At 35.7% G+C, this 72,089-nt stretch overlaps 5 protein-coding genes and 1 pseudogene across 5 annotated transcripts; 4 read left to right on the plus strand and 2 right to left on the minus strand.

Annotated features, from left to right (window-relative positions):
* Nucleotides 1–13,207: 13,207 nt before the first annotated feature.
* Nucleotides 13,208–18,579, minus strand: LOC144548183 (heat shock cognate 70 kDa protein-like). Its single transcript, XM_078296891.1, has 3 exons — nt 18,241–18,579; nt 15,783–16,137; nt 13,208–14,306 (listed from the first exon to the last, which is right to left on the minus strand). Exons 1-3 carry the CDS (start codon nt 18,449–18,451, stop codon nt 13,208–13,210), a joined length of 1,665 nt encoding a protein of 554 aa, XP_078153017.1. The 5' UTR covers nt 18,452–18,579.
* A 2,009-nt stretch (nt 18,580–20,588) lies between these two features.
* Nucleotides 20,589–23,184, minus strand: LOC144548194 (heat shock 70 kDa protein 18-like). The gene is made up of 2 exons (XM_078296900.1): nt 22,971–23,184; nt 20,589–22,365 (listed from the first exon to the last, which is right to left on the minus strand). Exons 1-2 carry the CDS (start codon nt 23,182–23,184, stop codon nt 20,612–20,614), a joined length of 1,968 nt encoding a protein of 655 aa, XP_078153026.1. The 3' UTR covers nt 20,589–20,611.
* A 7,633-nt stretch (nt 23,185–30,817) lies between these two features.
* THX (thioredoxin X) lies at nt 30,818–32,685 on the plus strand. The gene is made up of 2 exons (XM_078294508.1): nt 30,818–31,217; nt 32,318–32,685. The coding sequence occupies exons 1-2, from the start codon at nt 30,888–30,890 to the stop codon at nt 32,522–32,524; spliced, it is 537 nt and encodes a 178-aa protein (XP_078150634.1). The 5' UTR covers nt 30,818–30,887; the 3' UTR covers nt 32,525–32,685.
* Nucleotides 32,686–43,540: 10,855 nt separating this feature from the next.
* Nucleotides 43,541–45,832, plus strand: LOC144548202 (heat shock 70 kDa protein 4-like; annotated as a pseudogene).
* Nucleotides 45,833–51,567: 5,735 nt separating this feature from the next.
* On the plus strand, nt 51,568–59,520 carry LOC144545967 (4-coumarate--CoA ligase-like 7). Its single transcript, XM_078294521.1, has 7 exons — nt 51,568–52,327; nt 52,404–52,718; nt 56,776–56,962; nt 57,329–57,474; nt 57,684–57,751; nt 58,792–58,894; nt 59,376–59,520. Exons 1-7 carry the CDS (start codon nt 51,620–51,622, stop codon nt 59,499–59,501), a joined length of 1,653 nt encoding a protein of 550 aa, XP_078150647.1. The 5' UTR covers nt 51,568–51,619; the 3' UTR covers nt 59,502–59,520.
* A 6,389-nt stretch (nt 59,521–65,909) lies between these two features.
* Nucleotides 65,910–68,710, plus strand: LOC144546033 (heat shock cognate 70 kDa protein-like). The gene is made up of 2 exons (XM_078294583.1): nt 65,910–66,136; nt 66,891–68,710. The coding sequence occupies exons 1-2, from the start codon at nt 65,923–65,925 to the stop codon at nt 68,531–68,533; spliced, it is 1,857 nt and encodes a 618-aa protein (XP_078150709.1). The 5' UTR covers nt 65,910–65,922; the 3' UTR covers nt 68,534–68,710.
* Nucleotides 68,711–72,089: the final 3,379 nt, after the last annotated feature.

Consider the following 72,089-nt stretch of genomic DNA (forward strand, 5'->3'; position numbering starts at 1 on the left):
GTAGTATCGCTTGATGCAGTACTTGTACTCGATGACGACTTGTCTACCACTACTGCGGCACTACCCTCCCCGGCTACTTGCTCTTTCACTGGTTTCGCATAAAACGTATAATCCGGGTTTGTCACGTTCACATCCTCGGGCCATGGGGCCACATACTGCCAGGCATGCGGAAGCACACTCACCATCTTGCCATCGGCTAATTCTACGTCATTCGGCGGCATCTTATCATGTGAATCCCGCAGTACGTCGTATTTCTCATCCCACCGGTAGCACGACATCCCCATGGGAGTGTCCTCCTCGCCTTCCTTAAGAGCAGTAAAACCAAATTGCTCGGGAGTGAAGGGGTAATACCCACCAATAACCTTCAGTTGGTCGTACACGAAGGATTTCAATACGTTTCTCATTGACATGAACGCGGCGTGCTTAAACGCTTCACTACCCAAAAATCGGTTCAACAGTTTCCCCGATGCCTCTTCCATACGCACCATTTCCTCTTTCATCCGGGCAGATTCCTCTCTCGTTTGGGATGCCTCGGCCCGCATCGCCGCCACGTTCTTAGACAAATCGCCGTTATTTTCAGCCAGAGCTTTCTTCTCTTTCTCCAGCCGAGACACCTCTTCCTCCAACACCACAACTTTAGCATTCGCATCCCCCAAATCACCTGTCAAGGAAGCGATATCCACCTCTTTGGAACTCAGTTCCGCTTCCAACTTTTGAGTCTTCACTATTGCACTTCGCAAGTCTCGGCTATACTCATTCCTTTCTTCCTCCAGTTCTGCCACCTTCAGTTGGCTATGACTTAACACATATTCCTCCAGCTGGCCCTCCAACTGTTTTTCTTTCGCCTCAGTGGCCCTCTTGATTTCCTTTCTGGTCACTGATTTATTGGACTTGTAACGGGCACGAGTCAGACTACATAGGGCATACATCAAATGCCCACACACCTTGTCCAAAGCCGCGCGATGGTCCTCGTCGAAGTCCTTTATGAGGAAATCGGGACAAACCAAGTTGCCCAATTCCAGAGCCATTAAGTCCCATTCGACGTTCCTCTCTTGTGCATACATACCTACGGCAGCATGCGGAAGATAGGCCGCAAAGGTATCCGGGTCCCTCCCAGGAAAGGAAGATTTCCAAATAATACCCTTGGAAGGTTCGGCGAACACCTTCGCATTCTCGTCCACCGCGTCGCATTGAAACTCGGGAACCTCTGCCCGCGCATCTCCTTGCTCGCTCATGCGCACATCCGTGTCTTGCGCACTTTGCTCGAGCAACATAACACTCGTCGGCACACTCTTCCCCTTGGCCTCTGGAGGGATGTCGGCAACCGACAACCTCTGCTTCCTCGCAGATATCGGCATGGGGATCATCTCGGTATGGACGTCCGTCATCACCACATCTGACGGAACCCCTTCGTTCTCAGGAACAGCAGGACCTCCCTCAATAAACAACACAGTCTAGGCTCCTTCTGCCGACTCTTCTTCGTCGATCCCTGTTGGTTTATCCTTACTTATTTCCTCCACCGCGCTGGTTTTCGGTTTTTTGCGCGTCCTCTCGACATCTGATGCCTCCGGTACTTCCTGCTCCGCCTTCGTTGGTTTTGGTTTCGCCGTCGGCACCTTTTTCTCAATCAAGGCGATCGGCTCGCTAGCAGCCTTCGTACCTTTGTAACTGAATGACATGATGTGTTTTTCTCCTGCAAAGAATACAAATATAACACGAGTAAGGGTAAGTCGAATGGAATATAATGGGAAAGGAGGCGAAAATGTACCAATCAAATGTAATAATCTCTCCGCTGCTAATTCGTCCGCTGCGCTCAATTTATAGCCTGATAAGTTGGGATATTTGTCGGCTTCCAAGCATAGCCACGTGACGCGCAGATCCTTCAATGAAGGGATATCCCGGTAACCCGACACATAAACCCAACCTCTGTTCCAGTCAGTAATTTTCTTCAGCGAAGGGGTGTTTTCAATATCGAACAATGTATATTCCGTTTTCTTCTTGACATTTAACCAGTCCTTCGATTTACACAAGTTAAAAAACTTCGAAAACAATGCCACTGTCGGCTGATAACCCTCGAAAATATCTCCGAAATCAGAGAAAATCCTTTCAAAGCTAGACAAATAGCACCACCCAGATGCCGTAATTTGCGCCGGTGTCAGGTTCAGGGTCTTCAAAAATGATGCCAAGAAGGCAGACAAGGGGAGCTTGAATCCGCATTCTGGCATTTGCCAATATAGGCACAAGCCTTTCGCCCAATCATGTGCACGGTCCGTCCCGGTAGGTTTCACAAAGCCTAAACGATCAATAGGAATTTCGTCTCGATTGCCTTCCGACACTAACTCAGTATAGAATGTACCCTCCCAATATGATGGTTGTTTCTTTGGACAATACAATTTTGTTTCACTAATATGTGGCCACAATCTCTTCTCGCTCAAGTCATGCACCGTATCCGACGCCCGCAAAACGAGGTCCTCGTCTTTTATCACCTTCTTCCGCTTACGTTTCTCTGCTTGGATAGTTAAGTTTGAACTTTTTCGTTTTTTCTCCTGCGCGCCATCTTTCATGGGAGAGACCACCTCACCTTGTGGTTCCCCCTCACGTGACAAAGGGCTCGACGCCGAAGGCCCTTGCTCTTGCCCACCTAAGTGTGATCCCGACGCCGCGTCCTCTGAGGGAGTCCTGTCATCGCCAGATGTATAATATTGAGGGTTAGATGGGGATAACGGATCTCTTACGTCTCCTCTCGACATCGTATCAAGAATTTGTTCAAACCTGAGTTGAAGAGGAGAGACAATGTTAGGAAGTTCAAACTCAGACTCCACCAGGCTCCAATTAATATCTTCCAGAGGACATGTTAAGACATCCATCACATCGACAGTCCCTACGGTACCCGTGACCTCACCGACATCCGGCATTTGGTTCGTTATTGTTTCTACAGGTTTTTCCCCCGACATCCCAGACAACCTACGAAACGTTCCATATGTCAGTTGTTATTTAGGACCACTAAAGACACCGCCAACACAAAGTGCATGTCGGTGCCTTATGCGTACTGGTCTGACTATGCATTCTTAGATATGTATATACGAGACACCGTCTCACAAAGTATAATGACTCAAATACAAGTCATACATAAGTCCTTACGGGACGATAGTTTTCCCCGAGATGAATCTTTACCTTTTTTCCAGTCGATGAATGTGCTGTTGACTTCGGAAGCGGAACTTTCTGTGGACAAGTCCCAAGTTACTTTTTCCAAATACAGTAAATGAAAATGCGATACGGCGTTACCGTATCGATCGCACTTATATAGGCGCTCGTAATCTGACGTAGATACTATGTCGGTGCCACGTAGCCAAGACCATCCCACGCGTTGCCCCTCCATACGCCCTTTCAACGGTGCGTGAAAAACCGTAGACTCCAACAAGACAGTCTCCAACCGTCGCGTCCGATCACGTATTCCGAGACAAACATATATATATACCAAGTTTTTTTACCGTCACGTGGCAAGACCGGCGCACGAAATATGGACCCGACCAACCCAAGCCAGACCGGAATAATGTCAAACCGCACGACACTTCGGTCCCCAACATCCCGTGATCCCGCCAAGACAGCCTTGGTGACAGAGGCCACGCATCAATTTTTTGAACTCCGAAGCGGCACCATTTCCCGCGGCCAGCCTGCTTCAACAACTGTCTTGCCTTCAGGAGTACCGGACACGTCGACTGAAGGTTTAGCCCTGGACCTCTGCCCCGTCTGTGGCACTCGTGACCACACACTTCGCATATTCACCTGTGATGGCTGCGAAGAAAGTTTTCACCCTAAGTGTGTCTCTCGCCGCCCCCCCAAAAGCACTCAAGACCGCCGCTTCCACAGTTACATGTGCCCCACCTGTGCCAAGCAGCAACACTCCTTTTTAGAATAGGACTTGTTTAAAATCCTACACCATGGTGCACGTCAATTATGTATGATGTCGATTGTAAGGAATATTTTTCATTACTTAATATATGATTGTATGCGAAACTTTCTTACAAGTAACAGCCATGCATGATGTATACCCTCTTCGCGCAATACCTTATTGATTTCGATGACCCCAAGTGTACGTTCCGCTCAATGTCATTAATGCATCCTTACTAGCATTTATTACGCCGTATCTTATAAATATAACAGTCAACCTCCCATTTTTGGATCCGCTGATCCACGCACACAAGCTGAGCACACTTCGATAACACAGACAACCCGTCACATTTTCACCATGGCCTCCCCCACACCAATGACGAATAACACAACATCTGACGATACCAAGCCACCACCCCCTACCAACGCTAGCAACATTCCCGATACTCACTCACACTCACCATTCACAAAGTCGCATTCGAGCCTTCCCCTGATACCGCCACCAAACATTACGCCCGAGTCGACCAGCGTCGAGACACTCGACATTCTAAATACCATTCCCCAGTCACACCTCCAGCGACTACTCAAGGAAGCCCCTGTCGAAGACATCGCGACGCTGTTGCTGTCTAATGACCCTGTCGACAAAAAACTCCTCGACATTTGGTCTCACATGGACGAATTTTCCCTCGATGATACCGACGAAGATAACACCAGCAACAAGAATAGCTCCACAACCACAGGGAAAGATGTCATCCACCTCGATTACACCATCACCGTCCCGGCTTTCCTGTTTCCCGAAGCAGATAAGGAGGACGGAGACCCCAATCTCGAGGAACCCTATCCCCTCGGCAGTGACAGCGATAGTTCTGACGACCCCTACGATGGAGATTGTGACGACACTATCTCCGACGAATTTTCTGACGACGACGACTTCAATGAGTAACCCGCAATATGCCTTATTTGGTTGTACCGCTAAAAAATGATTGTTATGTTTATTGTTTGTAAACTTGGTGGCATGTATCCCGTACTTTTTCATATCTGATTTATGTTTTCGATTAACTGCATGTGGAACATATTTCGGAAAATACCATTGCTGATGTTTTTGCTTAAGCTAAATATAATGCATGTTACCCAGATACTCGATAGCGTAGTTTCAGGTCTACTATCCTCTACTAACACAAGACCTGTTGTATCACCATCATAGCGCCATACCCACCGCCTTGCAGTCATCTGGGGCCCACAAACGTCAGACATTTTTACTATAAATACACGCACAGGCATACCATAAAGGGAAGGGCCCATCAAATACACTTCAGAAATGCCTCCCAAATATTTCAAGCGCGTTGTTTCCAAAGGCAAAAGGCCGCATCTCGCCAGGGGCGAACCCAGTAACCCACCCGTACCACAGGAAGTAAAACCCATACGTGAGTTCACCCAGGAAGAATGGCATCGCCTCGCCCGGCGGTTCTCCATCTCAGAAATCTACTGGTTTATGCACAACAACGAGACCAAAATTGGCGATTTCGTTGACCGGGTCTTAGCGGAAGAAGCCGCCAGACCACCTACACCCAAGAAGACCTTCGCCGATGACCATTTCGATGACCTTCTCCGAGGTGATTACCAGCCGCCAACCGACGATGAGACTGAGGACGAAACCGTTTCTATCCGCCACTGCATCACTTGCAACAATTTCGGCCATAAGGACGATATGGTCAGATGCCGCAAGTGCGGGTACTGGTACCACACTTGGTGTGCCGACGAACCTGAGCGGGATGGTCGCAAGGACCCATACTTCAGCTTTTGGCTGTGCCCACAATGCAAGCCTGATCCTAAACAGGACCCAGGTTACAAGTTCACGTACCGGTCCAAGGCCGCCATCGAGCAGGACAACCATTATGAGGATACCGACTCCGACATGGAACCTGATTACAAGATTCCGACTTAAACAGTCGTCAGCATTCCAGAGGAACGGGTATCCGAGATCGTGCCTGCACTACTGTGTTTAAACTAGTTTACACTGTCTCAAGTTTACTATTTTAACTTTACTTTCAATGTACGTGCATCACCATGACTATGTTCTCTTTAGATCAATGTTATCATTTTCTTGCTTGCTATCACGCGTACGATTTCCCAATGCGCATGAAGGTCCAAAGTTGATATTTGTATATATAAAAAAAAAGGGGCGGGGGAAGAACCCTAGCATTCTCAAACACCTCGAGACGCCTAAGTAAATGGAGCGATAGGCATGGTAGTGGTAAACGGCTATATATATACATAGCACCTACAACGAGGAAAAGAAGAGAAAGAAAGCCACAAATCACACACCAAAAGGCTGTTATCAACAGGACGCATGAAGAGAGCAAACGACGCATCTCGGGTAAAGGAAGAAGTTGACTTCTGCCCGAAGTGCAAGGAGTATGGAAAACGACGCTTAATGTTCACATGTGTCGAGTGTATAGAAGCGTTCCACCCATCCTGCATCTCAGGTTTTCCACCTAAAACAGGCGACGATCTAAGGTTTAAGCATTTTACGTGCCCAACGTGTGCCATCGAGAAGTATAGACGAGAAACTTATACAAGAAAGCGCCCACAGCAATGGTATTCTGATTCCGACTGAGAAACCTGCTAAATAGTTTTATAAGACAACCAGCAGCGTTTCCGCATGCCACTAAAGCATTATGTATTACGAGAGATTCATAAGGTTCATATCGGAACATGTAGCATCATGAATGGATCATGAATTATATTGTAAAAACCAACTTTGCACCATGTCGTGTATTTCTATGTCATTTGTTTTACTCTATTTTACCTAGTACATTTTCTCTAACACGCCACAGAGCGTTCAGTATCTCGCAAGCACGAAATGCCGATACATCTAGGGTAATCAAGCCAAAATGCATCTCACTCAACTGCTTTTCGCTCAAATGCATCTCGGCTTAGGGGGCTAATGATAGGCCCATGTAAACAAGGCCTTAGGAAAATGGATTTGGGTCATGAATAACCCGGTCTCGCGTCCCGAAATGGGCCAGGCCGGGACTAAGAATAAGACCCTCATCCCCCAATCGAGCCAGTTCGGGATAATCAAGGCCCGAGGCCCACCCAGGGCGGTCCCAAACAAAACGAGACAAGTCCAAGACTGACTCGGTCGAAAGCCCTCTTCGGCTGGTTCACCCTATGAGGGCCCGCAGTGACGCCACGAAGGGTAATATGCAGACTCTGACAATCCTGACAACGCGGAATGATTGTCAGAGGAATAACCTATATAAGTCCCAATTCCCGAGGAATTAAGGGCTGAACTTTTGGACAATTAAAGGTACCAACAGGTTAGAGTACGAGTACCTCCATAATTCCCCTAAGTTCCCATCGCGAGGCTCGAACCAAGCTCTTCGGGGTTGGGACGAGTCGAGCTGCCGAAACCACCAAACCCTTACGGTCTTGTTCTCCGGGACTTGATCCGTATCACCAAGTAAAATTTATGAAATGGAGCAATGCGGTGGCTGTGTTTATACAATGAAACGATCACGGGGAGACTATATCGATACGCTACTATGATTTTGTCACTGATTCTTGTGTCGCTTGTCGTGTGTTATGATTATTCGTTGAGAAAAATAACATATTATATTATATGAACTAATTTAATCACGACATGACATAACATAAATACGACATAGTGTGACATATGACTAAACACAATTATATGCAATAGAAACATTAAGTAGGATTTTCACCAAGGGGAGAGAAGGGCAGATTATTAAAGGTTTGGGTTCTCCTTGTCACAATCACCAAGCTCTGACTAACTGCGATTACGCAGACGACACCATAATTTTTCTAGAGGCCGAGGACCATAATGTAGAACATGCTCTATGGGCTATGAAAGCCTTTGAGGCATTATCCGGTATTCAAATGAACCTACAAAAAACGGAGTTGTATACTATCAATACAGATAGTTTGCATGGCCAACACTTAGCACAGATTTTTGGATGTAGGTTAGCAAAATTCCCTATTAAATATTTAGGGTTACCATTACATGATTCGTCGCTTAGGAAAAAAGATTGGGATTTTCTAATTTCTAAGTTTGAACAAAGATTACAAAATTGGAAGGGTAACATGCTTTCTATTGGAGGGCGAGTTACTCTTATCAATTCGGTCCTGTCTTCCATCCCTTTATATACACTATCCATATATCATATACCTGAGTATGTTATGAAACATTTAGATAGAATAAGATGTCGATTTCTTTGGCAAGGCACCATATCTAGTAGGAGGAAATACTCTTTAGTTAATTGGCAGGTTGTATGTTTAGCTAAAGAATTTGGCGGATTAGGTATTTTAGACCTAAGACAAATGAATCTCTCACTATTGATGAAATGGTGGTGGAAATTCAACGATCCCTCATACCATGGGCTTTGGAAAACTATTATCCATTACAACTATTATTCCTCACATAATATACCACATTCCCTTTTTTGGAAATCCATTATTAGATTGGATACATTAGGAAAATGTAGTGTTAAATATTACCCTGGTAGGCATAGTACCTTGAAATTCTGGACTGATGTTTGGACCCAAAACTGCTCACTGGCCATTCCCTTTCCCCATCTGTTTGCTATCTGTAGGAATCCAACCATTACTTTGAGGGAGGTGATCAACTCCCAAGGTCATAACATAGTGTTTACCAGACAATTATACCACTTTCAGATGCAAGAATGGCATACCATACTGTTTTTTGTCAGCTCAATTTCATTTACACATGATTTTGACCAATTGGCATGGAAATGGGAACCCTCAGGTCTTTTCTCAGTTAGGTCCCTGTACAAATTCCTCAACTTTAGAGGCATTGCTCCCATTCGACCTATGCTCTGGTGGTCACTCCCTATTCCATACAAAATCAAAATTTTCATGTGGTTGCTTGCCAAAAATAGAATTCTCACTAAAGTTAACCTACAATCCAAAGGTTGGCAGGGCAATACACAATGTCACTTTTGTTCAGGGGTAGAAGATGTAAATCATCTTTTCTTATTATGCCCTTTTGTCCAAAAAATCTGGTTTTGGATGGGTCATAGTTCCTCTTTTTATAAAGATTGGACCTCTATTCAGGATATCATTAACTTTGCTAGTTGATTGAGCAAAGCACATCAAACAGCCTTTTTAGTCATGTATAGTGCGTTTTGTTGGACAGTCTGGAAAATTAGAAATGATCGATGCTTTAATGCTGTTACACATCATACTTTTCGTACTGTCATTCTACTGATTATTTCTTTACTTCATTACTGGACAGGGATACTCAAGAAACAGACAAGGGAGCTTATCCCATATTGGCTGCCATATGATGTTGATGCCATACCACTGCAGGTATGGGGACCAGAGGATTTGTAGATCGTTCTATCTCAAGGACAGGGACAGGAGCTGATGGTGACACCAGATCCAGAGGAAGAAGATGAAGCCCCCACTCTTTAAGTGATTTTAAGTTGACTGATTAGTAACCTTAATTAGCTAGGAACAAGACTATGAATTTTTACTATAGCTTTTCTTTTTGGACTTCTGCGTATTTTGTGTTGTACCAGACAATTTTGTCCTCTTTTGGTTTCAGAAATATGAAACGGGCTAACAAAGCCTTTTATAAAAAAAAAATGTAATAGAAACAAGATAAAATTTACATTATTATTTATTATGAACAACAATTTAAATAGGACAATAAATTTGTTTTAATATACATAATTTTGTACCACATTTTTTTTTTTGAATAATTGTATAATTTTTTCACATTTGCGATATTTTTTCTGGTCTTTTTCTTAAACAAACCTAAATTTTTAAAAAATAAACATGATTAAATATAACTAATTATATCATATTTGATTACAACACAACTAATATGATATAATTATTCGCGTAAAGTTATTATTTCTCATTGTTTTTTATCACCATATGTAAAAAATTGACTTGATTTGCATTATAGTGATTATATTGAAAGAATCGGAGGTTCGAAGCTGATCAGCACTATGTTATGAATTTTTTTTTATAAATCATAATTAGAAAAAAGATTTTTATAACACCAACATGATTACTTTTTTATTTTACAAAAAACATAAGAACTGAGATGCTATTTCGGTCTTTTTTTTTTTGTGGAACCGAATTGTCATTTCGGTCCCAACCATTTTCATATATTTCGAGAAAAAAATATGTTGAAAAATTATAAAAATACTTGAGACTAAATTGTCATTTCGGTCTCGGAAAAAGAAAGTAATCATATTAGTTTTATAAAAATCTTTTTTTTTTAATTATGGTTTATAAAAAAAAAAAAAAATCTGTTATGAAGTCGGTTGGCCAGAAAACGAGACTTTATAACTTTTTTTGGAAATCTAAAAGGAGTATGTGTTCTCTATCTAAAATAACGCATGAAGGACAGAAAATCAGCAATTCTGCCTACGGGCTTTTTAAAAAAAATAATAATAATAAATCAGCAATTCTTGTTTTGTTAGTGGGTTGTTTCTATAATATTCCAACAAGAAAAGTGATATATTATCTCACGATTTTTTTTTAAAATAGAATTAATTTTAATTATTTTAATAAAACAAGTATTATTAATTTGGAGGGAGAATTCAAATTTTATGCTAAGAAATTTGCGTTGGTCATTTCTGTTTATTCTTCTAGAATCGGTGAAGTTGTTTTTTTAAATAAAAATCAACTTCATGGTGCTTCTTCTATTAAAATTGATTCTATTTTTTTTTTAAAATAGATCTTATCTCACAAGAGAAAAGAAAAGAAAATGCGGTAACGTGCATCCGAGATGAGTCCGTATTTTCTGATTATCCAGTACGTCATAATTTATAATTTAACGTTTTGATGGAAATCATTGTCTAACAACAGATATTTAATTATTATAAAAGATATATCTATTAATTTTAATTTCAACATAATTATTAATAATTGTTTGAAATTATAAACAAGTTTTTTTTGTTTAGGTCCTTGATATTTATCATTAGGCATTTTTTTAGGGAAAAATTAGAGGTTGAACCTTTATTTTTGAGATAATAACTTGTATATCATTCAAGTTCTTTGTTAGATAAAGGTGGGGGATAATATCTATAAGAATGCTTCATCTAAATTTCAAATTTGTGACTTTTTACACAAAAAATTATTGTCTTTAACAAGTAGACGACATGATGGTTCTCACATCTTGATGTTATTATAATTATTTTGAATTTTTAAATTTAATCCTTCCAAATGTACACTTGATTATTAGATAATACATATATGTTATTTTGAACTTTCACACTTAATATGTTAATCACTTCTGAAATACATGTAAATTTTTTATAATTAATATATACATCCAATTAGTACACATTTATTTAACTAAAAAAAAGTCAATTAAAAATAATTAAAAGAGATTGAGAACTTAAAAAACCCCTGGAAACAACCCAGAGATTCGGGAAACACGCAGGGGCGGAACTATAAAACTAAAAGTGAGATTTGAATCCAAGACCTCTGATCTACAAAATAAAGCTATGTAACCACTAGACTACAAGTAAACATTTAATTATTATTGAGGGGCACTGGATTATAGAAAGTTATGAAAAAACAAAATTTAATTAAATTTCAATAAATATAACTAAAATTTTAAAATCATAGGGGTGACTTAGCCACCTTTCCAATACACACTAAGATCCGCCTCTGAAAACACGTATTTCGTGGCAATCAGGCATGAAGCCAATCAAAGCTCAAGTACATGGTAAGAAATAGACTGTGACCAATATATATATTAAAAGAATTAAGAATGAGTATCAATTAAGAATTAAGGATAGATAGAATTAAGAAATAGACTGTGACCAATATACATATCTTTCCTTGTTGGTCATGGTTCCTTTTTTCTTGCTTACAACGGGACATGAGTATCAATTTCGTCGGTTCTTAATTTTCCTTTGTCTAAAACGGGGAAACAAAGCAGACAAAGAAAGCAATAGTTATTAATATTTAAAATCTCAAATGTCCTTATAATTTGAGATCTCAAATGTTTAAAACGGGGAAACAAAGTAGACAAAGAACGTAGGTATGACTTGGTGCCTAAGCCCAAGGGCTTTTCCTCAAAGTTATAACTTTTAAGGGATCTTCTCTTCATATAACCTTATAATTGATGATGTTTATCACAAAGTGGTCTTCACATATATTAGCAGTCACAAGATTTGTGAATTGTTCGCAATTTTTTTTTTTTTTTTGTGATGCCGAATCGAACGCCGAATTATTCGATTGACCGAATTAATTATGAATAATTAACGAATTTTACGAATTTTTGCTGAATTTTACAAATTATTCATGAATTTTTTCCAGAACATTTTTTTAGTTTTTTTTTTGTTTGCTCTCTTGCAAGACTGAAGTTTCTGGTCCGAATGATTGTGAATCATTCCCGAATTATTCCCGAATTATTCTCAAATCACGAATTTTTTATCTCACCTCACCGAACCCAAATAATTCATTTATCACTATAGAACATTGCACAGTAAGCCACTATAGGCAGAAACGAACACACCGAAGGGATACTTTTCATGCGCCGCATAAAATCTGTGATTATCTATCAGAAAGCATACTTAAGATCGAAGTAGTCACTTTTCCTCTTTTTTTTTTTAATGATTGAAAGTAGTTTGTTTTTTGTTTTGGAGAAAAGAAAGTAGTCAGTTACTCAGCAATTGAGTGGAAATTTGGAGTAGAGCCGCTTCAGATTCCTGGGATGTCATGATTACTCTCGGGTTAAGAGTTTAATAGATTAGATTTTACTCCATGCAGATGAGCTACCATAGAATCAAAACAGCATTGAATATGATATTTGCACTGCATGAAGTGAAAACTACTCTGTTAAAATATTGCCCCGGGTTGAATCACCAAGTCTGTTGGTTTCTCTACGACCGTTCAACTTATTAACTTGTAATAGTTACTAGTCAGCATTTAATTAGAATATTTATTCTTAAGTTTCAGAATTTTGAACAAAATTGTTTCTTAATATAATACATTTTTAACCTCTGAGATACTAGTCTCAAAATGTATACTTTATATTATGAATAATGTGGAAACCATACTATCATATCCCAACAAGTGAGAAAACCCAGAAAAATAAGGATTCATGAATTAAGCGCGTGTTTCGTGGCAATCAAGCATGGAACCAACCAATTAGCTTAAATGCATGGTAAGAAATGGACTGGGACCAATATATATATTAAAAAAATTAAGAATGAAAATATAAAATTGGGAAAAACAAAATCATGGACAAGATCAAACTTTTACTGAGATTAAGCTATAAACTAACAAAGGATATTTCAATAAACTAAGAAGACTCAATGCAGTCTTCCAATGAGTTCTTGGCTAAAACCTTCTCTTTTAACAGTTCATCCTCCATTCTATTCCTTGCTGCTTCCTGCACCATCTTATCTATCTCCTGCTTGCTGAGCCTGCCCTCTCTATTGATCAAGGTGATTTGTTTCTTTGTACCACTGACTGGCTCCTCAGCAGATACATGCAATATGCCATCACTGTCAATTTTAAAAGTTACATTCATCTCGGTTTCACCTCTTGGCGCAGGATGAATCCCAGATAGTGTAAACCGCCCGAGTAAATTGTTATCTTCACACCGCACACGCTCTCCCTCGTAAACTTTTATGTCGACTGCAGATTGGAAATCAGTGGTCGTGATGTACACTTTTGACTTCTGTGTTGGTATTGGCATGTTCCTTGGAATGATGACATCTGTGATATTACCTTCTACATCAGTGCCAAGGGAAAGTGGGGTAACATCAATGAGCACCAAATTATTGATCTCCTCGGCACCTTGCCCGCTTAAATTTGCAGCATGTACAGCAGCACCATATGCGACAGCTTCATCTGGGTGAATGCTTTTACATAGCTCCTTACCACTAAAATAGTTCTTCAACAGTTGTTGGACTTTTGGAATCCGGGTAGAACCACCAACGAGAACCACCGCATCAATGTTGTCCTTGTCTATACCAGCATCCTTATGACACCTTGCAACAGTCTCAATACATTTTTCAAAAAGGTCCACGTTGAGCTCTTCAAACCGTGCACGAGTTATTGTGGAACAGAAATCAGTTCCCTCATAGAGACAATCGATGCTGACAGTAGTTTGAGTGGTGGTGGAAAGGATTCTCTTCGCCTGTTCACATGAGGTCTTAAGGCGCCTCAAAGCCCTTGGATTGCTGCTAATGTCCTTCCTATGCTTCCTTCTAAACTCTTCAACCAAAAATTTCACCATATGGTTGTCAAAGTCCTCCCCGCCGAGGTGGGTGTCACCAGCAGTGGCCTTCACCTCAATTACACCGTTGCTAATACTAAGCAAGGAGACATCAAAAGTGCCACCACCAAGGTCAAATATAAGCAAATTCTTCTTCACAGAAGAGTTTTTTTTTTTGAATAGAACAGAGGTCAAGCCTCTATTTGATTGATTAATGAATTGTTACATACGTTATGTTACAAAACATTTATCTAAAAAGCATTAAAATTGCGGAATAAAAAACTAAGCAGTACATAATGAGAACTCAAGATGAGTTTTCATCCATACCCATTTTAATTTGGTGAAATAAAATAAAGGTAAAATAGAAATAAGAATAAAATTCCCTAAAGTTGCTGCTCTGGCCACCATTGCCTTTCTGGCACGCTTTCAAACTGCTCCTTCTCCGCTATATTTCCACTGTTCTTGTATCTGGTCCATGAGATCCCTTATTTGAAGCTCTGAGTCTCTGAAAATACGTGTGCATCTTTCTCTCCATATTACAAAGCTTGCTATAAGAAATAATGATCTTTCTTTCTTTGTAAATTTTGTGTTAATAATCGGGTGTATTGATTGCTCAAAGCTGGGCCTTCTTATCAGATATTTGGATTCTAAGCCATCGTGTATCCTTTGCGCTATCTGACATTCATGGAAGAGGTGCTTAACGGATTCCGCACTGGCTTTGCACATAGAACACCTATTTACCAGTATCATTCCTCTTCTAACTAGATTATCTATTGTTAATATCCTGTTGAGAATCATTAACCAACCAAACACTTTGAATCTCGGCGGTGCTTTGGTTGTCCATATGCGATGTATTTGAGTACCCACGTATGGACCATCTTTCATGGCTAGATACGCTGATTTGACTGTGAAAGCTCCTGTGGCTGTCCAATTCCAGGTTGCCTCGTCCATTTCTGCCGTGAGAATGATGTCGCCCATTTCATCTTTAAGTGCCTGTAGTTCTGTTGCCGCTTCTTCTGAAATCGGATCCCTAAGTGCAAGGTTTATCCTCATCGCCCCTGTTATGACCTGGGCCAGTGTCTGTGCATCTTGAGATGCATATGAGTACAGTACCGGGTAGTTATCTTTAACTATTCCAATTCCCCAATTGTGATGCCAGAAACATATATCCACCCCCCTTCCTATTTTATATGTTACCGAGTTGTTCCAGAATGATTTTGCAGACCCAACTAGTTTGGAAATTGTGAGAGGCATGAAATCCATTGTCAATTCCATATGCAACAGGATCGGCCTGATGAGGTTGTTTTGCGGTTTGACCCATTTCCAACACCATTTGAATAAGAGGGCATTATTGAACTTTCTCATATCCATTACTCCTAAACCCCCCATTCTTTTCGGTTTGCACACCAGTTCCCAGCATGCCAAATTCATTTTCTTTTGCGTTGAAACACCATGCCAAAGAAAATTTCGTCTAATTTTATCTATCTCATCCACTACCCATATCGGCAATTTGAAGCATGACATATAATAAACCGGCAAGGAAGAGAGTATCCCATTAATCAATACTAATCTTCCTGCAATTGACATATCTTTTGCCGCCCAACCCGCCAATCTGTCATGAAATTTCTTCACAGAAGAGTTAACCTCATTTGTATCAAAGCCGTAAGCCACAGCAGCTGCAGTCGGCTCATCCATTATACGCATAACATTTAGGCCAGCAATAGCACCAGCATCTTTGGTGGCCTGACGCTGGGCATCATTGAAGTATGCAGGGACAGTGACTACAGCATCTTTTACTGTGCAACCGAGGAATGCCTCTGCCACTTCTTTCATCTTTGTAAGAATCATTGCAGATATCTCCTCAGCAGCGAAGTGCTTCTCCTCACCTTGATAATCAACAATGATATTGGGCCGGTCATCATTGCCCTCAATTACCTTGAAAGGCCAGATCTTCTTGTCACTTTGGACGCATGGATCAGAAAAGCGTCTGCCAATCAACCGCTTGACAGCTAAAACAAAATGAAAACAAGAAAATCATTATGCTATTTTTAAGCCATAAATTGACTCTTCTATTGGTATGTTAGATTCTGCAAGTCAATTCTACGATAAATAATTGATAAGTACTTTACTCAACAAGAAAATGCTCTAATTTAATCAAGTCACTATAATTCTAATCCTACCTTTTTGTAAAAAAAATAAAAAAAATCAAATAAAAATTGTTCTGACCAAGAGTTTTTTTGACAACCAAAATATATACTGTATTCTACTTTTTCTAGTAGCAGCAACCACAGATTGGCCACATCAAGTAGCACCTTTCTGACAACCAAAATATACTGTATTCTACTTTTTCTAGTAGCAGCAACCACACAGATTGGCCACATCAAGTAGCACATATTTGACAACCAAAATACTGTATTCTACTCGCATTTGTGTTTTTAATTTATAATAGTCTAGATTATTGGTCAACTACAATGCATGAATCAATGTTACAGAAGCAACAAATCAAGTTCTTGGCACTATTTTGAACATCAAAACATAACAATGAGTTAGTAACAAGGTGAACTTTAATGAAGTAAGACTCAATAAAGTAAAAAATATGACCATCTAATTAAAGAAGCATCAAGCAGGAGCACCAAATAAATCAGATAAATAATGATAAAAGAGCAGATTGATAAAGTACTACGAATTATGTTGTCCTGATATTTTTCCCGGTGCAGATCCCCCATTTTTTGGCTGGATTACTCATAGAATGGAAAACTTCATGACATGTTGGATGGAAAAACATCCAATTAATAAGAAAATTACACATTTTATGGTCCAGCGTGCCAAGTGAAAAATGAAAGGAGAGGGATACCTATTAGAGAATAAATTTGGTGCTTTTGGTTTTACTTTGTATACTGAGAGATGCCTTCAAATAAAGGAACCAACTCTGCTGCTCTCCAAATAGGAGAGCAGGACTCTGTTATTCAAAACTTAACTGTTGATTTGTGTTGGGAGTTGTGCATGAAAAAAAATTAATGGTTAGATTTTGAATAACAGGATTCTGCTCTCCTATTTAGAGAAATAAGTTCAGTACAGTTAAATAGGTACCAATGTAGGATCAGTTCATAGACAAAAGGTTCTTGTAATTTTTTTTTTATCAAAATATTTCTTGGTGGTTACTTTAACCACTAACTCTAAAAAAAAAAAAAAAACAAACAGCTCCAGTTAGGGGTGGCAACGAACCGAACCGAACCGATCGAACTTACCTTAGGTTTGAGTTTGGTTTGAATTAATTTTGAACCGAACCTGGTTTGATTTATTTCGAACCGAATCCATTTCGAATCGAATTAATTGCGAACTACACATTTTTCGAATCGAACCCGAATCGAATCACGAACTAAATTATTTTTTAGCAGCCCTAGTTATATCGGTAGCTTATACATTAATTTTTTCTTGCGAGACAAAATTCACATGGCTTCCTTTTACTGGTATGAACTATGAAATAAGTGTTTTTAAGTTGAAAAATTATTCATGAAAAAATACATCAGAGACGGCTTAACTGGTATGAACTATGAGAGACGACCGAAGAGAGAGGAGAGACAGTCATCTAGGCCGGAGAGAGGAGTGACAGCCGGAGAGACATCCAGTTGCCGAGAACGTCGGCTAGATTTTAGAGCTAGAGGGAGAGTGAGTTAGGGAGAGGTGGAGAGAGAACTAGGTTATTGAGATTTGAGAGCGAGGGAGTGTCGGCTAAGTTAAATTATGACTCTCTATCTTGAATTTTAATTTCATCAGGTAAATGGATGACCGGTGATTTTATGAGATTCGAACCACAAAAAAATCACGAACCTATTTCGATCGAATCAGGCTAGGTTTGAGTTTGGTTTGAATTAATTCCGAACCGAACCTGGTTTGGTTCGTTTCAATTCGAACTCATTTCGAATTGAATTAAACTTGAATCAAACCCGAATCAAACCCGAATCGAATCACGAATCTCGAATTTTTTTGCCAGCCCTAGCTCCAGTGAGAAATTAAAGGATGTGGCAATTAATGTGAGAAATAAATACGAAAGCTCTGTGTTTGAGTCACTTGATCAAAAAGAAGAAAATATTAGAAGAGCGAGGACGCACCAAAGATAGTATTGGTAGGGTTGCTAGAGGCCTCATTCTTAGCCGCATCACCAACGAGTCTCTCGGTTTCTTTGAAGCCCACGCAAGAAGACGTCGTACGGTTTCCCTGGTCATTGGCAATGATCTCCACTCGGTTATTCCGCCAGACCCCAACACAGGAGTATGTAGTGCCGAGGTCGATTCCAATTGTGGGGCTCCTGCTTCCAGCCATGGCCTATTGGTTACACTAAGCAAAAGAATCGACTGAGAGAGCAACAATCGCATGGGAGAGTAAATCAGTAAATAGCGCCAGAGAACAACTTAGGGGGCAAATGAAAATGTTCACACTCCTTTGATATGTGTACCTAAAAGTTGCATCTCGGGTTGGTATATTTGATTAGTTAGTTATTTTCAACACTCTCATCTCGGGCTTTAATGATAATTTTTTTTTTTTTCTATATCCAATCTTCTTTACCCGGTTTGTACCCAAACCACCTTTTCTAATGCTTTATCCATTCATGGTTTCCATCGAATAAAATTGTCCCCCACCTTTAATAATTTTCCCAAACCATCTTTAATAACTTTCCCTCCTTTTTATTCCTTCGTGGAGAAGGAAATGAATTTCCAAAATCAAAGCCATTGAAATCATTCTGCACAAATCTTAAAGCAAAATTTTTAAAATCCCCTCCCTTCTCTCCTTTTCTTCTCTGTCTGCTGGGGGCCGCCCCTTTGAAAAATTTGTCGTTCTCTCTTGGCGCTGGAGAGAACTCTAGGCCCTGAATTTTTTTAGGAAACCATAAATAAAAAAATGAATTTTATTAAACTAACTTGATTACTTTATTTTTTACAAAAATTATAAGAATTAAGATGTCATTTCTGTCCCAATTTTTTTTGACCAAATCAAAATTCGGTCCGAGTCATTTTCACAGATTTTGAGAAAAAAAATACGTTGAAAAATTGTGAAAATATATGGGACCAAATTGCTATTTTGATTCCAAATTATTTTTTTTCCGAGACTAAAATGACATTTTAATTCTTATGATTTTAAAAAAAAAAAATAATCATGTTGATTTCATAAAAATCTTTTTTTTTTTTAAATTATGGTTTATAAAAAAGAATTCCTAAGCCCTTCTCCCTTCTCTCTCTCTCCAGCGTGACTGCTGCTTGATCTACTCCCGTCCCATCAAATCTTTGCGCTCTAACCCTCGCTCGCTTAACCGCACGATTTGTGCACCTGCTATATGCACTCTTTGACCCTTGGGCGATTTCTCTCTCCCATGTTATAAATATGCCTTTTTCTTTCTTGTTTTGGTTATTGTTCTCTTTTGCCTTCGCTCATGTGTTGAGAAAAATCTCTCTTGCTCTTTTTCTATTTTTTCTTCTATGTTTGCAATATCCAAAACCCTAATGAACCACTTGAAGGAACCTGAAAAAAAGGAGAAAAGTCTTATTTAATTTTGTCCTTAAACTATCATTTATGAAGGCATTATTAACTTTCTGACCTTTGTGTGCTATCACCTAGCTAGTGTCACATGGCAGTTTTACATCGGCATAAATAAGTATTCAGTAAAAAAAAAATGAATTTAACCGATTGCAATTGTTAAGGGGGCTGATTTAAACGGTAGAGAAAAGGTCCAATTATCCCAATATAACACAAATTTTTGGGGTCAAAAGAACCATTTGTGAAAAGGCTTTTTTTTTTTTTTTTCTATGCAAATACCCTATCAAATTTCTGAAGTGGGAAGAATATATTTTGGGGTCAAAAGAACCATTTGCTTTACTTTACCTTGTTCATCCCGAATTCGCATCCTCTGAGATATCTCAAACTTTGAGTGTTTTTTTTGGAAAATCTCAACCGTTCAAATACATTCTGCATGAATCTTAAAGCACAAATAATACTGTTCTCCTGCGTTGTCCCAAATAGACACGGTACACGTCGGTTACGCAAAAGTTAGAATATCTCAGAGGATACACACCGTTCATCCCTGTTTGATTTTCTTTTATTGCCACTTCCTGAATTTAACCTCTCTGTTTTGTTATAAAATTTTCATTATTTTTAATATATTTATATTTATAGCAGTCTTCTCGCCTTCTAAATTAACGCAAAGAGAAAAAAAAAAATTATATTCTAAATGCAAAGGACATGATAATTAAGCAAACTAAACTATCACTCACAAGATTTACTCCATATAACTATCAATTAATTAAGAAGCAAGGACAAGATAAGCAAATATCAAGCAAATAAAATAGCTTACTAGCTAATGTTCAAGACTCCAAAAGATTAGAACACCAATCCTTTTCTACTCCAATCCAAACAAAAGTAGAAGACAAAAGACAAAGAAATCACAGAGACGATAGTTTTCCCACAAATTAATATCACACATGACATATCCTAGTAATCATCAGAATCATAGTCCTCATGACCACCACAAGAATAGTCCTCTTCTTCAGTCTCAGAATGGTCATCACAAAAATTTGAAAATCTTCCTCCAAAAACGGGACCATATAAACTCATTTTGGAGAGGGTGGAGCTCATCTCTTCAAGATCTTTCTTCTTGGCGTTATACACATTTGCATCTTTCGGCACATCGTGCTTGAGCCATTCCATCATGTTGTTGACAGCTTCATCAATATACTTCACATATCCACCTGGTACCTTTGAAACAACCTGATCCTCCTTCACCAACTTCCTCAAGCTGTATGTATAACCTTCCAGCGAGTTCTTGGCTAAAACCTTCTTTTTGAATTGTTCATCCTCCATTCTATACCTTTCTGCTTCACACACCATCCTATCTATTTCTTCCTTGCTGAGCCGGCCCTCTCTGTTGATCAAGGTGATTTGTTTCTTTTTACTGCTGACTAACTCCTCAGCAGATACATGCAATATGCCATCGCTGTCAATTTTAAAGGATACATCAATCTTGGTTTCACCTCTTGGTGCAGGATGGATCCCAGATAGAACAAACTGGCCAAGTAAATTATTGTCTTTACACCGCACACGCTCTCCCTCATAGACTTGGATGCGTACTTTAGATTGGAAATCACAGGTTGTGAAGTACCTTGCTGACTTTTGTGTTGGAATTGGTGTGTTCCTTGGAATGATGACATGTGTGATATCACCTGATACATCAGTGCCAAGGGAAAGTGGGGTAACATCAATAAGCACCAAATTTCTGATCTCCTTAGTACCTTGCCCGCTTAAATGTGCAGCATGTATAGCGGCACCATATGCGACAGCTTCATCTGGGTGGATACTTTTACATAGCTTCTTACCACTAAAATAATTATTCAAGAGTTGTTGGATTTTCGGAATACGAGTAGAACCCCCAACAAGAACCACCACATCAATATTGTCCTTCACTATGCCAGCGTCCTCATGACACCTTGCCACAGTCTGAATACATTTCTTGAAAAGGTCCGCATTGAGTTCTTCAAACCGTGCACGAGTTATTGTGGAATAAAAATCAGTCCCCTCATAGAGACAGTCGATGTTGACAGCCGTTTGAGCGGTAGTAGAGAGGATTCTTTTTGCTTGTTCGCATGCGGTCTTGAGGCGCCTCAAAGCCCTCGGATTGCTACTGATGTCCTTCCTCTGCTTCCTTCTGAACTCTTCAACTAAATGATTCACCATACGGTTGTCAAAATCCTCCCCCCCGAGGTGGGTGTCACCAGCAGTGGCCTTCACCTCAATTACACCTTTGCTAATGCTAATCAACGAGACATCAAAAGTGCCACCACCGAGGTCAAATATAAGCACATTCTTCTTCACACTAGAGTTAACATCATTTGTATCAAAGCCGTAAGCCACAGCAGCTGCAGTAGGTTCATCCATTATACGCATAACATTTAGGCCAGCAATAACGCCAGCATCTTTGGTTGCCTGACGCTGGGCATCATTGAAGTATGCAGGGACAGTGACAACGGCATCTCTTACAGTGCAACCGAGGAATGCCTCTGCCACTGCTCTCATCTTTGTAAGAATCATTGCCGATATCTCCTCAGCAGCAAATTTCTTCTCCTCACCTTGATAATCGACAATTATGCTGGGCCGATCATCATTTCCCTTGATTACCTTGAAAGGCCAGAGCTTCTTGTCAGTTTGGACGCATTCATCTGAGTAGCGTCTGCCAATCAACCGTTTGGCAGCTAAAAGAAAATGTAAACAAGCAAATCAATATGCTCTTTTTATGCCTCAAATAAAAGACTATTTTTCTAATATGTCAGATTGTCAGTTCTACTATAAATAATTGTGCAATATTATCCTAGAAAATGCTCAGGTAAAAAATAATATGTCCAGTCCGAAAAAAATTCACATAACAATGTCCACTTTAAATTTCTATTAGCAACAACCAGATTGGCCACTTCCAGTCACTCATTTTTACAACAAATGGAATATTTACTCTACTGGCATATGTATATATCTGATTTTCTATCTACTATGATGCATCGATTAATGTTACAAAAACATGTAAGTTCTAGACACTTTACAGTTCTGTACAGTAATCAAGTTAAGGCCACAGTGTTTTGAACTTGAGAACATAGCAAAGAGTTAGTTACATGGTAAACTTCAATGAACTAAGACTCAATTAATCAAAATATGAACTTTGATTTCATCTCAAGAAGTATCAAGCAGAGCACCAAATGAAACAAATAAATAAATGAAAAATGAGCAAGTTGATAATGTACTAGTCTACTAGAGCACTGGGCTATTAACAAATAAGGTTAAAAAGTATTAGAAGAAGGAGACCCACCAAAGACAGTATTGCTAGGATTCCTTGTAGCCTCATTCTTAGCCGCATCACCGACGAGTCTCTCGGTTTCTTTGAAGGCCACGTAAGAAGGCGTCGTACGATTTCCCTGGTCATTGGCAATGATCTCCACTCGGTTATTCCGCCAGACCCCAACACACGAGTAAGTTGTCCCGAGGTCGATTCCGATTGCGGGACTCGTGCTTTTCTCAGCCATTGCCTAATTTGATTGGTTACACTAAGCAAAAGTATAGTTGTATGAATACTGGAAAGGGGAAGGAATGCGCATTTTATTGAAACGGTGGCGGGAGAACAGATGTGTTCTCTTTGTTTGCAGTGCAAATTTAATTTTTGCATGCGAGGGAGGAAATGGGAATTTAATTGGGTATCGATTTCCCATGGGCAAAGTAAACAGTCGCAGTTTTCCATGTTCAAAACCTTAATATTTACTTGCTCTCTCTCCAGTCGATTCCACTTCTTGCATATCGGATCGGGACATTTACTCTTAGACCCGACCCGACTATATACGGCGTGCACCAATTAATTAATTAAATTAATTAGAGAAAAGCACTAAACCAGTATAAATTTAACGATGAACGAGGCATATATCTGACAATATATATAACAGCAACATATTCAATCTAGTTTGTGCAGAAGTTTCACCTTGCTTTCAAAGGCATCAATTAATTATAAATGAAGTGATATTATGGAGATCCTTCAACAAAATATTTTAATTTGTGACGAATAAGTTTCTGAATTTTTTATTATAACAAACATCCTCTTCCCTCGCTCCAACCATGTATAATGTATTCAGTGATAATCATCCCTCAACAGAAAATTTATTATTTGATAATTAAATTTTAATATAAAATGACTTATTATTCTCGAAAGTATAGTATAATATTTAAATATTTATGATTTATGAATTTATGAATTTTCAATTTGTAGAAATTAATACATTTTTCTTAAAAATGAAGGCTATTGATTATATATTTATAATGAAGATAGGTCAGCTATTTCAGTTTTTATTTCTGATTTTTGTATATTTTGTTTTTTTTTATTTTTATCGGGAAGATATGGTTTCACAAATAATGAAACTTTATAACAAAAAAAAACATTTTATTTGTACATAAAAAAAGCAAGCATTATGTGAAATGACTAGAATATTATTGTTTAATTATTCTTTGCAAATTTCAATCTTAATTTTAAATTAATAAAATTATTATTAAAATTTCATTAAAATATTATTGTTTTAATTTAAACAATATAAAATAAAATTATCAAGAATATTATAGTCATTTCATATTTAAAATCAAGAATTAAATATAGTAAATTAACTGCTGGAGATATTGTTCTCGCTGATTACATAACTTGTAGGAGCGTTTGACCAAAAATTGGAAGACTGTTGTAAAATTAAAATAAAGTTGCAACAAAAGTAAGTAAATAACCAAAGAGATAGAGAGAGCAATAACAGAATTTTATTCTCCACTATTGTATATAATATGTGTATCCCCTTCTCTATTTACAAAGCCTCTATTTATAGGCTAGAAAGAGAGGTTACAATAATAAAAGAGAAAATGAATGCCCATGATAGTGGAGATAGTGGAGGTAGTGGAGGTAGTGAGCAATGAAATGAGAATTAATATTGGAAGTTATAGAATGAACATCCACATAAATATATTTTATAACACTTCCCCTTGTATGTTCATCTTTCATTATACGCTGTTAATATGATACTTCAGGATCGATATTAACATGATACTTCAGGACCATGTACTGCCTCATTAAAAACCTTACCAAGAAAAACTCATTGGGATAAAAACTTGGTTAAGGAAAAAAGAGTACAGTGCGTATAATGCTTCCCCTCATTTTGATATCATTGAATATCCTTCAATCGATGTAGACCTATCTTCTTTGTGAGTTGTACAAAAACCTTTGTCGGTAAAGATTTTGTGAATAGGTCTGCCGGATTGTCGATTGATCGAACTTGGCAAACATCTATTACGCCTTCTTTTTGCAGGTCATGTGTCGAAAAGAACTTTGGTGCAATATGTTTAATTCGGTCTCCTTTGATATATCCTTCTTTGATTTGTGCAATGCATGCCGCATTATCTTCATATAACAGAGTAGGATTTACATTGATGTTTTCAAGTCCGCATTCTTCTTGAATATTTTGAATCATTGACCGTAACCAAACACATTCTCGACCCGCCTCGTATAAGGCGACCAGTTCGGCGTGATTTGAAGATGTAGCTGTAAGAGTTTGTTTTGTCGATCGCCATGAAATTGCAGCTCCACAATAGGTGAATACATATCCTGATTGAGATCGTGCTTTATGTGGATCTGATAAATATCCCGCATCTGCATATCCAACTAAATTGGATTTTTTATCTTTTTGATAGTAACCCCATATCTCTAGTTCCGCAGAGATACCGAAATACATGTTTAATTCCATTCCAATGTCTGCTGGTTGGTTTGGAACTATATCTTGCTAACACATTTACTGCAAATGAGATATCGGGTCTCGTATTATTTGCAAGATATAATAATGCCCCGATTGCACTTAAGTATGGTACTTCATGACCAAGCATTTTTTCATTATTTTCTTGTGGGCAAAAATGATCATTTTCTGTATTTAGCGATCGTACGACCATTGGTGTGCTCAAAGGATGAGCTTTATCCATATTGAATCTCTTTAATATTTTTTCAACATAATTTAATTGATGGATAAATATTTCATTCTTTAGATGTTCGATCTGCAGGCCGAGACAAAATTTTGTTACACCAAGGTCTTTCATCTCAAATTCATTCTTCATTAATTTTGCAGTATTCTCAATCTCTTCAGGAGATCCAATAATATTTAAATCATCAACATACACTGCAATGATTGTGAAACCTAGATTTGATCTTTTAATAAAAACACACGGACTATTTATATTATTTTTATATCATTCTTTTAGAAGGTACTCACTTAGTCGATTATACCACATTCGACCAGATTGTTTTAGTCCGTATAAAGATCTTCTTAATTTTATAGAGTACATCTCTCTAGGTTTTGACTTATATGCTTCAGACATTTTCAATCCTTCAGGAATTTTCATGTATATGTCATTGTCAAGTGAACCATATAAATATGTTGTTACAACATCCATAAGTCGCATTTTTAGATTTTATGTAACTGTGAGACTTATTAGAAATCTGAGAGTTATCGCATCCACTACAGGTGAATATGTTTCTTCATAATCAACTCCAGGTATTTATGTAAAGCCTTGCTTTATATCTCACAATCTAATTTTTCTCATTTCTTTTTATGACAAATACCCATTTGTAACCTACAGGGTTAACATCTTTGGGCGTTTGGACTACAGGTCCAAATATTTGTCGCTTGTCTAATGAGCTTAATTATGCTTGTATGGCATATTTCTATTTAGGCCAATCATTTCTATATCTACACTCTTCTAGAGTTTTTGGCACATTATATTCTTTGTTTATAACATCGCTTGCTATAGCGAATGCAAAGATTTCATCAACATATGTTTTATTTCTATTTAATATAGTATCATTTATTACATAATTTATATAAATCTCATAATCATTTGGTACTTGAGTTTCTTTTGGAACTTCATCAACCTCTTCTGGGGTTTTATTAACTTCTTCATGAGTTATATCATTAATCTCTTCTGGGATTTTATATACTTCTTCAGGAGTTTTACTGTCAACCTCTTCTGGAGTTTTATTGACTTCTTCAGGAGATTTACCATCAACCTCTTCTGGAGTTGAACCAACTGCTTTATTCTGCTCTTTCCTTTTACGTGAATTTACATCCTTAGAACCAAGTGGTCTTCCACGTTTTCTACGCACATTGGATTCATTAGATATTTTTGTAATGTCAATTCGAGCAGGTGCGCTTATAGCTGGAATATGTGATTTAGTAACTCTATTCGTATCTGTGAATGCATCAGGCAATTCGTTTGCAATTCTTTACATATTTATGATCTTTTGAACTTCGAGTTCACATTGACCACTTCGAGGGTCAAGATAAGATAACGATGAATTCCAAGTTACTTGTTTATCCAGTTTTTGTTTTTCTTCCCCTAAATTTGGGAATATTGATTCATTAAAATGACAATCAGCAAATCTTGCTGTAAAAACATCTCCTGTTAATGGTTCTAAATATCTAATAATAAAATAAGAGTTAAAACCAATATAAATTCTCAACCTTCTTTGAGGTCTCATTTTTGTGCATTGTGGAGAAGAAATTGAAACATATACTGCACAACCAAATACCTTTAGATGAGACAAATTTGGTTCTCTTCCGGAGACCAATTGTAATGGGGAATATTTATGATAAGCAGTTGGTCTTAATCTAATTAGTGCAGTGGCATGTAATATGGCATGTCCCCATGCGGAAGACGGTACTAGACCTCATGAGTAATGGTCTAGCAATTAATTGTAATCTTTTAATCAATGATTCTGCCATACCATTTTGTGTATGAACATGGGCCACTGGATGTTCTACCGTAATTCCAATAGACATGCAATAATCATTAAAAGTTTGAGAAGTGAACTCACCTGCATTATCAAGCCGGATTCTTCTGATTTGATAATCCAGAAAATTAGCTCTCAATTGGATAATTTGTGCTAATAGTCTAGCAAATGCAACATTTCTTGTTGCTAACAAACTCACATGTGACCAGCGTGCTGATGCATCAATTAACACCATAAAATATCTAAACGGTCCACATGGAGGTGTAATAGGTCCACATATATCTCCTTGAATTCTTTCTAAAAATGAAGGAGCTTCAGGTCCAACTTTATTTAGAGATGGCCTAATAATTAGTTTTCCAAGAGAGCATGCTTCGCATGTCATATATTTTGATAATAGGATCTTCAGGTCCTTTAGGGGATGCCCATTTGCACTTTCAATTATTCTCTTCATCATTATATTTCCTGGATTACCCAATCTGTCATGCCATAATGTAAATAATTTTGGATCAACTAACTTCTGGTTAGTAACAGCTAACTTCTGGTTAGTAACGGCTAACTTCTGGTTAGTAACGGCTAACTTTTGGTTAGTAACGGCTAACTTCGGGTTAGCAACCATATTTGATTCTATTTTAATTATATAAGTACTATATAATCCATATGACATTGCTTGCATCTTTTCAATTATGATCTTCTGGTCATTCTTAATATATGTGATATGAAGATACTCGTAATTTTTCTCATTCATAGTTTCAATATGATAACCATTCTTTCGAATATCTTCAAAGCTTAGTAGATTTCTTCTGGATCTACTTGAATATAATGCATTATCTATTATTAATTTTGTTCCTTCAGGTAACAAAATACAAGCTCTTCCGGAGCCTTCTATTAAATTACTTGTGCCAGATATAGTGTGAATAATATTCTCACCAAGATGCAATTGTGAAAAGTATTTCTTACATTTCAATATGGTATTAGTTGTTCCACTGTCTACCAGACATGGATCTTCATTACTTATCATTGTGTCAGTCATTTTCCTTTAAAATGCAAAAATAAATTACTTTTATTCATTAAACTTATTTTCATAAAAAAAAATTAAAAGTAAACTAAACTTTTATTAAACATAAATATAAATTTTTATACTATATTTTCTCCCTAAATAATAATATATATTTCTTCATTGACATTATGGAAGAAATCTGATACATCAAGATGTGTATCCATATGGCATTCATTTTGGGGTCATATTCAGTAAAGTTAGTTTCCACATTTTCCCCTTATTTCTTGATTGTGGCTTAATATAGCTCTACAAAATATTTTGGCGTACGACAGGTACGCGACCAATGATTTATCATTCCACATCTGAAACAAACATCTTCATGACTTTTTTTTTCTCATTAATATGTATTTTCAACATCAGGTTATTACTACCATAACTTCAAGTTATGATAAATGAAAAATGAGATAAATTCAAACTTTGTGAGATTTGTCATATGTACTACAAAATAGATACGCATTAACTTCACGTTATTAATGCCATAACTTCGTGTTATGAATGTCATAACTTCGGGTTATGAATGCCATAATTTTGAATTATAAATGTCATAACTTCAGGTTATTAATATTATAACTTCAGATTATGAAAAATGAGATAAATAAATATAAATAAAAGAATACGTAAATTGCATGAATAAATAAATAAATAAATTTAAATGTATTAATAACTTCAGGTTAATATTATATAACTTCAGGTTATAATAAAATATTTTATTTAATAACTTCTGGTTATTAAATTGCTTGGCTGCGCAATTGTAAAATTTAATTTGAAATAACTTCGGGTTATATTTTCATCCAATGACCTATAATAACTTCTGGTTATTATATTGATTTTATATGAAAATTTCTAATAAAAGTTCAAGTTTTTTTAATTGAGAATAACTTCAGGTTATTATTCATCTAGTGGCCTATAATAACTGCTGGTTATTATATTAATTTTATACTAAAATTTATAATAGAACTTCAGATTGTAAATAATTCTAATAATAACTTCAAGTTATTATTTTATTCAAGTAATACGAACTTCGGGTTCTTGATAAAATTTTAGTTGTGATAATAACTTCAGGTTATTACTCTTATTATTATATTCAGGTAATATGAACTTCAGGTTCTTGATAAACATTTAGTTTTGATAATAACTTCAGGTTATTATTCCATCATTAACTTCAAGGAATGGTTCTTATAAACTAGAACAAATATAATAAAAAATTTAAAGGAAATTTAAATTAATGAAAGATATAATAATTAATCACACAAATTACTTACTTGATTACTTAGCAACTTCTTCCGAGCAAGTCGTGCTGATAACGTGTTGTAAAATTAAAATAAAGTTGCAACAAAAGTAAGTAAATAACAAAAGAGATAGAGAGAGCAATAACAGAATTTTATTCTCCACTATTGTATATAATATGTGTATCCCCTTCTCTATTTACAAATCCTCTATTTATAGGCTAGAAAGAGATGTTACAATAATAAATGAGAAAATGAATGCTCATGGTAGTGGAGATAATGGAGGTAGTGGAGGTAGTGGGCAATGAAATGAGAATTAATATTGGAAGTTATAGAATGAACATCCACATAAATATATTTTATAACAAAGACCAATTTATCATAAATACCAAATTTTGGGAGCCATAACATTGAGTGAGTCTATGGTACTATGCATATTACGATTTGTTATCATGCTACGGCTCTATATTCGAGTTTTCAAATCCTAACGGTCGATCCGAACCGTTCATCTTGTTCTCTATATTAATTTGTGTTTAGAGACCAAATTTTACATTTTTTGAAATTTTTTACTATTTTTTTAGATTTATTGAAAATCACTGTTTTTGGATGGTCCAGAATTTTCAGATTAAGTGATATTCTAAATATCTAAAAAAATAGTAAAAGATTTTCAAAAAATGTAAAATTTGGTCTCCAAACACATATTAATATGGAGAACAAGATGAACGGTTCGGATCGACCGTTAAAATTTGAAAACTCGAATATAGAGCCGTAACACGGTAACAACCCATAATATGCATAGTACTATGGACTCACTCCATAACATTTACCCTTTAATTTATTAACAGAGATTCCCAATCTACTCCCGACCAAACGTCATCCATCCGTGCCGAATTTGGTTCCCTATTGTAACTCAAAATTTGATTTTAGATCCGAACGGTCCGATCTATTTTGCACAAATAATGAAGTCACCCATCAGTGCCAGGATTCTGATCGAACGGTGCGTACTTAAAACAAATTTTGATTTACTTTAGGAATCTTCTCCGAGTCGGAGCTGATCCCACCTCATCCCGCGCTTCCCATTTCCACGGAAAAAATAAAAAAAATAAAAGAAACGATTAGAGCGCGAGTGGTGGAGAGGTCTATCTGGCCATGGCGACTACTACCCTCTTCAACGCAACCTCTCATCCTCTTTCCCCACCCGTCAGACCGCTTTCCTCTTCCCGTCGGGTCCAGTTTGCGCTCTCATCATCCCCACCTTCTCAGGTAAAGCTAGCACGCTGCAGAGTGGGACCCGTCGGTCAGTGGCGCTTGACCGGAAGGGCAAGGCTGCCTTTGAGTTGCCGCGCGGTCAAGACCATCGGGCAGAGCGAATTTGGTGCAGAGGTGTTGCAGTCGGAGCTGCCAGTTCTCGTCGATTTTGTGGCTGACTGGTGTGGGCCCTGCCGCCTGATTGCTCCTGCTGTGGATTGGGCTTCTCAGGTCCGGTTCCTTTCTTCCCCTTTTTTTTTTCTTATCCAATGCTTGTTTGATTGATAATTTGGGTGAAGATTTTAACAGAGAAGATTTGGCTTCATGCAGCGCATGAACCTTATAAAGTGCTGTTTTGATTCTATAGTTTGTGTGCTGCATGAAATCAAAATTACTCTGTTAAAATTATTACCCGATAATTTCTTGTTTGATATGGAATTCTCTTCAATGCTAAATTTTCCAATGGAATTTTTGCATTGTTTTTTAAGAATTGTGATATGGGTAGTGGAATTTTAAATAAAATAGTATCAATTTCCCATCTTGGCAATATTTTCCTACCAAGTCAAATAAAAAATGTCAAAATTGCAAAATAAGTTTGTAGACCTGTCTTGTGATATAGAAATACCTTAGCTTTAAAATTTATGCGACTTCATAATATCATTTTAAAATGCACTGAAACTCCTCAATTAGAGTTTAAATCATATAATTATAGGAAATTTTGTACCACATTTGCTTCTACAGGAATCAAACTTCCATTTGTGCATATTTCAAGAAAGAGTATTTCCTCATTTTGTTGTTTTGAATATGCATTTATTGTACAAGTTATCCTATTAATTACTGCTTGGTACATTAACAATTAATGGTAAAAGAAATGTTACTTTGGTGGTTAGAGGATGCACTGTATTCTCGAAAACCTTTAGTAGAGATATATGCTCAGGGACATAGCCCGACTTTCAAGTTATGGAAACACACATTGGAGATCAATCATATAAAATTTTCATGTTGAGTATGGGGGTCAATTTTACAGTAACCATACATTTTGCTCTAAACTATATAGAAAATCACGTATTATGCATTTTATTACCAACAAGTTGAATCCAATTTCTTTCTAACAATACCTATTAAGAGTCAGTATTATGCATTTAATCCATTTTGCAACTTATTCACTTAAACAATTCAAATTGTTGCTCATGCATGTTGATTTTGTCTGGTATTAGTTAGAAACAGATGTTTTTGTTTAATACAGAGCACCTGAAAGCACTGGTTTTATGTGAAACTGTTGAAATTACCACTAACAGAGATAACAAAAAAGTTGTTTCATTAATTACCAGGAATTCGAGGGAAGAATAAAGGTAGTAAAAATAGACCATGATGCAAATCCGCAATTGATCGAAGAATACAAGGTTTATGGACTGCCTACTCTGATACTGTTCAAAAATGGAGAGGAAGTACCAGATAGCAGGAGAGAAGGAGCCATTACTAAAGCAAAGTTGAAGGAATACTTGGAATCTTTCTTAGAGTCTCCAAGTGTAGCCTAATCAGTAATTCAGTATGAACACTCACGTGAAATTAAAATTCATTCGGTTCTAATTGTTAAATTTTTGTTTATTATAACCATTTGGTGTATTGATAGAAATACGCGGCGGTACTGTATAAACAGTATTTCAGAGATATGCTTCAAAATATTATTAACTATGTCCACGGAATCTCAGTCATATAAATTTTTTGTAAAAAAATAAAAATGTTCTGTTGAGAAATACTGACAATGCATGTCTATACTGACAAAAGCTTGTTCACCTTTCTTTCTTTCTCTCTTTTTTCTTTCTTCCTTCTTTCTTTCTAACTTAGAAAGAACATGAGGAGTTGTATATAATTAGCTGCAACTAAACTCTTACCTTTTTCTTAATACAAATTGTTAGTTGTATTTTTACTTTTTGACAGATAAAATGTTCAAAATTGTTTTAATGTTTCTGGTAGTAGGATTTGAACTAGACACGCATACATACATATCTACTATTTGTTTTGGCAAGAGATGATAAATTATAAATTGATACATCTGTTAAAATTATTGGATTGTTGTATCCATCTTTAAAATTGGAGCTTCAAAAGATGTAAATATTAAAAAAGAAAAAAACTTAATTCAAAACCAACGTTTTTTTTGGTAATGACTCGATCAGAAATACAAAATAAATGCGTATTATGTCTATATTGTAAAATGGGCGTCAATATAAAATGTTTCTTATAATACTTTATTGCCATAAATCAATGGCATTTTTAACTGTCCATAAGTTCTACACGATTGGTAAAGCTTAACTTCGAAACCTATGAGAATGACTTCTGGCACAATTACATGTCAAATTTATAAATTAGTTTAGTATAAAGTCAAGTGGTAAAAAAAAAATTATAAGATAATTTTAACATGTTTATTTTTCATCGTTTTTTTACCACTTGACTTCATGCTAAGTTAATCTGAAAATTTATAAATTTGACATGTAAATGTATCACTTGTGAAGTAGATCGGTTTCAATGGTTTGAATTTATATTTAAAATTAATGCAATAGGTTTTAGAGTTAAGCTCACCAAAGAGCTCGATGAGCTTAAGAACACTGTAGTTTTACAAAAAAAAATTATATCCCAACATAGGTAATTTATAATAAGTCAAGTGCAGAACAGTATTTTTTTTTTAAACAAATATACGAATAGTATTTTACATAAAACATGATGTAATAAGTCAAAGAATAATCATTTCTGTACCCGCGCTACAGTACTTGCATTTAGAGGAATAATGTATTATGGTCCCCACTAATTATTATTCTTAAAAGATATTATATAGTCTCAACTAATTATTATTCTAAAATTCCAGTAGCACCCTTTCAAAGCCTCGGCACTAATTCCGCGTCAATATTTCTCTAACAAAAATAGTTGACCTCATAAAAATAAATACTTTAGTGCATAGATATAAATACTTTCAATACTTAGATATTAATACTTTCAGTGTTATATGCAAAAAGAGGATGGATCTAATTACAACATTATGGCAGTTTAGGTCCCCACAAGCAGTTATGTAAAAATTACAACATTGTTTATTATATAGATATAAATACTTGTGTTCTTTGAACTATATATTTCAAGATTTGACTATTAATACTAAAAAAAAAGTTATAGATCTGGAACGATTGTAGTCCCCACAAGCAATTATGGCAGTTTAGGTGCGGGTACGACGTCAGAAATTTCAAAAAAAATGCGGGTACGATTATTTAAAAATAATTAATTTATCATTTATATTGTTTACTATATAGATATAAATACTTGTGTTCTTTGAACTATATACTTCAAGATTTGACTATTAATATTTTAAAATAAAGTTACAGATCTGGAACAGTTGCGGTCCCCACAAGTAATTATGGCAGTTTAGGTGCGGGTACGACATCATAAATTTCAAAAAAAAGTGCGGGTACGATTATTTAAAAATAATTAATTTATCATTTATATTGTTTACTATATAGACATAAATACTTGTGTTCTTTGGACTACATACTTCAAAATTTGACTATTAATATTAAAAAAAAAGTTACAGATCTGAAGTGCAATTATGGCAGTTTGGTCCCCACAAATAGTTATGGCAGTTTAGGTGCGGGTACTGTAGCGCGGGTACTCATATCAGCTTCCATAATTATATAGATTCATTTCTTAGTTTTTGAACATAATTTATAAGTCAAGCCCAAATTATTCTTTCACTTCTATTTAGACATGGGCTAAAAGAAAGGTTGAATATTTTTAGGCCCATACCCGATTTTTCCTCCACTAAAAATTCAGACGTCTCTTGACCTTTCTCTTCTCTGTCGTCTAGCATTATCCCTTGGGAGAGGGGGCGTCCGACGCCCATCGGACCACTTTTGTGTTCGATGAGTTCTCTTTACCGTCGGATCTGCTTTAGGATTCGCGCCTGCAATTTCACGTCTACTTTAAAATCCGTACACATGAATCCTAAAGCAAATCTGACGGTGAGGGAACCCATAGCTCCATTGTTGTCACAGTAGAGGTCCACAGGGCCTTGAACACTGGAAACCACTCCAAGTTCGCTAAGGAACTTCTTGATCCAGAAACCCTCTTTAGCTGCCTCGGATGCAGCTATGTACTCTGCTTCGGTGGTTGAGTCTGTTGTAGTCTCTTGCTTTGAACTCTTCCAGCTCACAGCACCACCGTTGAGTATGAATACATACCCAGATTGTGATCTTGAGTCATCACGATCAATTTGGAAACTGGCATCAGTGTAACCATTAATCACCAGCTCGGAATCACCACCATAGACGAGAAACATATCATTAGTTCTTCTCAAGTACTTAAGGATATTCTTTGCAGCAACCCAGTGCTCTTTGCCTGGATTAGCCTGATATCTACTCGTCACACTCAAAGCGTACGAGACATCAGGGCGAGTGCACAACATGGCGTACATGATAGAGCCAATAGCCGAAGAGTATGGTACTCTACTCATATTGCTTCGCTCATCAGTTGTCGAAGGACACTGAGTCTTGCTTAGCTGAGCACCATGTGACATTGGCAGGAATCCTCTCTTAGAATCCTGCATGCTGAACCGATTCAGCACTTTGTCAATGTACGCCAATGTATGTAGGTGTATGTGTGTGTATGTGTGGGTGTATGCTTGTTGTCTCTTCTTTTGTGTGTATGTCTCTCTTCCTTCCTGTCTGTGTGTGTCTTTGTTCTTCATTTGAGGTGCCCTTTTATAGGCAAAGAGCTCAGCTTAGGGTTTGGTAGGGTTGAGGTGGTCTTATCTTAACCAGAGGTGTTTGATCAAATGTCTGTGGTTGATTGGCATCTTTCCATGAGCATCTGTGCAGGGGATCACCCAATCACACTGTAACATGTCACCAATTATGAGTTGGATCAACTTGGACCCTCAGATCAACCATTAGGGCACTGCATGGCATAATAGCCCTTGATTTCATGGCTTCTGGAAGGAAGGCTTGATTGCATGACTCCATTTGTGCAGAGGAAGATTCCTCTATTTTGGACTGATTTCAGGTGCTCTAGGCACGTGTCCTGGGGACCAGGGTGAGCTGTTAATAGCCAACGAGCCATGTTGTGTTGGACCCGAGCCACCTCAAGGCTTAACATGGCCCCTTCTTAATTACTGAGCCTCAAACATGTGGGGATGACAGAGAGCATCGTATAATGTTCGTTATCATGTTCCTAGGCGTAATTTATCACTTGGATAACGAATCCAATGCTCTCGGCCATGGCATGAACCGAGCTGGTGCTTCTTGAGCAATTCATCTTCTTAAGTCCATTTCATTTCAAATTAAGAGTGCAAGTGGCATCGCCTACACCCCTTTAGTACTTTTGCCAAGTTTCAAGGCTTGATTGCACCTTTAGCTTAAGTTCATAATTTTCCTTTTCTTCTCTTCTCGGTCAAAATCAGAACTTGTGAGAGAGAGATAACCTTCAAGGTTTGAGAAAGGAGGAGAGGGAAGGTATTCCTTTCAATCCCTCATACGCTTTGTTTCAATCCCTTCTTTATTTAGGCGAATTTAGAGCTCAAGAATCGGCTTAGGCCATGAGAGAGGGGAAGAAGAAGAAGTCAGAGCAAGGGGCCTGCTTGTCAGCGGCTCAAACCCGACGTTTTCTTTCATTAAGACATGGGTGAGCTTGGCGTATCATAGGCCGCGCAAGAAGGCAGTGGCATGGCTTATGGTGCTCCAAGAGCACACAAAACGAAGGGACCAAAGGCGCTGAGTTTAAACTCAGCGCTTCCCTTGTTTGATCTGGCAAGTCAGGGTGCATCATGCACCATTGCACTGCCACCCGGTGTACGGAGTTCATTTTCAATGCACTGAGCTCATCTATATCCAATCCTCAGCGAAATTTAACTCTGAGGGGCTGATAGTGAGCCCCAGGGGTCAGGTTTAGGTTTGGTATACCCCAAATTGCACCCGGAATAATTAGGTTTAATGTTAAGGGTACCCAGGCTGAGGTGGCACCAATCAGAGGTTGCCATGTCATCAAAACTTTGAAAATCCATAACTCTTTAATCGTTTGGAGTTAGAATCTGAATTTTATATCAAAATTCATGGTTTTAAACGTAGAATATTACCATGAGTTTTAATATGTCATTTCCCTTCATTTCGGAAAGATTTTAAACCATTTGGCGTCTTTCCAAGTATTTAAATTATTACCAATTTCTGTTTATTTAATTGGCAATATTTCAGGGTACAACAAAACCCGTCTGGACCGGGACTTTTATTATTCGACCAGCAACTTACCACATTTTTTATCTCCTCAATCTCAATTTGCCTTCCGAGATGAGCAAGATCCAATCTATGTTCATATAGATTCTCCCAATAAATCTGAGGCATTTGCCTAGATTGTGTGCCCATCAAAGCTAAATAGTGTTGAAAAAATGCTTAATTTTTAGCTCTCTGATCCGAGTGCATGACACCTTGGAATTCAATTTGTGATATGCTATTGTGATTTTTGTTGTCTGATGCCTTTGCATGAAAGAACCTAGTGCCTTTGTCTCCTTGCAACTCCCAGTTTAATTTTGATCTTTGTTTCCACATATCCTCCTCGATAACTGACAACTCGGTATACCTCCTTTTAATTATTGCAGTTATGAATTTTTCAAGATCCGACACATGTCTATGCTCTTTGACCTTATCAATCCACCCTAAAAATTCTCGGCAAGCCTCAACTTGATTTTTTATTACTCCCACCTTTTGTGCAGCCCACTGTTTTATCTCCTTTTGTAGCTTTTGCAGCTTGCTATGTAATTGAATTGGCATTTGAGCCACTGACTGGGAGCTCCAAGATTGTACTACCACTTCTTCTAACCTTGGAAACCTAAGCCATAAATTTTCAAAACAAAAAAATTTTGTTTTCCTAAACCCGGCTTTGGCTATGAGCATTATTGGGCAATGATCAGATGACGTGTTCGGCAGAGCTTTCTGCAGAGAGTTTGGATACTTGTGATTCCATTCCGTAGAGATTAAAAACCGATCCAACCTTGCCATTGTCGGGTTACCCCGTTCGTTCGACCATGTAAAATGCCTTCCATGTAACGTAAGGTTTAATAATCCAAGAGATGAGATCAATCTTGAGAATTGCAATGGTGTTCTCCAATCTGTTGGGGTTGTATTTCTATCTTCTGGATTTATGGTTATGTTGAAATCACCACACAAGAGCCAGGGCGTGTGATATGTCGGTTTCAAATTTTGCAATTCTTCTAGAAATGCTTGCCTTGGGTGTGGAGTAGAGGGACCATACATACCGGTTATCCAGAATTTGTGATCGTCTGACCTGTTCTTGAGCAAACTGACACCAAAAATGTGCAAATGATATGTTGAATTTCTTCAAATAAATGACCTGACCATGCAAGAATTATACCCCCTCTGGTTCCTTGTGCATTTAGAATTCTTATTTGATCTAACCGGTTTCCACAGGTTTCTCTAATACACGTGTCATCCATATGTGCCATTTTGGTTTCTTGTAAACAAATTACATTTGGTTTCTCCATCAATATTGTCTATCTCACTGCTAGTCTTTTTGGCCTTTCATTCAATCCACGTACATTCCACGTAATGAATTTGATTTTTGCTTGATAATTCATTTGAGACATATGAGACAACACAATATATAGTAGAAAGCACATATATATTTGGATTTCAGAGATGGTACAACACTGGTATAAAACCATACATCTCCTCTGTTACTAATTCTCATCCTACCATGAAACTTCCTTCTACCTAACTTCAGAAGAACTAAAAGAGAACATATAAGCCGGGATTGACCCGTGCACCTAACCAAAAGCATATAGCGACTAATCATTGAAACTTAAAATTACTACTTAAGTAAGACTGAACCCGACCCGTTAAGGATCTGAGTCCCTGAGGACCTGCATGCCATTGCTATTGTCTAGCACGGCCTCAATTCTTGCTTGAAGTTCTTCTGTAACCTCTACTCCTACAGCCATAATAGCCACTTCGGCTTGGGACCTGGAAAGCGGAGCCATGGAGTCCAGGTACTCTGGCCTTGGCCTTTGAGGCTTCACTCTAGTCTTGCGCGTGCGTGTTTTTTCTGCTTCGTATCCTTGCACAACCCGTGCTTTGTCCATTACTGTCACGTACGATCCATCACTTTTCTCTTTCAACCTTGGGCTTCTCCTGACCTCTGAGGGTGTTGCTAAACCCGTTTTGGGGTTCACTAATTCGACCTCTGTGAGACCCTCCTGCAAAGCCCATGAAGGACTAAGAAAACCTGGAGGCGGGCTATCGAACTCGTCTTCAACAGCGCCCTTGGCCTGCAACTCTGGTTCTGTGGTGAAGCCCCTCTTAACAGGCCCGAAATTTAAACACATTTCGTTGGGCCCGAATTTCAAGCTTCTGATAGGCCCGAAATTGGAATTTACCTCTCTGGGCCCGAGTTTTGGGCCTGTCAAGCCACTATTCTCCATTGGAACTACGATATTAAAAATTGCACTTCCCCAACCCTCTTTGACCAGAGGTAGTACCTTAACAGTACTAGGACCGGTACATATCATTTCTTTTGCTTAGTTTGAATAGCATTAATATATATAACCTTGCAATAATATTCCAGCATGATATAATTTTTGGTACGTGGTACAATATGGCGCCAGTTAATTTTGATCTGTCATACTCTATATGCACATTTCCACATAAAAGTTCTTTTTTCCGAGAAACGGCTTCAAAATCCATTTTTTATAAATCCTGGTAATTTGGAACTTTTAAGCATCAGGGGCTTACATGGATAGGGAATATATATATGCAGTTGGAGCAAATACTTGTGCCCCTAGCAACTTTGCACCTTTGCAAGACACATAATATTTGTAAAGATATATAAAGGGGGAAGAAAATGAAAAATTCCTGGGTTGTGGGACAACTAAATGAGGAAGGTTTCAATTTCTCGTGTCTTTCATATCTCATATTTTATATCTTCGTTTTCAAAGTTCAAATTGTCGATCCAAACCGTTCAACATGATACATAGTAGAGTAGCCAGGATTTTCATCAGAGGTAGGCAAGAAAAATATATTATTTTATTAATTATTATTTTTTATTTAATAAAAACTAGAATTGTAAATACATCATTTCTCTCAAACGAAGATATGTTGCATATCCAAATAATTTAGTAACAATTGGCAATTGTAATTAAAATAACATTCTTACGAGCTTGCATGACTGCATTGAACTAAATTAAAAATAATGAAGAGAAGATACAAGATATTAACAAACAAAAATCTTCTAATGATAAACTATATTAACCAATATTACCAGTTTTTACCAAATTAATCTCATGAAATGCTCAAAACCTAATTTTCGGAATTTTACCATATTATTTCCAATAAAATTGGTAAATCAAATGCAAAAAAGCCTCAATTTCATAAAGATTGTTAAACCAAAATTATAATTTTTATGAAACAAACACATGTCAGAGGAAAGAAAGAAAAATTGAAACAACAGAAAACAAAGACAAATGTTTGTTTAACTAGTTATTTTACATTTTAATCCAGCTCATGAATCTGTTTTATTTAAACTTCAATTCTCTATTTTAAGAAAGCTTTCAAATAAAAATGTAGAATTCAATGATAAAGTTATCAGCCCAAAACAATAGCCCAATAATTATAGAATAATCATTTTTGTGCCCGCGCTACAGTGCCTGCACAATACTCGCGCTACAGTACCCGCGCTACAGTACTCTCATTTAGAGGAATAATGTATTATGGTCCCCACTAATTATATTGTGTCGACTAATTATTATTCTTAAAAGATATTATATAGTCTCAACTAATTATTATTCTAAAATTCCAGCAGCACCCTTTCAAAGCCTCGGTACTAATTCCGCGTCAATATTTCTCTAACAAAAATAGTTGACCTCATAAAAATAAATACTTCAGTGCATAGATATAAATACTTTCAATACTTAGATATTAATACTTTCAGTGTCATGTGTAAAAAGAGGAGAGATCTAATTACAACATTATGGCAGTTTAGGTCCCCACCAACAATTATGTAAAAATTACAACATTGTTTACTATATAGATATAAATATTTGTGTTCTTTGAACTATATACTTCAAGATTTGACTATTAATATTAAAAAAAAGAAGTTATAGATCTGGAACGATTGCAGTCCCCACAAGCAATTATGGCAGTTTAGGTGCAGGTACGACGTCAAAAATTTCAAAAAAAGATGCGGGTACGATTATTTAAAAATAATTAATTTATCATTTATATTGTTTACTATATAGATATAAATACTTGTGTTCTTTGAACTATATACTTCAAGATTTTACTATTAATATTTTAAAATAAAGTTACAGATCTGGAACAGTTGCGGTCCCCACAAGTAATTATGGTAGTTTATGTGCGGGTACGGCATCACAAATTTCAAAAAAAAGTGCGGGTACGATTATTTAAAAATAATTAATGTATCATTTATATTGTTTACTATATAGATATAAATACTTGTGTTCTTTGGACTACATACTTCAAAATTTGACTATTAATATTAAAAAAAAAGTTACAGATTTGAAGTGCAGTTATGGTAGTTTGGTTCTCACAAACAGTTATGACAATTTAGATGCGAATACTGTAGCGCGGGTACTCATATCAGCTTCCTAAGTCAAAAGCAAATGTTATTAAAAACTAAAAGACGACAGTACCTTTCGTTTTGGTAAACGCATCAATAAAATTAATATTTATTCTGTATCTGCATATCTTAGAAAGAAACTACAGCAAGTATGATTTGTCATGAAATATAATTGACCAAAACAACAGTACCTATCATTAGCAACAGAAGAAGAAAAATCATCTTTTGCAAAAATATAATTATTTCCAAAATTACATTAGTTTAATACGGGAAAGAAAGGGACACACGAGAAAAGAAAAATATTTTAGAAGAATATGAAGATCAAATTTTATAAAATTTGAATCTCCATTTTTCTCTCTAAAAAAAATGAGATTTTAATATATTTATTATGGACTTGTTTTTGGACAAGTATTCTGGAAAAAAAATATCACAATCCATATTCCTAAAAAGAAAATTATGAAAAATCTGGAAACTAAAATAATAGTTTACAAAAAAATTATGCGTAATTGACAAATTTTGTAGCATTTTCAATGCAAATAGTATATGTGGATGAGCCTTTATCCTTGTAGGCTTGTATGTGGCGGGTAAATGGTATATGTGGATGAGCCTTTATCCTTGTAGCCTTGTATGTGGCGGATAAATGGTATATGTCTTTTTCTTTTTTTTAAATCTTGGCAGCTGCTGCCAGTATATGTGGATGAGCCTTAATTTAACTGTTTCAATAGTGACCGGGCTGCTAATGAGCGGGCCCCCTGTTCATACCAAGTCCGGTTCAGAATTAAAATGAACAAGGCCCTGTTCATGATCAGCCCGAATAAAAGAGTTCTTGTTCATGATCGGCCCGTTCTGTATTGTTTATAACAGAGTTCGGTTCATAACTGAGCCCTGTTCAGAACAGGCCCGTTTCAACGAACTGGGCTGAATAGTGGAGAATCAATCGGACTTCTGCGGAGTGCTATATGAAATTGGTCCGGGCCTTAAGTACCATACGCAAGTAGCAACTGGCAACCTTTATCCAGCGTCCAGTATCAATGCGTAGATTTAATTATTTTTAATTAAAGATTTTCAGTAATTTTAGTAACATATAATGCAAGAATATTATTTCTCATTAAATGCGTTGGAATTGAGAGAGTAACAGTTACCATTAAAGTTACCAATAATTTTACACATAATCCAGAGATTTTGTATAGTTATATTAAAGATGGTTTAATTTAAAAATCACCAAAATGAAACCTGAGTTCATCGACTTCTATATAAAATTCCAAATCTGAGTTCATCTACTGTCCCTGAACAAAAGCTTCTCAAAGAATCAATCATAATATATCAATTTTTAACATTCCACACTTCACAAAAACAAAATTAAACCTAAATTATAAGGTTCGACCAATAAATTTAATCTCTTCTACATCCAGAGATGACCTCTTGAAAACGACTTCAATGCATACAAGTATAATTCATTTCCCAAACTTGATTGAATATGCTCCTGTTATATTGCAGATGCCTAATATTAGTGTTCAAGATTTATATATGTTGGTTTCGTGCTTTTCTCAAATTATTTAATTAGTGCAGAGCGAGTGAATATTAACTTAATAAGGTTTTGAATATGAAAAAAATTGTTTATTTTTTTCCATGTGATATTGATATCCAACTATTTCCCATTTTTCTCTCACGATTATGGAAATTAAATTCGCACTCGGAATGAAAAGACTGGTAAATATTTTAACAGAACAGTTTTGGCTTCATGCAGCCCACGAACCATATGCAGTGTTGCTTTGATTCTGTAGTCTGTGCGCTGCATGACGCCAAAACTACTCTGTTTGCAAAAAAAAAAGAAAATTACCATATATGCATCTTCTTTTAACAGAGTAGTTTTGGCGTCATGCAGTCTGTGCGCTGTGGCTTACGGCTTTGATACAAATGAAGTTAACTCTCCTATGAAGAAGAATGTGCTTATATTTGACCTTGGTGGTGGCACTTTTGATGTCTCGTTGCTTAGTATTAGCAACGGTGTAATTGAGGTGAAGGCCACTGCTGGTGACACCCACCTCGGTGGGGAGGACTTTGACAATCGCATGTTAAATTATTTTGTTGAAGAGTTTAGAAGGAAGCATAGGAAGGAGATTTGCAGCAATTCGAGGGCTTTGAGGCGCCTGAAGACCGCATGCGAGCAGGCAAAGAGAATCCTCTCCACCACCAGTGAAACTACTGTCAGCATCGATTGTCTCTATGAGGGAACTGATTTCTATCGGACAATAACTCGTGCACAGTTTGAAGAGCTCAACGCGGACCTTTTCGAGAAATGTATTGAGACTGTAACAAGGTGTCATGAGAATGCTGACATAGACAAGGACAACATTGATGTGGTGGTTCTACCCGGATTCCAAAAGTCCAGCATCTCTTGAAGGATTATTTTAATGGTAAGGAGCTATGTAAAAATATCCACCCAGATGAAGCTGTCGCATATGGTGCTGCCGTACATGCTGGAAATTTAAGCGGGCAAGGTACTAAGGAGATCAGAAATTTGGTGCTCATTGATGTTACCCCACTTTCGCTTGGCATTAATGTTAAAGGTGATATTACATCGGTCATCATTCCAAGGAACACTGCCAATACCAACACAGAAGTCGAAGTCGTTCGAGTACTCCACAAGTGCAGATTTCCAATCTGAAGTCCGCATCAGAGTTTACTTGGCCAGTTTAAACTATCTGGGATCCATCCTGCGCCAAGCGGTGAAACCATGATTAATGTGTCTTTTAAAATTGACAACGACGGCATATTGCATGTTTCACCGAAGGTCAAAATCCATTTAATATTCGTAAAAAGCCCAAAGCCCAAATTATTCTGGATTGATCTAGAATCCTCTTAACCGTTGCTATGTTTATACTAGAAGCCTCTACATATATTTGTCTCATGTATTTTCTAGAATAGTCCAAATTGTAAGTCGGTAACAAGATAGAAATAATAGGAATAATTTAGAAGTTTCTTTGAACCGACATAATAAGAGTATAAATAGATGAGTGAGGTCAGTGAAGTTGTGTCAATAAGTAGAGAACCAGATAGAATCAGAGAGATAGTGAGGCATAAGAGTTAAGAAATATATATCAGCCTTGTAAATTTTGCTCCATTAAATAAAAATAATTCAAGTTATATAAACTCCTCTCTTCTCTTCCAATACCACAATCCGATTATAATTTCCAACATCTGCTAAGGAGCCAGTCAGTGGTTCAAAAAAAGAAATCACCTTGATCAACAGAGGGGGCAGGCTCAGCCAGAAGGAGACATAGGATGGTGCAGGAAGCAGCAAAGTATAGGTTGGAGGATGAGCAATTTAAAAAGAAGGTTTTTGTTGGGATTTCGGGTAGGTTATAGTGCAACAATTCGAAACAGTTCAAGATTTGTTCACTATCCGAAAATCAGAAACCAAGTATAAAACTAATTTTAGGATTAAAACAAAGTTTACCACTAGATGCGCAGCGGAATCTTCAAGTCTAGCAGTAGCCTTCTTCTCCTTTCCTTCGTGTCAGATCCACGCAACAGCCTAGCAATCACGCCTCCATCAGTATCCACACGAACAAAGCCAAAATCAACAATCAGTCGATATGTATCAATCTGAAAGCCCCGTCTTTTTCTCTTTCTTTCTCTCTTACGATTTCTGATATCTGTGGAACAGAATTTCTGGAACAACCAAAAACAGAACTGCTGCATGTATATTTATAATACTTATGCATCCATTCAGTTGCACCATCTGGATGCATCTCTTCAGAAAACGTGATCTGATCTGAGATCAGATCAGATCAAGAATTTGGGCCTGGCCCAATAAAACTTAATATATTAATTCAGTCCATATTATTTGGCCTGTATAACACTTCTTACAGTTTTAGCCAAGAATTCGCTGGAAGACTATGCATACACCTTGAGGAAGTTGGTGAAGGACGATAAGGTTGATTAATTCAAAGGCATCAGGTGGATACGCCAAATACATTGCTGAATTTGTCGACAAGATGATAGAATGGCTCAAGCATGATGTGCCGAAGGATGCATCTGAGTATGACACCAAGAAGAAAGGGCTTGAAGAGATGAGTTCCACCCTCTCGAAAATGAGCTTAAAGGATGCATCCGAGTATGACATCAAGAAGAAAGAGCTTGAAGAGATGAGTTGCACCCACTCGAAAATGAGCTCAAAGGATGCATCTGAGACAAGGAGAATACTATTTATGTGGTGGTGATGAGGACTATGATTCTGATGATGACTAGGATATGGTGATATTAATTAGTGGGAAAACTATCATCTGTGTGTGATTTCTTTTTTTTTTTGGCCCTTTTTCTTTTGGTTGGGTTTTAGACTAGAGAAGGATTGTGGTTTTCTTGTTTTGGAATCATTCTAGCACCTGAACATTAGTAAGCTATTTCCTTTGCACAATATTTGTTTATCAAGTGCTTGCTTCTTAATTTATAGAACTAGAGAGTAAATCTGGTGAATGATAGTTTAGTTTGCTAATTCCACTTTTCTTTTTCTGAATCTAAATGTTCTTTTACTCTTTCTTTAATTTAGAAGGCGATAAGACTACTATAAATATTAATAAATTAAATTCACGGAAGTAGTAATAGAGAAAATAGAAACAGAGAGCAATCAGATAAAAGTAAAACAGGTAATCTGATTTTCTCTGAAATTTTAAATGCAATATATTCTTTCTGTCTTAGAAATTTGATGTAGGTATTTGCAGAAGATAAGAAAACAGAAAGATATTATACGAATATTTCTTTTGACATCACAATTTATGGTGTTATATTGGGATAATTGGATTAGATATATTAAAAGTAGAATATTTGAGTATTTTATATCTACAATATTGCAAGATCTTTTCTCTCCGTTTGACAGGGGCCGAGATTTTTAAAAATACCCCCCAAAAAATTTATTTTATTAAAAATAACCAGGTTCCATCCGAATTTTTAAAAATACCCAGATCGCGGATTTTTTCCTCGCCCCAGAATTTTTATTCCGGGCCGCGGAAAAAACCCGCGCTCCGAATTTTTTTTTTTTTTAGAATTTTTATTCCGAGGCACGGATTTTTTTTTTTTTTTAAAGAGTTTGGAGAAAGAAAATATCCATGTTTTGGTTTTTTTTAATATATGTATATGTATATATAGAGTACGGCTAACGCGCTTCCTCTAGCATATGGGCCGAAATGCTTCCGGTGGAAATTTGAAATTTCAAAATCCAAAAAGTCGATCTGAACCGTTCATCTTCTTCTCCATATTAATATCTGCTTGGAGACCAAATTTTACATTTTTCTGAAATTTTTTACTATTTATTAAGCCACTTTGAAAATTGCTGATCCAACGGTGGCTTACCAAACAGTAAAAATCAGAAGCTACCGTTGGATCAGCGATTTTCAAAATGGCTTAATAAATAGTAAAAAATTTCAGAAAAATGTAAAATTTGGTCTCCAAGCATATATTAATATGGAGAAGAAGATGAACGGTTCAGATCGACTTTTTGGATTTTGAAATTTCAAATTTCCACCGGAAGCATTTCGGCCCATATACTAGAGGAAGCGCGTTAGCCGTACTCTGTATATATAATATAATATAGAGTGAGTCTATGGTACTATGCATATTACGATTGGGCACCGTGCTACGGCTCTATATTCGAGTTTTCAAATCCTAACGGTCGATCCGAACCGTTCATCTTGTTCTCCATATTAATATGTATTTGGAGACCAAATTTTACATTTTAAAAAAAAAAATTACTATTTTTTAGATATTTAGAAAATCACTTGATCTGAAAATTCTGGACCATCCTAAAACAGTGATTTTCAATAAATTTCAAATAATAGTAAAAAAATTTCAAAAAATGTAAAATTTGGTCTCCAAACACATATTAATATGGAGAACAAGATGAACGGTTCGGATCGACTATTAGGATTTGAAAACTCGAATATAGAGCCGTAGCACGGTGCCAAATCGTAATATGCATAGTACCATAGACTCACTCATATAATATATGTATATGTATATATGTATATATGTATATATATGTATATGTATATATGTATATATATGTGTATATGTATATTAAATTTGACATCTGCTGGTAAATCAGCAAGTCTGGACTGATACAGGGTTTGCAAAAGTGATTACACCAGCATGCAGAGAATTGAAAAATACACAGAATTAATACAAATTTCAACATTTTTGGATTTTTCTACAGTTAGTTATGAATTTTCAAAGTTTCGTTTTTCGGAAAAACTTTAAACAGCCATAACTTTGGCTACGAGAGTCGGATTCGCGCGTATGATGACTTTTCAGAAAGGGGGGACGAGACGAATGCGATTTGCCCAATTGGTACACCAGACATCGTCGCATCAGAAACATCAGAATTTCAAAAAAACGTCATTTAGTGCCTCAAAAATGCAATTTAAGTTTTCGTACGACGGTAGGCATACAACGATCGGTATTTTGTTTAGTATAATTTAGGTTTTTGTAGTGTAATTATTAATTGTGGAATTTTTTAGTTTGCATGTATATAGTTATATTATATTATATAATTATAGAAAAATCTTAATTATATATAATTATATGTAATTATATTATATATACATATACATATACATATACATATATTATACAGATATTAAAAAAAAATCAAACCATGAATATTTTCTTTCTCCAAACTCTTAAAAAAAAAATCCATGCCCCAGAATAAAAATTCGAAAAAAAAAAATTTCGGGGCGAGGATTTTTTCCGCGGTCCAGAATAAAAATTTCGGGGCACGGAAAAAATCCGCAGTCTGGGTATTCTTAAAAATTCCGTCGAACCATGGTTATATTTAATAAAATAATTTTTTTGGGGGTAAAAATAAAAAATCTCGGGCGCGGCGCAGGGGCAGTATTATTTGAGCTTTGAGATTCATGCATAACGTATTTGAACGGCTGGGATTTTCCAAATAGTCACAAAAAATATTAGTGCTTCGCAATAAAATAAAATTAAAAAAAATCATATTTTAGCTTTTAAAAATTCGAGAAAGGTAGTTCAATGATATTTCACGTTTTAAGTAGATTATTTTAAATATTCATATTTTACTTTTAAAAATTCGACAAAGGTAGTGCATCGCAATAAAAAAAATTATTCATATTTTAATTTTTAAGTTCATCATCATAAAACCAGGAATATAATTATGATTAGTTCAATGATATTTTCATTACTTTGTGGAGCGTGAATTGGCACAATACGAATTACAAAAAGATATATATATATAAAGAGTGGCTAATATGCATTCGGTTGCATATGGACCGAAGTGCTTACGGTCCAAATTTGATTTTTCAAAATCCAAACGGTCAATCTGAACCGTTCATCTTGTTTTTCATATTAATATGTGCTTGGAGACCAAATTTTATATTTTTATGAATTTTTTTACTATTTATTAAGTATTTTACAAAATTGTTGATCCAACGGTAGCTGCTGATTTTACTGTTTTGTTAAGCTACCGTTGGATCAACAATTTTGTAAAATACTTAATAAATAGTAAAAAAATTCAGAAAAATATAAAATTTGGTCTCCAAGCACATATTAATATGGAGAACAAGATGAACGGTTCAGATCGACCGTTTGGATTTTGAAAAATTAAATTTGGACCGTAAGCACTTCGGTCCATATGCAACCGAATGCATATTAGCCACTCTCTCTCTCTCTTTATATATATATATTTTATTCATATAGAGTAATAATTTATATAGTCTGGCCCAAATTACTAGAAAATAAGTAAAATATGCTAATTTAAATTGCAACATGTACATACTATCAGAAATAGAACAAAAATATTACTTTAAATTATAATATGTACATAATATTAAAGAGATATGTGTATGATGTACTTAGGATACAATATAATTTTTAATATAATCCATGTCTAATGTAGTTCTCTACATGAATTATTGCGTAATTAAAATTACTATTTATCAATATAAGTCTTAGTATTTCTAATAAAAATTAATTTTGTCCAAATATTTTTTTACCGCTTGACTTTATTTTAGCTTGATATCGTATAAGGGGGAATTTCATCTATTTTTCTCATAAACTTTGAAATTACATATTCTCCCCTCTAAAATTAATAATATCATATTTACCCTTCTAAATTTCAAAAACTCACAGATTTATTCAATTTATTTACTAATCTATTAAAACTCACTTCAAATTTATAAATTACCCATTTTAGCTTTATATATAAATAATATAAAAAATAATCAGCTCAATTAAAATGGACAGAGCAGATGCCCGTCTACAAAACTTCTTTGTTACTTCCGTGGTTGTAAATTTGTGAGTGCATAAACGTCGATTTTTTTGGTTTATTTATTTTTATTTTTTATTTTTACTTTATTTTTTTTATTTAAAAAAGGAACAAATATTATTTTACAAGAGTCTCGTTAATGTCATAATGTTATAATTTCAGCTTAAGTAATAACGAGTCAATGTTTACGATTTTAAGATCCGAACAGTCAATACGAACTGCTCAACATATTATCCTTATTAAAATGTGCCTGAAAATTATTATTTTCGGATAATTCTAAACAATCTAAAACAGTGATTTTGTACTTATTTAAAAAATATTAAAAAATTTAAAATTTGACTCCATACACATTTTAATATAAAAATTATGTTAAACAATTCTTCTACTCTATCTTCGGTTTTCATCGCGTATATATTTATTTGCTAGAGACAAAATTTTTAGCTCAGGTTCAGTAGACACTTATTAAAATAATGGGACTCACTGCAATTAATAATATTATTTTGGTCTCTACAAGTCTACAACTGAGTTCAGATAACTTAATTTTTGGATTTTAAATCGGAACCGTTTGATTCAAATTCGTGATAATCTATCCAAAGTGGAGCGCACACATCTCGATAAATGAATTCGAACCGCGAAGCAATCTCGAGCGACGGATTCAAATCGGACGTTCTCGATCCAAAACGCAAAAATTGAGTTACTTTATGGGATCCGGACCCACAACGGAAATAAATCTGCTTTGATTCTCAAAAGAATCACAGGGCCCTGCTTTTCCAAATCCACCCGTCTATTTTTCTAAATGCACAAATCTCAAAATCTGTTATTTTATATGCACAAATCTCAAAACAAATGAATGGGTAGATCTGGAAAAGCAGGATCCTGTGATTCTCAAGAATCACAGCAGATTTGTTTCCACCCACAAGGCGACAACTACTCCGGACCTTGCCAATTAATATTGCAATTATTTAATTAACAACTTGATTGCTTAATAAACTAAACAAATTGGTAAATTATTCCTGTACCGATCACGAGCCAATTACTTAATCATTTTCTGCTTATCCTAACAACTATTGTCTGCTCTTCGAAGATCTGATTCAATCCTTCCCTGATCAATGGCCCCTTTCATCTCAAATGAGCTGTCAACAATATTATTTTATCTGTTTGTATGATGCGTATTGTATTCGAAATAATTACTGAGTAAGAGTAAGATTTTTTTTTTTTTCTTTCGTTAGTTTATTGTGCACAATAAAGGGTAAAAAAAAATCATTATCATAACGGTAAGAGTACGGATAAAGATTACTTCTTATCAATTATTCTATACAATAATTTTTAAAATAAAATTAATATAGATATAAATTTGTATGGAGAGGTGATATATATATATATCTTATCCATATATATATATTCGGATATCAGATATTCGTATCAAATTTTCGGATACGGATTCGGATACAATCGGATAATATCCGATCCGTTTTCACCGCTACCGATAAGTTATCTATCTGTATCATGACATGTGTGCTCTGCTATATACCTGATAAATTATTTATCTGTATATACCAAACATGTGTGCTCTGCTATCTATCTGTATCATGACATTAATTAATATCAATATCATATCTATGAGCCTGACCTGATATGAGCCCAACAAATTAACCATAGTTATTTTGAAGCATCTCCACATTTACCCTGCTAATTCCTTCCTCATTTTTTTTTTTTCAACTCTCCAATGGCAGCAAGCACAATGAGCTCTCACTCCCTCTCTCCCTCCATCGACTCGAGAAGTGGCTTCTGCGCCGAGATCAAAACCTTCTACAGCATTCGTTCACCCGTTCCTCTTCCTTCCCCTTCGCTTCCCCTCTCTTTCCCCTCCTACGCCTTCTCCCTCCTTCCCTCCCCTCTCCCCTTGCACCCCGCTTTAATTGATGCCTCCACCGGCGAAACCGTCTCCTATCCTCATTTTCTCTCGCAATTCGGTTCGCTCACTGCCAATCTTCTTACACATTTCAGCATCTCCAAAGGAGATGTCGTCCTTGTTCTCTCCCCGACTCGGATGGATTTCTTAGTTCTTTACATGTCTCTTCTTTCGATCGGAGCAGTTGTTTCTCCCGTTAATCCTGCATTGACACCTTCAGAAATCTCACGCCTCGTTCAACTCTCCAAACCGTCCCTCGTGTTTGCCACATCATCAACATTGCAAAAGCTCCCTTCTGGTCTCAATGCCATCCTCCTCGACACACCTCGCTTCAAAAATATGTTTCAAACACCTCCAACTAATTTTGAAAACATTAAACAAATTGAAGTATTGCAGTCAGATCTAGCAGTGATCCAGTACTCGTCGGGAACCACTGGTCGGGTCAAGGCAGCCGCACTGTCGCATCGCTCCTTCATTGCCATGACTGCTGGTTATCGTGCGTTAAAACCAGCGGGTCCTCAGGTGAAAGAATTTATGATCAACATATGAGATGAGTACCAATGTACCATCAAGATTTAAACTAGATTCGCTCTCACAGGTGACATTAACAACTGCACCGACATTCCACTCCATGGGGTTTTTCTTTTTTCTCAAAGGATTAGCACTAGGAGACACGACCGTCGTATTGACCGGAGAAAGGGTCACTCTGGCCAACATGATACGGGCGGCAAATAGGTACAAGGTGACAGAAATGACAGCGGCGCCACCGGTTGTGGTGGCAATGGCAAAGTCAGGTGATTTGGCACCTGAGGACCTTCTAGCACTGGAGACAGTGATATGCGGCGGTGCACCGGTGCATGTCGAATCTGCACGGCGGTTCCAGGAGAGGTTTCCTCATGTGCAGCTATCACAGGTATCATCCTTTTGGCACATCTACATTGATTTTCACTTTAATGTCAACATTCATTAGTTTTACCATAGAATCTCTAGTTTTTTCCTTTCCTTTTTTTTTTTTTTGGTCCTTTCCCTTTCGGATTTTAAATAAGATATAATACTACGTGAGTAGCAGTTCATAAAAAATGCTACCCTACCATTTTTTCATAAAATAAAAGAAAAAAAAAAACTTTGAAAATCAGCAATTTTGTCTTCTTGTTTAATTTGGTTTGGTCCGTGAAGTTTTTGAATTATTAGTTGCCTCTAATAAACTAAACAAATATATATATTCTGAATTGTCTGATTTGCATGTTATTTTGGTTAATTTCTGCATGCTCAACCAAAACAACAAATGCTGCCTTATTAGCCTCTTAAAGGCGGTCAAATTAATATATGGGTTTATTTCGGCTTATGTCAGAAATCTGTTCAATGACTCTAAAACTAGATCATTCTTTTCTTAGAAAAAGGGATCGAATCTCCTGCCCCCCTGGGGCAGGAATTTCCTGCCTCCAGAGTCACTGTTAGTGGACCCCCTAAACTCTAAACCCTAAATCCGACCCCATCCACTCTAAACCCGACCCCATTCCGCAGTGACTGAGGGGGCAGGAAAATCCTGCACCTCGGGGGGCAGGTGATCTGCTTCCTTAGAAAAATACAAGGTGTCCCAGTTAAGTTTGTTCTCCCACCTATCTCCCCCATGAGTTCGGATCTCCTAATGATTCATATTTTTAGTTTAGATCCTAATTGTCATAGTTGAATCGGGCCGTCAGATTAAAAGGATTCCGTGCGCTTCACTTTAGGATCGAATTGATCCGGATTCAAATTGAACGGTCCAGATGAACTAAAAAATTGGGCTACTTTAGAGGATCCGCACCCCTCACCCACCACTTACATAACTCACTTGTATAGTTGTATATGAGGCCGACTATTAATAATGATTAATTAGTGAAATGAAATGGGAATTTTACAAACCAACTTTCTTCAGGAAAAATCAAACAAAATACTCTTTTTTCAAAACTTTGTCAAAATGCTCCATATTTTACTTCGATTTCCTCCTCTCCCCTGCTCTCCTCTCTCTTTCTGTTTTTTTTTTTTTTTTGAAAATTCTCGTAAAAATTACAAAGTTGTAAGGGGAAATCGAACTCTTAACTTTTGAATATATTAGCTTTAGGACTTTTTTTCTAATCAACTGTGCTACCTCTCCTTTCTTCTCTCTTTCTCTCAGATAATTTTGAATTCGTTAGTTTAGTCATTAAAAAAAATATGAAGGGCTGTAATTTGGTGACATTAAAAAAACAAGAGTAGGTTTCTTGAGAAAGCGAGGTGATAGGAATAATTATATAGGTGTGAGGTTAAGAAACTTTTCATAAACTAAATGCCATTAATTACAAGACAAAGTCATTTTGATTATGTCAGAAAAAGTTATTTTGTTTTTATTTGTCTTTCATTTTTTTACTCGTGTTTCTCATTCATTCAAAACAAGTTGTATGTATTTTTTGAATAAAGTAGAAGGTCAAACCACAATATTATTTAATATCTACAAGAGATTCTTTTATTTGAATTTCAAATATGTAAGTTTTTATACTGACAAGGGTGGATGCACACTCAATATATGAGAGTTGATTGATTTTTATTTATTTTTTAAAAAATTATTACGAATATTGTCAAATTGATCTACATTTGTGGCTTAAATTTTTTTATATAATTGATCAACATTTACATTTGTACTCCATATAACTTCAAAATCTAACTCTGTGTATATACACAGATGACAGTGATTTAGCCAATAATCAAAGGCCGGTTCATAATTAAGTTACCTTCATCTTTGATTTCCGCTTCCTTCAATATAGGCAATCTTCTTCAATATATATTTTCCTATGTTTTATGTAACTTCTCTTCTATATCTAATACCCTGGCTATGCAATAATGCTACCATAATATTATAGCAAAATCTCTCGTTTGACTTGCCTCTGAAGACGCGCACTACAACAAAGTAAACACTTTTTGCGAGGGAAAAAACGCTTTTACAACGATCGTCCGTCGCAAAAAGAAAAAGCTGAACAATAAGAGTAGTCCGTCGCAAAATGTCACTTTTTTATCCTCGCGAAAAGTGTCTCATTCTTGTTGTGACGTCTCAGTAAGGAAAGCATGTACATATTTTATGTTCAAACTGATATAATAATAATAATAATAATAATAATAATAATAATAATTACTATAAGTATTATTCTTACTATTTTATTATTATTGTTTTCATCGCGGCTGTCATTTTTATGAATTATAAATGATGTGGTATAATTAGAAAAGTTTAACTATTTTTATGAATTATAAATTTGAGTCTGCTTTGTTTTACTGTTCCGAATTATATTCGTTTAATATTCAATATCAGAAGTAAAAACGGATCTGAATTATCCAATCCGAATCCGGTTGAGATATAGTATCCGCATACAGATCCCAATAATTATTGAACACAGAGAACACTATTCGGATTCCTATCCCTAAACGGAACTATTGATTTTTAAAGGCCTTAAGTTATATAGAAAATCTCACGTGAGACCATTGATTTCTGAACCAGGGCAAAGAATAGTTGCTTGTCCGCAATGTATTAATATTTAATTCACTTCACATTAAGGCCTGTTCGGCTGCACAGTGGGAATGGGAATAGGAACGGAAATAGAAAAAGTTTGAACTGAAATTTACTGTTCACGTGGGAAAAAAAAAAAATTCAATCTGAGTGAATTTTTATTTTTCCATGTGAACAGTATTTTCGGAATTACATCCGAACAGGCCCTAACTCTTCACCTGGACAAAGGAGCACCAGTAGGGAAATGAGTTGTTCACTATTCATAATTAACCACGAGAGTACATGCCTACATGCCATTCACAATAAAATACCTCTTCATCTTTTATTTTAGTTTTTTTCATTATTTTTTTCTTTTTTTATATTATTAAAAAATTCTGTTTTGATTATAATACTACTATTATATTATATATATGTGTGGGACACTGAATAAATTATTTATATGACTCAAGAGGAGGGTTCAAATGTCTCCATTTTTTGTGTCTCCACCATGCCTCAATTATTAAAAACTTTAATAATTCAAAATTTAAGACTTAAAAGTCAAAATAAAACCGTTGGATATGATCTACATTATTTTATCTATGCACGTGTAAAAAATTATGACATTTTAATTTTATTTTGGTTGTCATCTAGAGCTTGTAAAAAACGTTCTAATGTGCATAATTTCTAGACGTTGATTTTTCAACTTAGTGATTCACATAAAAACAAAATTGAAATATAATAATTTTTTATGAGCAGATAGAGAAAATAACATATATCACATCTAACGGTTTTATTTTGACTTTTAAGTTTTAAATTTTGAGTTATTAAAGTTTTAAAAAATGGAGGCATGATGAAGGCACAAAAAATGGAGGCATTTGAACCCCCCTCATGACTCAATTATCTGATAATTATTTTGTATCAATATTCAAATCTATATTCGTAGATTATTTGCGTCGTATTTATTTAAGACGAATTTGATTTTGATTTTTGATATGCAGTTATTATCCGTATCCGTATCCGTATCCGTATCCGTATCCGTATCCGTATCTGTATCCGTATCCGTATCTGTATCCGTATTCGCTCATTGAGGTCTGAACGAATTTGGATCCTCTCTAGTAAAAGGGAATCTTTTAGAATTAGTGGATCCAGGCCGTTCTTTAAACTTTGCACGAATATGCACCGGCTGGGAGTAAATCTGGACCGTTCTTTTTTACGTTACCGGGGAGGATATGGATTCGGTCTAAACTCTTGTTATATATAGTAATCAATTAATTAGAAAAAGGCATAAAAATCTCATCTTAATGCTTGTCCACTGTTTTTGCTTAAAGTTTGCTTTATTGGCCCCTAAGTTATTGATGATAAAAAACTGAGCAGAAAGAACCAAAAAGTTTCCAATTCCTTTTCTTAGAATTGAAGTAACAAAAAAATATTTGTACCATCAAGACAATCATTCATATATACACACTTATTTTAGGGGTATGGATCAACTGAAGGAGGAGGGATATCTAGGATGATAGGCCGAGAAGAATGTAGCCGTCTGAAGTCAGTCGGTCGCCTTGTTGAGAATGTTCAGGTCAAAATCGTCGATCCTAACACTGGCACTGCTTTGTCAGTTGGCCAACCTGGAGAACTTTGGATCAAGAGCCCTGCTTGCATGACTGGTACAGTACTCTTATTTTTCATTACTTGTCATACCCTTCAGAATTTTTTTGTTATCACTAGAGTGGATTAAGAAGCAGTGCCAATGCATTGTGAGAACTGATCCAAGGTTCACTTTATTATTCTAATATGACCCCAATGAGGAATGATTGGCCTGTAATATAAATTTGATCAAATATAATATTATTAACATGGAGTGCCATGTTTTTTTTTTTTTATCTGGCATGCCTTTTATAGAGACATTGAAGTCCTGGTAAACAGTTTATCTTACGAGTTTCCACCAAATCAGACAGGAACTATTGTTATGGTGACTTTCACTATTATGGACCTACAACTTGTTCATGTCTGGACAAATTGTCATATTTTAGGTTACATTGGAGATGATGAAGCAAATGCAGCTGCATTTGATTCTGACGGTTGGTTGAAGACTGGTGACCTCTGTTACATTGACCAGGATGGATTTCTTTATGTTGTTGATCGGCTTAAGGAGTTGATTAAGTACAAAGCATATCAGGTATGTACTTGCAGCATAATCATTAAACCAAGTATATACTTGGAATTAGGGTGTAATTTGTAATTCTCAAGATATAATTGACATAGAGAATAAGATTTACCTTCCCTCACTCTAACAATCTTTCATAAGAGGTATTACAAAATGGTGAACAATTTGGTCTCCATACCAGCATCTTGTCAGAATTATAATTTTTGCATTTAATTTGGCAGGTCCCACCTGCAGAGTTGGAGCATGTGCTTCATTCTCATCCTGAAGTTGCGGATGCAGCTGTGATGCCGTATGTATTCGATACCACCTTATTTACTAGTTATTTTTAATTACTTCTTGCATGTGTTGCCAGAGAATATACATCGTCAAGAAAAACTCTTACAGAATTATCTGTATATGTTGTTTGTGATGCATGATCTTGAACTCATGGGAGTTTAAAGAAGTTTGTTGTGTTCAAATATGCATACTTAATTTATTTTGCAACTTTTACTTGAAGCAAATCATGTTGTTATTTGTAAAAGTCCAAAAAAAAAAAAACATATACCAAATCCATGGAATAAAATCAATTTCATGCGCAAGCACTCTTTCCGGGTGATCAAATTGTAAAAACTTCTATTTCTGCATGCATGCTCTAACTTATTAAACTAAAGAAAATTTGATGTAGAAATCTCTATGTTATAATCTCATATTATTTTTTCATTGTTTCAATAACGTTTAGTGGTCTGTAACGGTGAGGTCTCAGTTGAAACTACAGGGATATGATGTCTATAGAAGAAGCTATGCTCTATAGTGTTTTCATTTAATTTTTAATTATATTTAAACCATTAGTACTACAGTCCTAATAGATAATAAATCACATAAAATAAAGAGGGTGAATAGAGAGAGGTATACATAAAGGGGAAATAAAGGGAAATGGAGATGTTATGAATTAATTGAATTATGGATGGTCAAAGACAAATCATTATTATGGACTCAATTTTTCACCTGATATTTTCACCAATAAATGCCACCTGTTATATCAATCCTAATATGTTACTATTAGTAAAAAGAAATACTTCTACCTTTTTCATATCTATAGCATTTTCATATTGCCATGTTGTTGATGAGCATGAAAAAACCATAGCAAGGCTATAGCAGCTTTTTGGAATTAATGATGTTATTTCACAACTAGGATGTAAACCGGATAAACCAGTGTGGACAACAAGTTATTTTGAACAATGATTTTATAATTGTTTCTTACATCAACTTATTTCCCAATTGAAAATATGAACAGCTGTGAACTTATACATTTTGGTTTAGTAATGACGAATGTGAATGTAAATTTTGCAGAATTCCTCATGATGAAGTTGGCCAAATTCCTGTAGCACTAGTGGTGAGGCGGGATGGAAGCACTCTCTGTGAAACTGAAGTAATAGACTACGTTGCGAAAAAGGTATATATCTTACCATTGGATATGCTCAAATTGTATCGATTCCTTTTGTTAATAATGATAGTAGAATTGTTCACCTCTTAGCAAGTCCTTATAGAAAAGGTAAATGATATATGGAATCTAAGAAGATGTTTCAAATAGTATAAATACTATGCTTGCTAATTGTTACACTATATATTAGATTTGTATACTTTTAACTAAATTGTAAAGATTTAGTATTTGCGGTATATATGTTCATTAGCGCAGATGAATATTCGATCCATTCCTGTTTTCCTATTATAGATATGTAACACGCAAAGGTTTAAATAGCATTTATCGCGTTATAACAAAATAAACGAAAAAATGATGTATTGCCATATTGCGCTGCTATAGCGTGCAGCGCCATAGCTTTTATGGTCCTAAAATACTATAGCAGTGCTATTTAGAACCCTGGTAACACATTATGAATGACATGTAGTGCTTGTTATATGCTTGTTATATGCAGGTTGCTCCATATAAAAAGATTCGTAAGGTACTTTTTGTCAACAAAATACCAAAATCACCTTCTGGGAAGATCTTAAGAAGGGAACTATCAAATCATATATTGGGGAGTTCACTTTCTAGATTGTAAGCCATGTTCTGTGAGATGATAACAAAAGAATGCGTAATAAGAGCCATATTGATTTTTTTTTTATTAGTTCTCTGATGTGTTTTTCAATTATTAATTATGTAAATGGTTCTTGTTGAGCTAATGTTCAACTTGTTTGCTAAGAAATTAATTGTTATTATTTACACTGTATATAATAAAAATTTGGCGAATTATATCTGGAGCATATTGGGTGCATTTGTTAATTATAAGTCGTATAATTATCAAATCAGTCATGCTTCAAATACTATGATATATATGTTCATGATTTGTTGCGCTAAATAAACCATGAACAAGAAAATATTAGGCATGCACAAATCTGATTGATTATATTTGCAGAACATTGTGAGCGTTTTTTTTATATATATGTTTATAAATTACAGTCATGTTTCAAATCAATTAATTACATCAAAACTAGTAGATATACTTCCATTATTATCATGTATATACTCATAACTTTTATGAGCTAAATAAACAACAACAAAAATAATATTATGATACAATGGTGCAAGCAGAATGCCAGAATGTAAGAAAGTATTCTCTTGCCCATAAAACACAAAAGAACAAAGTTGAATTATAGTATAAAATTCATGCATCAAAATCGACCGAAATTTTTATTAATAGGAAATATAATAAAAAAATATCCAGATTAGAGAACACTTTTGATTTTTTTCGAGATATAGGGAAAACGTTTTGATTTATCACGGCCTCTGGCCGTTATGACTTATCACGGCCAAGATTAGCACTAATTACCGCACTTATTAAAAAAAAAAAAAAAAAAAATTCATGGCCGTGATTGATAATCACGGCCAGCAATGCCATATTAAAATGGACAAAGGACAAACTCAGATCTCATTCTACACGGTCAGATATTGCACTGGATTTGAATTCTGGCCGTGATTATCAATCACGGCCAGGAACTCTTTTTTTTTTTTTTTTTAATAAGTGCGGTAATTAGTGTTAATCCTGGCCGTGATAAGTCATAACGGCCAGAGGCCGTGATAAATCAAAACGTTTTCCCTATATCTCGAAAAAAATCAAAAGTGTTCTCTAATCTGGATATTTTTTTATTATATTTCCTATTAATAAAAATTTCGGTCAAAATCGAAGCTTTAAAGCCAATTTTATACTATTCTAAAAAAACAGCTTTTTAAAGGGTGCACGTGGAGAACAAAATGGTCAGTAAAAGAAAGTGCAATTTGAGATTATTTTTGTAAAAGGTGAAGAAAGTTTGCATCCCAAGTAAAAAAAATGTTTCACATATAATATGGAACAATTCTCGCCTCGTCATTTTTTTTAGGAATTTGGGTTAGAATCATTAATCTCGCCCGTATCTTTGGATTTTTAAGGCATTTAAATTGGATTTGTTTGAATTCGATTTGGTTCACACGTTATACATACTATATATATATGACAGATTTGCACATATTAAAAGCTAATTGAAATTGGAAAATTCATAATAAAAAATGAACAAAAATAAAATACAGACCAAAATAAAAAAAATAATTGAATCTACAAAATAAATACAACAAACACATGTGAACCATTGAAATTTAATTGAATTTAACAATCAAATTAGCAAGAAAAAAATATTATAGGCTTCTAAAATTGGGACGTAAAGAAAAATTGATATAGAAAAAAAAAATCACCGAAGTTTTTTTTTTTTACTTTTCATTAAAAGATAATAAGGAAATCATTTTTTTTTAGGCTTGTGCTATTGAAAAATGGATACAATTTTGTAGGTTTCATGCATGTTTCAAATTCTTTGTTTAATATATTTTTTTTGTTCTGAAAACAATTCATGATTGAAAGTAATGTATTAATAAAAGTTAATCAAGCAATCAACATAAATTCTTCATTAGGAATGCAGTTGGTAAATTTTAGAATTTGATCTTTCCAAAATTAAAGAAGGAAACAAAAATGGAATAAAAGTATCCGATATAAAATTAAAAGATATAATATTTGGTATCATTCAATTTCTTACTTAATACAGCATTAATGACAAGATCCCTAGCAAATATACAAAGAACATTTATTAAGGGTAAAGTTGGAAATAAAATCCGCAATAGAACGAAAAGAAACAAGCTGTTGAAAATAACTAATTAAATATCCTCCATTAAAAAAAAATCAGAAATGTCCTCAATTTTTTTTTTAAATGCTTCAACCGTCAGAATTTCTAGCGGTTGCTACATTTTTTTTTAAAGATGTGTGGCTTTCTCTATTTTATCAAGATATTCAATTGTTTAGTTGGATCTCGTTGAATTCAAAGTGTTAAAGATGATCCATACTAAAACAATCTGTTCTCTTTAAGATTTAGATCATGATCTGATGCAAGCTGTGAAAATATATTTTGCGGTGTTTGAAAGGTTATAATTTGTGATTGCTTTCAGTAGCATAAAATACAAGAATTTGTTCGTTAATAGATTGTAATCAGCTTATTTTACCACTATTTCAGTTATTATCGCACAATTTAATTAATATAATAAATATTAGGAAACATGGCAAATTTAGATACAACTAATAAATTTCATTCAAATTCTACTACAAAATAATTAGTTTTTTTTTTTCCAAAGAAACCAACAATAAAATTTAAAACCCAACAAAAATATTTCACTGTTTTGTTTCTTTACACATTTCTTTTTGTAGAATAATATTTTTCTTCATTTTCCATTTATGAAAAAACTAGGAAAAGAAATATTACTTAATTAGATAATAAAAGATAAACCAAGTTGTCAAAAGAGGATACATGAAACAAAACAGAAGGCTTGACAAATGTCTAAAAAAATTTAATCTATAAACTAGTATCATACTTGTGCGTTGTAACGGAGACATATTATAAGAAAAAAAAATATATCAATGAAAAAAATAATTATCCAAAAATTAAGACACATGTTAATAGAAATTTATATGATTCTGTATTTTTAATTAACTTTAATTGTGATTTCTGATAACAATTTGATGATGTGATGATTCTTTATTTTTAAGTACCAATGATATCAAATAATAGATCGATTCGAATCTAATATCAAATATCGTACAACAATTCAATATCGACATATAATATGATATCAAAAAATATAAATAAAAAGTGTTATCGTGTATGTATAGGATACACACACACACACACATATTATAAGAGAAATATATATTCACACACACGTTATAATTTATATTATTCTTTGTTTCCAATTTAGAATACACACACACACACATTGATATATTCTATATTGGAAATATATTCTAAATTGCCCAGAACAATATGTATAGAAACAAAGAAAGAGAAATAAAAAAATAATTTGATTTCCATTGTGATCTGTATAGATACCAGTGTTTTAAAATGCGGTTTTGTTCATGCACGCGGAAGGCCACTGCATACCGCATATGCGGTATGCGGACGCATATGCGGATTTTCATGCGGATTAATATATGCGGATTTTAAAATAAAAATTCACGTATATATATATATATATATATATATATATAGGATTTGGCTAATATGCTATGGGTAGCTAAGAGGCCTCCCGTGCTACGGCTCAATATTCGACTTTTCAAAATCCTAACGGTCGATCTGAACCGTTCATCTTGTTCTCCATATTAATATGTGTTTGGAGACCAAATTTTACATTTTTTGGAAATTTTTTACTATTTTTTTAGATTTATTGAATATCGCTGTTTTTTATGGTCCAGATTTGTCTGAAAAACAGCGATTTTCAATAAATCTAAAAAAATTTCCAAAAAATGTAAAATTTGGTCTCCAAACACATATTAATATGGAGAACAAGATGAACGGTTCAGATCGACCGTTAGGATTTTGAAAAGTCGAATATTGAGCCGTAGCACGGGAGGCCTCTTAGCTACCCATAGCATATTAGCCAAATCCATATATATATATATATATATATTCATATTCATATATTTGAATTTATTTTCACATATTAACATAACCAACAATATTTTTTTGATTTTTTTAATATAAATTTTAATTAAAATACAATCAAATTATCAAAACCACATGAAAAAACTGCATGGCCGCATATTTCAGTCCGCATGGCTGCATTTTTAATCCGCATGACCGCATATTCGGACCGCATATGCGGCCGCATGGAAAAACCGCATGGGCATTCTGAGCACGGCTGCCGACCGCATACGCATATGCGGCCCATGCGGCCGCATTTTAAAACACTGATAGATACAAAGAAGAAGTAAGGAAACAAATAAATAAATAAAAATGGAAGGCGGAGTCTTCTTAATTGAAGAGGAGAAATATGGTAACAAATAAATAAGGAAACGGATAAATATATCGCTAAATTTCAGAGTTTGTTCAATTTTAATTGTAACGTATCGTGTGACAGCACATGTGATGGGTATGTTTTTAACTAAATTTAGACTTCTATACATAAAACAGATGCATTTAATCAAAAGAAAACAAATTATGTAATTGGAAGGTTGAGATCAAATCCGAAGTTTCATCTTTCAATCGTAGCCGTTGACGGATCGGACACCCAACGTGCTTAATAATAAAATGGAGATATGGAATGTAAAAGCAGATACAGATATGATTTTACCACTATCCGATCCGATCCATTTGCACCCCTAATTAAGCTAGCTCAGTGTAATGAGTGGATTTAGTTTCTTAATTTTTTTTTAGCAAAAAACAGTAAGGTAGCTCTCTCAAATATTAAGGATGCATGTAGCAGCAGAATAGGAATTAATCATTAGAAATATAAAATGGAAACCTATATATTTGTTAGTTTTGGTTGTCATGGACCTCATGGTAGCTAGTAACAGCAATAAAAAATAACAATAAAACAAGAACACTAATACTAATAATAATAATAATAATAATAATAATAATAATAATAAAAGCAATAGAGAAAGAAACACATCTTTAAAAAAAATGTAGCAACCATCAGTAATTTTAACGATTATATGCTACAGTTAGGGGTGGAAAGGAATCGAACTTACTCTAGGTTTGAGTTTGGTTTGAATAAGATTCGAACCGAATCTGGTATGATTCGTTTCGAATCGAACTCATTTCAAATCGAATTAATTGCGAACTACACATTTTTCGAATCGAACCTGAATCGAATCACAAACTAAATTATCTTTTAGCAGCCCTAGTTATACCGGTAGTTTATACATTAATTTTTTCTTGCGGGACAAAATTCACATGGCTTCCTTTTACCGGTATGAAATAAGTGTTTTTAAGTTGAAAAATTATTCATGAAAAAATACATCACAACAAATAATCGTAAAAAGAGAATTAAGTACAAGAACTAAAATATGCAGTAAAACAAGTAATCGTACATCGAGTGCTTACTCGATCAAACTCTCGATCGGACCATCTAATGAAGTGAGAATCTGAAATGCAGAGAAGGTGGAGGAGAGACAGCCGAAGAGAGATGAGAGACGGCCGTCTAGGCCAGAGAGAGGAGTGATGGCTGGAGAGACAGCCAGTCGCCGAGAGCGTCGGCTAGGTTTTAGAGCGAGAGGGAGAGTGAGTTAGGGAGAGGCAAAGAGAGAATTATATTATTGAGATTTGAGAGCGAGGGAGCGTCGGCTAAATTAAATTATGACTCTCTATCTTGGGTTTTAATTTTATCAGGTAAATGAACGGCCGATGTTATTATGAGATTTGAACCATAAAAGTTCGCGAACCCATTTCGATCGAACCAGGCTAGATTTGAGTTTGGTTTAAATTAATTTTGAACGGAACCTGGTTTGATTCATTTCAATTCGAACTTATTTCGAATCAAATCACGAACTACGAATTTTTTTGCCCTAGCTACAGTAAATTGTTAGACATTATGACAGTTGGAGTATTAAAAAAAAAAAACTGAGGGCATTTCTGGATTTTTTTTTTAATGGAGGATATTAATAAAAATTTCGGTGCCAAGAATTCTTGGGGACACATATCAAAGGCGTGGAAATTTTCTGATTACGCCGAGCTCTCTCTTCCTATCAGACTCAAGTAACTCCAATCGGTACAGAATAAAAAAAAAAAGGACGAAGAAGAAGAAGAAAAGGGGTAGTACTAGCTCTCTGCTGTAAGCAGTGCTAGAGCACACCAGGTAGAAACTTTACCAATTTCTAATTATATTAACCTTACAAATCTTTTGTTTGTGATTTTGATTGTAACAATGCCATGCCATCTGTCGGCTGTGAGCCAAAACACATGGTATACCATTGCCAACTTTGATGGCTTTTGCAAGGCCGATAAACTAGAGCACACCAGGTGTTTGTGAAAATGACCCTTTAAGGATACTTAATCTGTATTTTTTTTTCTGATTTTAGTTTAATCTGTGTTTTAAGGATACTTACTTAATCTGTGTTTGTGAAAATAACCTTTTAAGGATAAACAAAACACATAAATTCTTATGCTTGGTGTGACCATCCAAATTAGGCCATGGCTGGGAGAAGTGGGAGTATTGCAATCGGAATCGACCTCGGCACAACATATTCCTGTGTTGGGCTCTGGCGGAATGACCGGGTAGAGATCATTGCCAATGACCAGGGAAGCCGCACTACGCCTTCTTACGTGGCCTTCAAAGAAACCGAGAGACTCGTCGGTGATGCGGCTAAGAATGAGGCCACTAGGAACCCTACCAATACAGTCTTTGGTGCGTCTCACACATCTAATACTTTTATTTTACGTTATTTGTTAATAATCCAGTGTCCCAGTTGTTTCTCAGTAGAATGTTGCATATTTGGAGTCATCTATCAGTACACAAAAGTAAATTAAACATCAAATGTCTCCTACTTTCACCAAATTTATTCTAATGGGTATCGTCACCTTTCATTTTTCAATTGATGCACTGGACAATAAATGTGTCATTTCCTTGTAAAATTGGATGCATGTTTTGTAAACCAACATGTCATGAAGCTTTCCATTCATTGGGTACAAAGGGAAAAAAATTTCAGTTTCAGGACCACAAAACTTTAGTACTTTATCAATTTGCTCATAATTCATTTATTTATTTGTTTCATTTGGTGCTCCTGTTTGATCCTTCTTTAGATGAAATCAAAGTTCATATTTTGACTCAATTGAGTCTTAGTTCATATTTTGACTCAATTGAGTCTTAGTTCATTGAAGTTTACCAAGTAACTAATTAACTATTTGCTATGTTCTGCTGTTCAAAACAGTGCAGCCTTAACTTGATTACTGTACTCAACTGTAAAGTGTCTAGGACTTGTATGCATTTCTGACATTAATCCATGCATCCTAGTCGACCGAAAATTAAGACTATTATAACATAAATATTAACATAAATATATAGAATTGACTTGCAGAATCTGACATATTAGAAAAATAGTCATTTATTTGGGGCATAAAATTAGCATAATATTGATTTGCTTGTTTTCATTTTCTTTTAGATGTCAAGCGGTTGATGGGCAGACGCTTTTCCGATCCATGCGTCCAAAGTGACAAGAAGCTTTGGCCTTTCAACGTAATTGAGGACAATGGCAATCGGCCCAACATCATTGTCGAATATCAAGGTGAGGAGAAGCAATTTGCTGCTGAAGAGATATCTGCAATGATTCTTACAAAGATGAAAGAAGTGGCGGAGGAATTCCTCGGTTGCACTGTTAAAGATGCCGTAGTCACTGTCCCTGCATACTTCAATGATGCCCAGCGTCAGGCCACCAAAGATGCTGGTCTTATTGCTGGCCTAAATGTTATGCGTATCATGGATGAGCCGACTGCAGCTGCTGTGGCTTACGGCTTTGATACAAATGAAGTTAACTCTCCTGTGAAGAAGAATGTGCTTATATTTGACCTTGGTGGTGGCACTTTTGATGTCTCCTTGCTTAGTATTAGCAACGGTGTCATTGAGGTGAAGGCCACTGCTGGTGACACCCACCTCGGTGGGGAGGACTTTGACAACCGCATGTTGAATTATTTTGTTGAAGAATTTAGAAGGAAGCATAGGAAGGACATCAGCAGCAATCCGAAGGCTTTGACACGCCTTAAGATCGCATGTGAGCAGGCGAAGAGAATCCTCACCACCACCACACAAACTGCTGTCAACATTGATTGTCTCTATGAGGGTATTGATTTGTATTCCACAATAACTCGTGCACGGTTTGAAGAGCTTAATGCAGACCTTTTCGAGAAATGCATTGAGACTGTGGCAAGGTGTCATGAGGATGCTAGCATAGACAAGGACAATATTGATGGGGTGGTTCTCGTTGGCGGTTCTACCCGGATTCCTAAAGTCCAACAACTCTTGAAGAATTATTTTAATGGTAAGGAGCTATGTAATAGCATCCACCCAGATGAAGCTGTCGCATATGGTGCTGCTGTACATGCTGCAAATTTAAGTGGGCAAGGTACTGAGGAGATCAAAAATTTGGTGCTCATTGATGTTACCCCACTTTCGCTTGGCATTAATACATTACGTGATACTACATCTGTCATCATTCCAAAGAACACGCCAGTACCAACACAGAAGTCGAGATTGTACATCACAACCTGTGATTTCCAATCTGGATTCAGCATCAAAGTTTACGAGGGAGAGCGTGTGAGGTGTGAAGACAACAATTTGCTTGGACAATTTTCACTATCTGGGATCCATCCTGCACCAAGAGGTGAAACAAAGATTGATGTATCTTTTAAAATTGACAGGGATGGCATATTACATGTATCTGCTGAGGAGCCAATCAGCGGTAGAAAGAAAGAAATCACCTTGATCAACAGAGAGGGCAGGCTCAGCAAGGAAGAGATAGATAGGATGGTTCATGAAGCAGAAAGATATAGAATCGAGGATGAACAATTCAAAAAGAAGGTTTTAGCCAAGAACTTGCTGGAAGGCTATGCATTCGGCTTGAGAAAGTTGGTAAAGGAGGATCAGGTTGTTTCAAAGGTACCAGGTGGGTATGTTAAGTATGTTGATGAAGCTGTCGACAAGATGATAGAATGGCTTGAGCATGATGTGCTGAAGGATGCATCCGAGTATAACACCAAGAAGAAAGAGCTTGAAGAGATGAGCTCGACCCTCTCTAGAATGAGCTTATAATACATTTATACAAGTATTTTGAGACTGAATATCTATTATTTTGATGATGAATAGAATATGTGATATTAATTAGTGGATTATCTGTTTGATTTCTTTCTCTTTTGGTTGGGTTAAGAGTAGAGAAGGATTGTGGTTCTGTTCTTTTGAAATCATTCTAGCACCTCAACATTAGTAAGCTATTTCGTTTTCACAATATTTGTTTATCAAGTGCTTGCTTCTTAATTTATAGAACTGAGTAAATCTCGTGATGGTAGTTTAGTTTTGCTAATTTACCTTTCTATCTCTGAATCTATATGTTCTTTTTCTTTAATTTAGAAGGCTATAAGACTACTATAAATGCAAATATATTAAAACTAATGAAAATTTACAAAACAGAGAGGTTAAATTCAGGGAAGTGACAGAGAAAATTAAAACGGAGAGCAATCTGATAAAAGTAAAACAAGTAATCTGATTTTCTCTGAAATTTTAAATGCAATATATTCTGTCTTAGAAATTTGACGTAGGTATTTGCTGAGAAAAGAAAAAAAAAATGTTATACGTATATTTCTTTTAACATCACAATTTATTGTGTTATATTGGGATAATTGGATTAGATATATTAGAAGTAGAATATTGAGTATTGTATATGTCCAATATTGCAAGATCTTCTCTCCATTGGGCCTGTTTTGGGCCGTTGTTTTCTCTCAGCCTGAATAGCCTACCGTCTGACTGATTGGCTTGCGCAGAAAAAGTTGAATGATGTACAGATTTTTATCTCAAAATTAAATGTTCTGACCTTCAATCTTTTCTTAAAAAAATATTAAAATACCTATCGATAGATGATGTACCACTTTTCTTGCAGTTAATCAAATTTCGAATCTCAGCAGGAACGTAGATCTAGTTTGCAGTTTGCACAAACTTTAAAAGTGAAAAGCAGGACCAATCAGTTAGACCTAGGGGTGCAAACGGATCGGATATTATCCGTTCGGATCCGGATCCGTATCTGATTTTTTACGGATACGGATATTCGGATACGGATAATTTGCGGATACGGATACGGATACGGATATTACTTACGCGGATACGGATCCGGATATGGTTTCAATTTTTGAAAGCGGATACGAATACGGATACGGATATTATCCGTATCCGTAACTTTAATTAAACGGATATCCGGATCAGTACACAGTAAAAAAAAAAATTCTAAAATAAAACCTTTCCACTTCTGACGTTTTGACTTTCTTCTTTTATTAAGATTTGAGACGGAGAGGCTGAATAATATTGATTATTATTGTTCCAAACTTGTCTTTTTTTTATTTCCTAATAGATTGTTTCCCAAAATGCTGCCGAATTTCAAAAGAATAGATTAATATTTCCTTGCTGCTTTGTTTCAATAAACTCTGGTGACGATTCAACTATTCGATTTCTTCTCTCAAGTTCCAGACCTAAGGTACAAAATAGTTTAATTTTGATTATTATTGTTGGATTATTGTTCATGTAACTCATATATCATTGAATTTTGACTATTATTGTTGAATTTTAGCTTTTGACTCACTTGATTTCTATTATTTTTGTTAGATTTTTTTACTTATGGTCTTCTCTTAGTGAGATTTTAGGGTCTTGTCTCTAGTGAGATTTGAATAATCTGATTGCTTAGACTAAAATAATATTTCTTTTGTTGCATTTAAATGTTGTTTAGACTTAAAATCATATGCTGCTTAAAAGCAGAAGTGCAAATTAAGAACCGGTTCCTGACAGAGACATAACGCAACCCAATTTCTTCAGATTATATGTCAATTAAAAGTGATCATAGGTGCATATGAGTCAATTTAATGTCTCAAGTCTCAAGCCTTTGTTATTTTATTTTGCATCTCTATTTTAATCTACAATATACAAATTCATGAAAATTAAAACATTGGTTAATTTAAAAAAAAAATATTGCCAGCTTTAGAATTCACCATATACATTTTGATAATTCAGTATATATTATATATCTAAATGCCTCTGCAGCTTCATCATATGTTATTGTTTGAAAAAAATTAACTAATTTTCTAATTATTTAGGTTATCACTCTAAATGGCATCATCGAGTAGACCTATCGAAAGCGAGCCACAACAGAATCCGGCACCTACTGCAAATGTTGGTACTAGCAATGTTACAGATGAAAACCCACCTAGTAAAAAGCAAAAGAAACTAAAATCAGATGTTTGGAATTATTTTGATAGAAGTAAGACCACTGAAATAGTGAATGGAAAGCAGATAACAAATGTCACTGCAACTTGCAAAGTTTGCTCTCAAACGTTTGAAGCAAATAGCAAACATGGTACCACGCGCTTACGGAATCATTATACGGGAAAGCATGGTGTTCCAACGGGACAAGGTTTAATTAGTTCAATTGGAGAGATATTCAAGTATGATGAGGAATCAAGTCGTAAGAAATTGGCACTTGCCGTTGTAATGCATGAGTATCCATTTCGTATCGTTGAGCATGAGTACTTTGTTGATTTTGTTAAATCCCTTCGTCCCTCTTTTCAGATGAAATCACGTACTACATGTAGAAAGGAAATATTGGAGATGTTCAAAGAAGAAAGGGGAAAGGTTTTCAAGTTCCTTGGATCACTTTCATGCCGATTGAGTTCCACCATGGATTTATGGGCTTCACGGCAGAATAAGAGCTACATGTGTGTGAGGGAGACATACGGGTGCGAGGGAAAAAGATCATTAGTTTCATGCGCCTGCGAGGGAGACATACGGGTGCAAACTTATATCAAGCGGTTATGAAAATTTTGTTTGATTGGAACATTGATAAGAAAATGTTTTCAATTACATTGGATAATGATGGTGCCAATGGTGTGTGTGTGAGGGAAATGGTTGAGCGACTCAATAAAATCGGAGGAATTTGTTGTGGTGGAAAGCTCTTTCATGTGAGATGTGCCGCTCACATAATGAACCTTGTTGTGCAAGATGGAATAAATGTGATAAGGAAAGGAATTGATAACATAAGAGAAGTGGTGGGAAAAGTGAAACATTCTCCTATATTGCGGGAAGAATTTGAGAAAAGGGCTAGCGATTGTAAGTTAGACATTGGAAGAGCACTTTCCTTGGATGTCTCTACTGGGTGGAACTCGACCTATATGATGCTAAAGGATGCTATCTACTACCGAGATGCATTTGAGAGGATGTACATCCTCAACAATGCATGGTTTCCTAAGTTTCATTCAAGTGAAGAGTGGCAAGGGGCTAATGAGCTATGCAAAATTTTAAAGAACTTCCATACAGTAATAGAGATTCTATCGGGTACTTCTTATCCAACCTCTAACTTGTTCTTTGCAAAATTTTGTGATATCAAACTAAGAATTGAAGATTGGCTTAGAAAGGAAAATCCAACCATTGTTGAAATGGCTTCCTTAATGAAGGAGAAATTTGAAAAGTATTGGAACCAATCAAACATCGTACTAGCAATAGCTTCTTTTCTAGACCCACGCTATAAGATGGGGTTGATTGAATTCTACTATCCCAAAATTTATCAAAATAAAGGAGTTGCTGAATTGGAAGAGTTCAATAGGGTTTTGAAAGA

This window comes from Carex rostrata, chromosome 2 (genome assembly GCF_964058835.1).
Source record: "Carex rostrata chromosome 2, lpCarRost1.2, whole genome shotgun sequence".
NCBI classification, from domain to species: domain Eukaryota; kingdom Viridiplantae; phylum Streptophyta; class Magnoliopsida; order Poales; family Cyperaceae; genus Carex; species Carex rostrata.

Excerpts from the sequence above, each read along its gene's own strand:
- LOC144548183 (XM_078296891.1), bottom strand. The coding sequence starts at position 18,451 with ATGGCTGGAAGCAGGAGCCCCACAATTGGAATCGACCTCGGCACTACA. Across the intron at positions 16,138-18,240 it reads CCCTACCAATACTATCTTTG|CTGTCAAGCGGTTGATTGGC; the intron begins GTGCGTCCTCGC and ends ATTTTGTTTTAG. Across the intron at positions 14,307-15,782 it reads GCTGTGGCTTACGGCTTTGA|CAAAAAAAAAAACTCTTCTG; the intron begins TACAAATGAGGT and ends CTCTGTTCTATT.
- LOC144548194 (XM_078296900.1), bottom strand. The coding sequence starts at position 23,184 with ATGGCTGAGAAAAGCACGAGTCCCGCAATCGGAATCGACCTCGGGACA. Across the intron at positions 22,366-22,970 it reads TCCTAGCAATACTGTCTTTG|CTGCCAAACGGTTGATTGGC; the intron begins GTGGGTCTCCTT and ends ATTTTCTTTTAG.
- THX (XM_078294508.1), top strand. The coding sequence starts at position 30,888 with ATGGCGACTACTACCCTCTTCAACGCAACCTCTCATCCTCTTTCCCCA. Across the intron at positions 31,218-32,317 it reads CTGTGGATTGGGCTTCTCAG|GAATTCGAGGGAAGAATAAA; the intron begins GTCCGGTTCCTT and ends ATTAATTACCAG.
- LOC144545967 (XM_078294521.1), top strand. The coding sequence starts at position 51,620 with ATGGCAGCAAGCACAATGAGCTCTCACTCCCTCTCTCCCTCCATCGAC. Across the intron at positions 56,963-57,328 it reads GAGCCCTGCTTGCATGACTG|GTTACATTGGAGATGATGAA; the intron begins GTACAGTACTCT and ends GTCATATTTTAG. Across the intron at positions 57,475-57,683 it reads TTAAGTACAAAGCATATCAG|GTCCCACCTGCAGAGTTGGA; the intron begins GTATGTACTTGC and ends TTAATTTGGCAG.
- LOC144546033 (XM_078294583.1), top strand. The coding sequence starts at position 65,923 with ATGGCTGGGAGAAGTGGGAGTATTGCAATCGGAATCGACCTCGGCACA. Across the intron at positions 66,137-66,890 it reads CCCTACCAATACAGTCTTTG|ATGTCAAGCGGTTGATGGGC; the intron begins GTGCGTCTCACA and ends ATTTTCTTTTAG.